This window comes from Sturnus vulgaris, chromosome 2, assembly GCF_052056855.1.
Source record: "Sturnus vulgaris isolate bStuVul1 chromosome 2, bStuVul1.hap1, whole genome shotgun sequence".
NCBI lineage: Eukaryota > Metazoa > Chordata > Aves > Passeriformes > Sturnidae > Sturnus > Sturnus vulgaris.
Window position 1 is genome coordinate 94,784,909 of NC_142244.1, and position 72,089 is coordinate 94,856,997.

Sequence of the window (72,089 nt, forward strand, 5' to 3'; positions counted from 1 at the left end):
AGATGTTTCACACTCTTCGCCTTCCTCTGGATTTTTGTTTCCTCTCTTTGTAAGTGGAAAGGGCATTTTCACCTTTATTAAATGCTTTCTCATGTGAAGGTTTCTAGATTATTACACAATTAATCAATCCAGTTTTCCAAATAGGAGTTACTTACTGAATCCAAGTAATCAGCAAGTGAAACTTATGTTCACCCTAAATGTCAGCTTCTTTTTTTTTTTCCTTTATTTTTACAGTCAGGACACAATTTGAAGATGAGGACGTTGAAGAACCTTTCCATTACTGTGGTTCAGGCTCAATATAAATGGAAATGGTTTGGTACTGATTTCTTACACTACTGTTTTTAACCACAATACTGGTATTTTGCCACTCAAGAAATATTAATTTTCAGTTAAAACTGATAAGGAATGTGGGAAAAAGAAAGGCAGTTTGTCAAAAAGCCAAGAACTATAATTAACTCCCTTATCTTTTTGGGACTAGACCTCTCAGCTGAGCACATCTCAGTGACTCACATGTATGAAGAAAAGTTGCATAGAGGCAGAATTGACAAAGCCTTATGATGAAAAAGGTCACTCTTCCCAGGCTCATAAAAGATGGCAGCTTTACAACTGTAGTGCAACAAATCTGCTTTTATTTATTACCCACGAAATTGCAGCGTTTCCTAAGCAGCAAAGTTTTTAAACAGGGCTTCTTTACGCATGAGTAATGATTTTCCCAATGAACTCTTGATTTGTCCTGCAACCCAACCCTAGTTTATTTAACAGTGAGATTGCTTTCTCCAGGGAAGGCAGTCAGAAATGGGGGATGGGGAAAGGGAAAAGTTGGCTCTGTCTACAGGGCACAGCTGCTCTTTGCTACTAGCCTCCAACAGAGTAATACATCAGTAATTATTTGAAAGTCAGACAGATTCCCTGCTTTTCTTGCCAGACAAAACTCTGAGAACTGAGGAGTGGAAAGGAGGATAAAGGACTTTCAGTTTACTGTTTTTCCACTCATGACTTTTTTTTCCATGTTAGCAGCTACTGCTGCTATTAATTTTCTGATCTTTGTACCTCCAGAGACCTCATGTGCTATGCACACTCAGTTTTAGCACTTGAACACCAATGTTTCTAAGTTTATGAAATTAGCTTTTACAAAATGTTTCAGCTGTTTTACCCAATAACTTCCATCTGAAAAAAATACCCGAAAAAGCTATTTATTTCCAATTCAGTTTTAAGAGTGATTTAAATAGAACACTTGGTCTTTGCTGAAGAAAGGTGAAGACAGCCAATTATCTAGATAAGAACAACATATTTCAAGTGGTGCACCACTCAGCTGCAGTTTGATTTAACCAAAAATCAGAGTAATCTAATCTTTGAACTACTCCCTGAAAATTATGAGTTAGTCTCCATTTACACTGGAAAAATTATGGAAAATTCCCACCATCACTAAAAAAATCATGGCTCTAAAGAAATGTCATGTTTTCATCACAGTTCGCTGAGAGTTTTAGGGGAAAAAGGAAAAAGAAAGAAAAATGGAAGACGAATAACATTTGAACAAATTTGTCCTTTCAGAAAATCACCCTCAAAGATAGGAAAACAAAATTAAACACAAGTAGCTACAACAATGACCTACAGACCCAGAACTAGATCCAGACACAGTGCAGGATGTAAACAGTAACTCTGTGACAACTTTCTCCAAAGACAAGAGGTTTTACGGGACTCAGGACCAGACAAAATTTGAGGAACTCCTTACGTGACTGGGCACATCCAATGACATTTGTGGAGATGTGTTAGCCTAAGAAGCCTTCAGACTCACAAGGTACCTATCAGCCCTGTGCAGGCATGGCAGAGAACTTTTGTAAACTGATCCTGTTCTGCAGCGGCAGCTGGCAACAGGGACAAACACTCTTGGGCATCTCAAATGGCACTAGAAATGTATGTATGGGCAACTAAATAAAGCCCTAAGTGTTAACCAGTGCAAACTTGCTACAGGAAGAATGGAGGAATTTGAATGACTTCTGTACTTGATTAAATTCTAGAGTACTTAAAAAAACCCAAACAACAAACAAACAAACAAAACAAAAAAACAACAGAACCCTGACTTTGCCCAGTACAAGATATTATAAAATGCTCCATATTTAACCTGTCTGAAACGAGAGGCAAATACAATTTATTTGTATCAGAGTGGCACAGAGAAGATAAGTATGTTACAGCTAAGTAACACAGCATTTTTCCATAAACCACGTATTTAAAATAACATGTTTACTTTTTAAATACATACTTTTTAAAACTAGTGAATATTCAAGAAGTTTACGTTTACAGACCATTTTATTTCTGTGCTATTAGCCAAAAGAGAACATAAAAGTAAACTTAGCCAAAATAGAGCCAATCTCTTCTTCCACTCCACTTTGCCTATAAGCTCTTCTGTGTGTTTTCCTGTTTGAAATTTAATTCTGTTAAACGCCCCAGCAAAACATGAAGTCTACCTCCTTGATTTGACAAAAGCAGAAATAAAGCTTCTCACTTCCCTTAAAAGACCAAGAATAGAACTGAGGATGAAATTAATGCAAATAGAACTGCAAATAACTACTTTTTTTTCAAATATACAAAAATGTGTTCTACTAAGTTTAGTAGGTGAACTCACTGAGTAATTTAAAAAATCAAGAATGTATTTTTTAAATAACTAATACTGTAAGTATTTACAATACAATTTACTGTGTTCCAATAAAGACTTTAGTTTAAAAAGCATATTAAATACTAAAATCTCTATATAAAATAGAAATGCAAAGAACCTGAAATGCTACACATTACTGTGCCCCTTTTTTCTGAAAAGTTTGTAAATCACAGTTTAACCCATGACTGTCAATTTCTTTGATTATTCCATGTGCAAACAGACCGTAATAGGAGGTCAGGGAAACTGATTATATCATCTAGACAGAAGTTAGAATCACAAAACAGATTTATCTTTTATGTATCTGATCTTTTTCACAGCAAGATTGTTGAACATCCCTTTAAGATGCATATTGTTCTGTACAGAATCGAGCCACAATAATGACAGAGAAGTACAAAATAATAAATTATAATATACTTGAAATGAAATGTTAAAAACCCCAGAATTTCCATGTTCTCAGTTTCATAAGATATGACAGTAGTTAAAGATTCTATTTCTATTAAATTTAATTAACATATAAAGTCCATTGCCAAAATATTTTAAGGAAGTCAAAGGAAATGCAGAATATCAAAACATACACTCTTTTACATTTATGTGGATAATGATTCATATTTCAAAAAATAGAGAGACAAATGTGATTTCACAAGTCATATGCCAACTACAGACCGATTAAGGAATCAGTCTCATATAGAGAGCACTGTGCTGTGCTATTTTGGAACTTTTTGTGTGGCTCACTAGCATGGAAATAAAAAAGATTGACCTCATAACAAAGAATTTAGTCACGAAACAAGATATACCAGAGTTCATTTCCACATACCGAATTCCTGCACAGCATTGTTAAAGCCTCTTCCCCTCTCTGCATTCTCCTTCCCCCTTTCCAAAAGAAATGCAGTGGTAGTTCTCTACCTTGTAAGAACTACTAGCAGGTAAATGAAGTCACTGTCCATAAGGAAACCAGCCAGCCTGACCCCTGTCTGTCTGGTGTGGCAGTTCCTATATCCCTCTATGAGATAAAAAGAACATGCATATCTTGGATATTAATCTTATCAAGGTCAGGAATCTTTAATTTTTGTTCCTCTTCACTATATTCTTTACATTCATTGTCTTTTATGATAGTTATAAACAATATGTGAACAATTATGTCAGTGCTTAAATACCACAGTAAAAAAAACATTGCTTTTTTCAAGCTGGGAAAACCATGTTCTTCAATACCAAACATTTTGGTAAGGTCCATTTTTATGACATAAGCTGTGGTATAGGATGGGGGTTTTTGTTTTGGTTTGGCTTTTTCCTTGTTTGTTTTTGGGCTTTGTGTGGTTTGATCTTGTTTGGTTTGTTGTTTTTTTGGTTTTTTTTCTCCTTTCAATTGCTCCATCATATAGGATCTGCATTATTTAATCCCCAAACAAGGCATGCAGATATAAAGTGTTAGCATCTACCTAGCTGCACATGTGAAAAAAAAATCCCCATAACCCAGGATCAAAGTGCATATAGGATGATGAATTTTCAGAGCTTTTGAAAACAAAGGCCAGGACCAACATAAAATGGACGTTTTTGTAAGGCAAAGGATAAGGGACTGAACTGAAAGTTGCTGTAGCTGGAAGTACTCCCTCCCCTGGCCAAAGCATTTAGCTTTCCTGTGCTTCAGTGTCACCATCTATAAAAGGGCTGATTTGTAATCCATCCTCCTTTGCACATTATTCTGACATCTCTAACTTGGCAGCATTCTAGAAGCTGAAGTAATATTTTATTTTGGTGAATATATAATAACATATAGGGGATACAAATATTAGCTGCAGTAATGCCTCATGTTGAAATGCCTCGTCTGTATATTCATATCACAGTGTTATGTTTTTTACCTCAAAGCACTTTGATTAATTGAGCTTCTTCCCACCACTCAGGACAGGATTTTATTATTCCCATTTTGTAGATTAAAAAAAAATAAATAAGCCTTTACAGTTTAAATAAAAAAGATAGCTAAAGTCAAACCAAAAGTTTCTGAAAGCAAGATTTCCATGTTCATATTCTGACTTCATACAGCTATAAAAAATATAGCCACATTTCAAGTTAATTATTTTTATGAATTCGAAGTTAAATATCTTGATACCAGACTTATGCTTCTAGTCCTAAATATAGAGAGCTGTATATTATTATTTGAATGTGCAGATCCAAACAAAACTTAGAGAACACAAAGAAAACCTGGTGTTTCATTTTGCTACGATTTTTACAGCCTAAATACAGTGTTTCTAGCTCAGGCCATCCTTATGATATTTTAAGGAAAATCTTAAGCCAAATCTCGAGTTTGTTGTTGCAACAGCTTTCTGGAAAGGACCTTCTCTACATGAGAGCAGTACAATCCAGCCAAACACCCACTCTTTATCAGTGCCTTTCCACAATGAACTAATTCCTTAATCACCTTCTTGAAGGCTAAAAAATTGCCCCATATCCTGACTGTCCAATTCTATTTCTAAGATTTTAAATACGTACAAAAAGAGTATTTGCCATGATATGCATATGTCAGAGGAGTGTCTCATGCTGTGCTATAAACCAAGGTGCAGTTCCTTCTGCGTGCAGGTGTTTTTCTTTATGCTGGAACCTTATCTCTGAGCACTGGATACTGTACACACAGAGCTTTATACATGCCAAAATGCAAAGAAGCCAAATAAACGTGAGGAATGCCTACAGAATCACAATTTCTGAGAAGTCAGAAGTCTTCTTTTTATATTAAAAGATATTTTACAATATCTTAGTGATCAATTTAGCCTGATGTTAAAGTTTTTAAATGCCTGGGTCTCTTGACACTTTTAACAGAAAATTTATTTGAACCTGCTTTGCCTCAGAATATAATTCCTGGCTTGCATTGCTTAATAATGTGTACTGAAAAGAGAATACTCCTTGATGCCTAGAGAAGTTGTGGATGCCCTTGGAAGTGTTCAAGGCCGGCTTGGATGGAGATTTGAGCAACCCGGTCTAGTGGAAGGTGTCCCTGCCTGGCAGGGGGCTTAGGCGGTCCATTCCAACCGAAACCATTCCACGCTTTTGTGATGCCATGATTTTCAGGGACAGATGAGCGCACTTCAACAATTGTACTCTTCAATATCATCAATTAAATTTTACTGATGTCAGAAAAAGTCGTTCACAAATACTTTGGACAAAAACAATTAGGAGCAACTAACAGAAGTTCCTTAAAAATTCTGTGAAGCCATTGCTCAAGGACCGGTTTCTGATTGCAATTTAAAATCTAGAATTGTCATTTTAACCAGACGCTGACGGGGTTGTTGTTTGTAACCCACTGAGCAGCACAAACCCATGGTGACCTCCGAGCGCTGGGGCTGGCTTGACAGCACATCCGTGGTGTGCGGGGACACCACGACAGCGGGCGCTCCGCGGCCCAGCCCTGCCACCGGCACCTTCTCCTTGCTGGCACACCGGCCCGGGGCGGCGGCAGAGAGCGGCTCTGTCGCCTCCACAACAGGAGGAGAGCGGAATGGAGGAAGGGGAGGGAGAGGGAACGAGGAGAAAGAGGATGAAAGGGTGAGGGAAGAAAAGGGAGTGGAGAGACAGAGAGAAAGAGACAGGAGGGCGGGAGGGAGGCAGGAAAGATGGAAAGATGAGGAAAGGGAAGGAGGGACAGGCGAAGCCGGAGGAGGAAGGAGCACGGAGAAGAAGGAGACAGCGCCGCGCGCCGCCCCGCCCCGCCAGCCCCGCTCTGGGCTCCCTGAGGGCCGCGTGGCCCCGCCCCTCGGGGGCGGAGCGTCGCGCGCAGCCCCGCCCCGCTCCCTTTGTGCCGGGGCCGCGCGCGCCAGCCGCAGTCGCCGCCGCTTCCCGCCTGGGCAGCGCGCGCCCGTCCGCCTGCTCCTTCTTCCCTTTCTCCCTCCCCCATTCCTTCCCATTCCCTCTCACCGCTCTCCCGCTCGCCATGTCGCTGGGAGCCGGCCCCGAGGCGGGCTTCTCCAGCGAGGAGCTCCTGACCCTGCGCTTCCCCCTTCACCGCGCCTGCCGCGATGGGGACCTGCCCGCCCTGTGCGCGCTGCTTCAGAGCTCGCCCCGCTCCGATCTGGCGGCCGAGGATTCCTTCTATGGCTGGACGCCCATCCACTGGGCCGCGCACTTCGGCAAGGTGGGGCCTGGCCGGGCTCAGCCGGCGGCGGGAGCGGGGGTGGGTACGGGAAGGAGAAGGGGAAGGAGGGCGCGATTCCCGCTCGCGCGCAACGCGGCGCCATCTTTGCCCCTAGCGCGCGCTGTGCCGGGAGGCGCCGCCGCCCCCCCCCGCCCTTTCCTCACCGCCTCCTGCCGCTCCTCGGGGAATCGGGCGGGACGGGAGCGGACAGCCGTGGCTCTTGGCTCCGTTCCTGTCCCCGCGGTCAGCGAGGCGTGGGTGGCGCAGGTCACGGGGCTGGCGGCACCTGCCGTCTCGGCATCACTCATCCCACCCCCGCTGCCGCCGACAGCCGCCCCTCTCCCTCCCCGCCGCTTCCCCGGTGACAGCGGCGGCCCCGCGCCTCGCGCTGCCGAACGGCGCCCGGGCCTCCGGCACGGGAGCGAACGGTGAGGAGCGGCCATCCCCTCCGCACACCCCCGGCGGACGCCGGCCTTGCGGGCTGGAGGCACCGCCGCGGCGCGACCCCTTCCCCGCCCTCGGCCGATCCTCCTTCCCTGCTGGCCCTCACGGGGCGCTTCGCGCTTTGTCTGCGCGGTCTGGTCGCCATCCGTGTCGTGCTCAGGCTCCGCACCTGGAGACCGCTGTGTTGTGGTGCCCGTGTTATGACAACCGGCTCCTTGGGAGTTTGGGCAGAAGGTGCTTGTTGTGCCTGTAAGGCGCTCCTCTTTTGCCTTCAGTAGGAAAAATAAATTGCGGTTGGTTCATACTTATGGAATTTTCTGCATTGGCGTCTTTGCGTTGTAGAAAAGACCGAAACATAAGTAGCTACGCTAACTTCGCATCTTAGACGGAGTGGTATTCTAATTTCTCGATTTTTATATACGCGTTTCCTGTTTCTGATGCAGTAAGTATCTCAGACTATGCAGAATTCCAGCCTAGAGGGTTGGGATCTAGTTTTGTTTCCTCATTGATTTGTCTGAATTCAGAATTCGAGGGGCTTTTGTTCTTGTTCTCCCTCCCATTTCCCATATACTTCTGTTTGCTTATTGGTTGTGTGCCAGAGGAGGAAGATTGATGTACTTAAGCAGTTGTCATGGTTTATAAAAGGACATTAGGAGACAGTTTCTATACGTTATGTGATCTTATCTGCAGTTGCTTCTTTTAGAAGCAGCTTTAGTTAAGTAGTCTTCCAGTCCTAAAACAAAGCAAAACAAAAAACCCTAAACCCACAAAATCCAAAACGTAGAATACTGTTTTATCTGTTCAGAAAGATGCTAATAATCTGCACTCCAAAAAAAGTGGAGTGCCTTTATTTTCCTTGTGAAATACGCCCGCAGAAAATATCAAGATACTAATTTGCCTTACAGTCTTCTGTTTCTTTCCTCTGTCTTGTAAGAATTTCTTTTCAGTATGATCTTCTGGCAGCCTTGCTTTTGCAAGGTAGTGGTTATTGGATGTAGATTTTGGATAGTGTGTGTTGTTTTGTTTTTTCCTTTAAGCATCTTCAGCTTTCTGCTAACCATCCTAGCTTGAGCGAGCTTTTGTTTGCATTCCAGTTTCTCTTGAAGAGACTCTTGCAGAAACTGTAAACAAAGGGAAGAAGTCGGCCTGCAACATGTTGTGCTTGTATTTGCTATATTCGTTCTTGGGTATGAGCAAAATTTGATGTTGCATATGGGGGGAATCTGACAGATGAAATGAGACTTTCAAAGGTGACATAGGTTATAAATGGACTTTATAGAATTTTGTGTATATGTTTTTTCCTTAAAGCCATCAGATCTAGGCAGCAATCTATGGAAGTTATCTACATACTTTATAGTCTTGTTGTGTTCCTTTCTCAGAGCCGAAGACTGTACAACACTTTGGAAAAGTTACAGTAGAGTAATTCGATCCCAAACACGACTGGTTTGTGTTTGTGTGGCATGGTTACACCTGTGCCTTTCACCAGTTAGAAGAGTATTGCCAGCAGTGGTACAAGAGCTGCTCAGATGCCTGTCTGGCGTTTGTATTTATGGCTTTTTTTGTTTCCCAAATTCAAAATCACATCGAAACAAAATGGAAAAGTCTTCTGTTTCTCAAAGTAGTACAGTTTTCAAATGTTAATTTTTGAAGTGTTCATTAACAGTTACTGAACAGGTCTCTTTCTCTTCACTTCTTTGTCTTTCTAGATTTTGTGGGATTTTCACTTGTTTGTTTTTTTCTTTTCCTGGAAGAAACTATGTTATGACAGAACTTCATGTCTGTTCATGTCTGTCTGTCTGATATAGGGCCAATTAGTAACATGGTTCACTAGACATGTATTGGTTCTCACTGCAGCTCTGCAGGAGGCTGAAACGACAAAACTGATTTAGTTATTTTCTGGAACTACTTGTAAGCAATGAAATCTAAGCCAGTTCATACATGTACACCCACGTGTGCCTGCACACGCAGCAGGAGTCCAGTTATGGTGAACTTCAAAGAGAGTTTTCGTTCCCCCTTGTTCCCTCTGTCTGTGGCAAAAGTAGAGCATGAAAGATGTCTCTCTCTGCATCAGAGGGCAGTACAGAAGAATTTTACAGTAAAGCTGTGTAGAACTACGTTCTTGCATGCAACTGTACATATTCTTCGGGAAGGAAGTAGCATCAACGGTCAAGTTGTTTATAAATGAATATGTGGAAGAGGAAAGGTGGCTTTTGAGGAGAGAATACTGGTGTAACATCGGTACCAGTAAAAATGGGGTCTCTTACAATTGTAAATGAAAACAGAGTTCTTGAACAACTTACTCTAAAACATACTTCTGCAGCTTGCAGGTGATACTTAAAATACCAGCAAAGTCAATTGGAGGTGATGGCTGTTGAGCTCATGTTTCTAGTTATACTATCTGGGCATTTAGTGACAGCATGGACCTCCTTTTAGAGAAAGTAGCAAGTGTGAATTTACTTGTTTTGTTGAGTACCTGTGGTGGAGTTTGCATCTTCAGGGCATTCCTTGACTGCAGAAAAGTGCTTGTCTCCTGAGATGTGAATTAATTCCTATTAGAGTTTCTGTATTTTAATTGGAGTTAATTATATAGTGTCCTAAATTACACTGGTATTTTATTGATTTTTGAGAAGATGGGTCAGAATCTAAAAGTATTAACAGTCTAAAAAAGCTACCAGACAGGTAGAAAATCCAGGGCTTGCATAAAAAAATTACTTTGGTCTTAGTCCAACACAAAATGAATTAAAATTAACTGTAATTTTCCTTTCAATCACTTGCAATTGAATTTTTATTTTCTCTGAGCACATCTATTTGCTTGTGCTCGTCTTCCGCTTTTGCTTTTTCGCATTTGACTGTTTACATTACAGGAAGCAAAAGAGTATTAAATATGTTCTGTTTCTTTTGGAACAAAAATGATAGAGATAAAAATCCCTGTCTCTTGCTTGGTATTTTGCCAGTGTTGTGGCCTGTGTAGAGGCCTGTCTTTCTTCACTAAATCAATTTAGCCTCTGCTTCAGGTTGGAAAATATTCACTGTATTAAATTTAGGTTATTTAATGAAAGTGGACTTGTGTGTCCTGATCTCAGGCATAAATGATCAAGTGAAGTATTGTTTTTTTTGTCATGTTGACTTTTCCTGTTCATGGATGTAATTCATCTCATTGTTCCATAACGTTGGAAGAAGCAGGTATTTCTGACAGCCATGATACAGAAGATCCATACTCAAGCTTTTAATGGGATGAAATTTTACTCATTGTTAAACCCCTATGACTCTAAAGTCAGAGTATGCAAAAAAAAGCCAACAGAAACAAAAACGAATGTTTAAAAATGAAGTCACATGGATAATCATGGTGTATGGTCATCTTAGATTTAAACGGTGCAGGATGGTACTAGTCAATCAGTTTCTGTGTTTTTCCCTTTTCAGCTGATGGGCTGTAATGCCTGTCTAATTAAGGAGTTCTTTCAGCCTGGTGCCTGTGCAGGAAATATTATTCTTTCCTGGAGTTGTAATGCTTGTCTGGAAGTGTTTTCAAATTAACTCTATTAATAAAGTCTATTGTTCTAAAAACTGGCTGAAATTTATTTTTGCCTTCAGTTACCACAGGTGAACCTCTTGGTGTAGCTGGAGGAGTGTTTTCCATCACATGACTTGTTAACAATGTCTAAATATTGACTGCAATATTACAAGTGCTAACATGTGAACATCAAGGAAAGTGTAATAATATTGGCAAATACAAATTGTAGTTCAGTAGTGTAATGTTGGAGTTAAAAATTTTCTTATACTAGTTATTTGATGTGTTGGGGTTTTTTTCCAACAAAAATACTTGTTTTCTTTTGAAAAGGTACTTTGTCTTTGGCAGTGTTGATGTTTATGGAGCTAGATTCATTAGTATGCAATATTCCAGTTAGCCTCACCCTTACTTCATGCAGTTAGAGAGCTCGTGGTAAAACTTGTCCAGCCTTAACTCCATTACAGTCCAAAAAATTACTTCTGTTTATTCCAAAGGATATGGTTTGTTTGAATTATATGAGGGAAGGAGACAAATGAAGTTCACAACGTATTTGCAAAACTAATATAAAATGCTTTTTTACAGGGGTTGATACTTTTATCTCGTGTGTGTAATTCAGCAAGATCAGGAATTTACAGGTTGAGAGAGGGAGAAAGAAAAGCTGATATACAGCAACAGAGAACAATGTTATAATCCTGATGTTGATGCTTCTATCTGAGTCAAGCTGCCAGCCTACATTCAGATTTTTAATTGTTCATTTATGGACAGACTTTTCCACAGCTGTGGTGTGGCTGATGTTTTCTTTAGTTGTGATACACTGGGACACCCACAGATTTGTTTTATATGAACCAATGCCTGAGCCAGTGTAAGGATCTTTGTTTTGCTGTTGAACGTGTGTGCAGTGATATTTGTTTTCTACCCACAGTAAATGGAAGCCTAGACTAAACTGTTTATTTCAGCATAGTCAGTTCCTTTTCCTATCAACAAGACAATGCTACTCTGTGACAGGAAAGAAGTGTTTTGACTATTTTTGAAAGTTGAGGTCATTGTAGCTGTGGTTTGCCTGGTTTCTATAAATGAGAACTTATGAACCTTTAAAAATTCTATCTGGCTATCTGACACTTCTGTCTAGTATGTTAGGAAAAAAAGGGCAGAATATAGTTTGAAAAAGTGCTACCATTTTTTAAAACAAAAAAGACATTTATTATCTTTGTGGTGCCACAAACATGCACCCTGTTTTATTTTCAACAGTTTCTTATATGAAATAACAAGAAAATGGTGGAATTAATTTATTTCTTGTATAGATTTAACTTATTATATATATTGTTAAGTATCAGTTTTCTTGACTAATCTTCAGTCACTCCAGGAATACATTAAAGAAATGAAAAATCTTTTGTTTTTCTGATACAGCTTTCTATAAACTCTCCCGAGAGTATGAGCCCAGGATCTCTGTATCTCGTAACAACACTTTTGTTTTGGCAAATATTATCTAATAATAATATCTGGTTAGTATCATGTTTGCTGGATCAGAACTCTTCCCCCCCCGCCACTTTTTTTTGTCCTTTTTTTTCTTTCCTCCCTTTCCACCCTCTTAACAAAAGTGAACTGAATATCTCTTGTAGTTAGGATTGAAGTGTTTATGCCCTCTTTTCTGAAATTGAAGGTGAAATTCAGTTTTGGAGGTGAGAATTAAGTACTTCTCAGATATGGTCTATGATCAAATGAGGGAGGAAATCCTAAATTTCATATTCTGTCTTGTTTTTCATTCATGTAGTCTTACTAGTAAGTTTAGCTCTTCTAGGTTTTATGTAGTCATTTAGCACTTGCCAATTGTCATAGGACATCTGTGTAACATTTTTTGGTTTTATTTTCCCTCATGTCTTTAAAGCTGGAGTGCCTAATGCAGTTAGTAAGAGCTGGAGCTTCTGTAAATGCCAGTACAACACGTTTTGCTCAAACACCAGCCCACATTGCTGCTTTTGGAGGACATCCACAGTGCCTGAATTGGTTGATTCAAGTGGGGGCCAACATAAACAAACAGGTACGGATTAACGTGTATTTCACCTATGCATATAGTTTTGCAAGAAGTGTTTTGATCTCTTTTTCTGACATGTATGATTGTTACATTAACATACAGATACTTTATTTTTGACATCAGCTGAGGTCAAATGACTTAATGATCAGTTATAGACATTTTACATTTCAGTAGAGATAGGACTAATAAATGTCCTTTAAGCCTCTAGAGGTTTGGAGGATATTTGTTTTAGGAGTTGACATCTTGCTGCTTCTTGAACAAAATGGTAATGTTGCCGTGGTATTGGCAGCATTAGCAAATACTCTGATATTGTAGTGCTGCTGTAGGGACAAGAAAAAAAACTAGTGAGGAACATAATACTTACTAAATATGCTAAGAATTGAAAAATTTACCATTACCTACAGAACCATGAGACCTTAGTGGTGCTTCATGATTTACTCATACATCTAACTAGTAAGGGCTGCCTTGATTTATTTTAACGTGCATCTGGTTTTATGTTTTTCTTTTAGATTATTTCTAAAGCTTTTCTAGTAGCTTTCTGAAAATAGATCAGAAACATGTACTTTACTAACAAAGAATGAATGGGTGATTTAAAAGATTTATTTTGCTTTTTTTTACTATAATTTTCATTAGTTTTACGTGAGTATGTAATTTATTTGGTAGCAGAGAGTGCATTAATATAACAAAATTCCTGCAAAGGACTGTTGACTCTGGTACAGTTACAGAATAAACACGTAAAAACTATCATGTTTTTGAAGAAAATGTTTGAAGTACTGAATGAATCTGTTAGGTATGCTGGGCATACATAACATACTTTTTAATGGTAATAAAAGTATTTTTAATAATATTCTGTGAGAGTAACTAATACTACAGCATATGCTGTTTTAAGAAGCTGTGGTATAGTACAGCATCCATAAAATGTCTGGCCTGTTAAATCTTGTATCATACTTTTCATAAAATATTAAAGGGCCAGACTGCATTTTATATGCAGTAGAGTTAAGCTAAGTCTGCTGAAGAACTTAAACATTTGCATTTCTAGAGTTTGGTTCTTTTTTTTTTTAAGCTGTGCAAAAATAAGAAATGGGGAAGTTTGTGTTGAGTTTTCAGAAAAGAAGTCTGGTGCATTGAGAGCAGCTGTGAGACACCAGGAGAATTGTAGAAACAATGAAGGTGGCTGGATGCAGAGGCTATAGATCGCATCTTCTCCTTGATACCTGACAAAAGTAACTTATGCAATAAGTTATTGCTGCATAGTGGTAGAATCTTCAGAAGAGAAAATACAAGAACTATAAATGCATCTGGAGACCAGGTAAGAATGTAAAGAAATGGTGATTAGAGAGGAAACATGGCATGCACAGAATAAAGATATACAAATAACTGCTAAATGAGAAGAGAAGAATGAATGAAAGTGAATGAATGAGAAGAATGAAAGTTTCCAGCTATGAGGATAAAGAGAAGAACTGACCAGTGAGGTTGAAATGGAGTTGAAGAACAAGCTTGATGTCCTGGAACATGATGAGGGGGAAAAAAATCACATGTAGGGAGTGAGGTTGTAGCAAAGAAGAAAGTAGCAGCTAGCTCCCAGAAGAAGAGAAGAGTGTGGAGAGATCTCTCCATGGGCTGAGGGCAACATGCAGATGACTGTAAAAGAAAGCAGAAGCAGTATAATATGCAGTTAAAAATGGGCAGGAGACTCATTCCATTTTAAAGAAGTTACTAAGGCAAGCCAGTGACTCAGGAGTCTGTATGTTGATGGCTTGTTGCCAGAGTAAATGGTTCTCCACATTGTCAAGTTTTCAGATGGTGATAATAGTATTCTATAGAGTTCTAGGGCAGACTTAGGCAATGACAGACCACAGACACAAGAGAGATAGGTACTGAGAGGTGAGACTGTGGGTGCCTTGTATGTGGTTAATTGTAGGCTCAAGTTACGCTTGAGTGTAGTAACTACTTTTTGTCCCCACAAAATACTAATTGAGCATATGACCAGAAGTATTTCAGACTCAGTTCAGTGATAAAATAAGATACCTCTGGTTAATTAAAATGGTAGTAGAAACAAAAAAGTCTCCTAAATTCATAGGATGCAACTTGTCAGTCACACTGTTTTCACATGCACAAGCACTGAAATCTAGACAGTGTGCCTTGATGATAACTGAAGCAGAAAACTCATCCCACAGATAGCTGCAATGTTTTATACATGGCTATGTAAAGCACAGTGCATGCTTTGCTATCCCCAGTTCCCTTAGCTGTTTATTGAATTGTGGTTGAATTCTACTATTCTTGTTTGATTTGAACTCCTTAAATGATCTCAGTTCCTTATTTAACTTGCAAGCACTTTTAGGTGATCATCTAGGGCTTCCACCCACACTTTTGAGCTTTTGGAGCACTATTTCCTGATGTGTATTTTGTTTATTCCTTCCAGCTCGCTGACTGATGCTGTACTTCAAACAGACATAGTCACTGGCTAATGCTTGTGTGAGGACAAGTGTTCCATGGACACTGGATACAAAACACATGCTGAGAAAGATCTGGGAATGCTTGATATTTAAACTAGTAAACTTTTCCTTCCAAACTGACTTCTGGTCATTGGCTACAGACTAACCCTTCACTTCTGGAAAAAGAAAAGGATAGCTTCTGAAAAGGAATCCACACAAGTCTCTCAGTTTTACCATAAACCTCCGGTACTCAGTAGAATTTGCATGCATGCTTTCTCATATCTGCCCTGAGGTATGGTATTGTAGCTCATGCTGCCTGCCCTGAAGTTGAGGAAAACTTAAAAATGTCTTATCTCATTGCTGGTGACAGTTGCCCAGGACACTTCTCAGGCAGCAGCAATGAAGTACAAGTGCTGAAAACTGCTTTTCCCAACTGTACTTTGCTCCCCAAATAAATTCTGTGAGTATATTCTGTGATGCCCAGCCCTCTTATATAACTGTATGTGCTGGCTAGAATCACATCTGTCTCTCATCAGTGGGCAGTTCTCTACCGCCACGATCACCATATGAAAATGCACAGGAGGAAAACTGAAGTGCCGAGCAATTGTCTGTTTCTACCCAGTGTAGATTCAAGGGAATGTCCTACTGTTTCTGATTTTTCTTTTTTTTTTTTTTTTTTTTTTTTTCTCCCTCGGCAGGCTGTGCCTGCTAATAGTTCTTAGTGATATGACTCAGGACCTACATTTGGCTGCCTGCCTGCTCTAGTTCACTGTAACAGTGCAAAGCAATTACTCTGCTACTTTTCCTGAGGATTTTTTTCTGTTTTATCCTTGTCACAACACAGATTGATTCTGGGCTGTGGTAATATTAACATCAGATAATAATGAATACTTTCTGATTTAGAAAACAATTAACTTTATTTAAATATTTTTCCCCTCTAGCCTCAGCCTATTAAACATTTCTATTGTATGTTGCCTTTCTTGATTGGCCAAAAAAAGTACTGTGTGGCCTGTCATAAAGAGAAGGGAACATGCACCCTTACAGGGGATGCAACTTACTAGTCATGCAGTCAGTTACTATCACATGGCAGTGGTGGCAGATAGTTTTAGGAGGATTAGGCTACCCATAGGAGCATGAACTGTAAACAGGCTGATGTCCTTGGTATGGAGGAAGAAAATATTATTTTGGTATATTACTGTTTTTATTTTAAAGAACAGTTAAGTCTAAGTACAGGTAAAAAGATTACATCAGTTCTCATTTGCAGTCAAAAGCCCTTTTAGGAAAGGAGGAAAATTACTTAGTGTTCTTTAGTTTCTACTTCCTAGCTTCAGAAAGGGTAGCATACAGGGTCTAAGAAATGAGTAGTGTTTGGAAAAGTGATCATCTGATTGATCAATGAAATTCAATCAGTTGAGTTAAGGAATGGAGTTAGTTTGTATTACTTACCAAGTAAGGGCTTTTGTGTCTTAGTCAATATCACTACTAGAAGTATTTTAGAAGGGCTTGCATAGTGTTGAGGTTTAACCCCAGTGGATACCTAAGCACCACACAGCTGCTTCCTTGTTCTCCCCACCCCTGAGGTGAGGGGGAGAATGAGAAGAGAAGCGTGAGAACTTAAGGGTTGAAGTAAAGACAGGTTAACAGGTAAAAAAAGGAAACAAAGAAAAAGAAATCCAAGAAAAATCAAGTGATAAAACATTTTCTTAAATCTCACAGCACAGCCCAAAAAGCTTTGTTGCACAGTACTGCCTGACTGATGCCCAGCCAGTGCTGGAGCAATGACAGCCCCAGTTTTATTTCCTGAGCATGATGATATGATATGATATGGGATAATCCTCTGATTCATTTGGGTCAGTGGTCCCAGCTGTGCCACAATCCAGCCCACTCATAGCTAAAACATTGGTGTACTAAAAAAAAACCACTTTGGTTGCAAATCCAAAACACTTTAACAGGTACTGTGAAGAAAATTAACTCTATCCCATGCAAATCAGTATACATAGTTGAAAGCCTTCAGTGTAAATGTGTGTGGGAGCTTTTTATGTTAAAAATCCTGCAACTAAGTTGGTTTTGGTTGGGTTGGGTTTTGGGGTGTTCTTTTGCTTGTTTTGGTTTTGTTTTGTTCTTCTGTTTGGTTGGTTTTGTTTTGTTTTTTATGAATGGAAGACATGTAAATGTACCAGTGAGTAAAATCAATTTAATCATATCCAGGGACTTGGAATTTGGTGAACAAAATAGGAAATGTGCTCTGAAATGTGCTCAAGCCAACAGAATTCAGGTTCCAAAAAGACAGAAGGAAGAAAAATGGAGTAAAAAATGGCTTTAGACCAAATTGAAAAAATACCCATACATACAGGAGGCCTGGGAAGAGAGTTTGAGAAAAGTATTTAATTAAAGTAGAGAAAAGGTCTTTTGAGGTTAAACAGCATAGTGAGGAACTGGAAACTGATTAATCAAGCTGAGATAGACTTAGTGATTAAAGTCAAAAAAAGCAGAAGACTCTTCAGCCACATAAGTAAAAAGAGAATCAGAAAGGAAGCTAGATATTGATTCAGTAAAATGAAATAGAAGTTAAAGGTAATCTAGTTCTGACCCCAAGCTAGAGAAAACTGCCCTTGTCTGTGTGAAAGGGTAGCCATTCTTTCTGAGGGGAAGGAGGAAGACATTCAGCAGTGAGTTGCAAAAACTAAATGTCTCTGATGCTTCTGATGCCATTTCTTCAAGAGCACTGTGCAAAAAATATTTAGTAGCCACAGAACCAATTAAATGTATTATCTTGAATGCTAAATTAATGAAACTTAATTTGAGTTTTTACTCACTTATAAGGCATCCTCTAGACTGTGAGACAAGTTTGGACTGTTGGTGCAGTGTTGCAACAGAGAGACAAGTTCTGCTCTAGTTGTGAAAGGCCAGTACAAGTCATTGATGCTTCCCTTCCTGAAATATTAATACAAAAGGAATTGTATCAGACTCAAGCACAGATGGGGAATGTGACCAATTTAAAGGATTTTGAGGTGTTATCAGAGATAATCAGGAATTTTAAGAGCTTCTCAAAATAAAATAGCTTCTTTTGCTCCACATAAGTAAAAAGAGGTAGGGAAAAAGTGTCTTAGACCTAAGAATGTGCTGACAGGCTAGACCCTGAACTGCTCTCAGAAACTTCTTGGGAAAAAACTGTTAGTTTGTTTTCCTGTTTGGTCACATCCGTTCCAGTTGTTGAGTCAAAACAGAATTGTTCTGAGACTTAAACAGAGGACTGTTGTTTTCTTCTGTATACATGGTTTTGGATACATTGAAAAATAACTAAATTTAAAAGCTATCTTTCAGTGGGATATGTATCTATTTTCCGTTTAGTCTAGCTTACAATCTAGAGAGAATTTCTGATGACAGCTAGGAAAGTGTTTCAGTGCAAATATGTTTGGCCCCTTACAAGAATTTCAAGGCAACGTAATAGTAGTGATGACTGAAATTTGGGTGTTTTAATTAAAAGGAATGCTATAAAAATCTATGTCTCTGTATTCAGTAATTTTTTAAGTTTTTTTTTAATTCCTTAGCTGTAGACACATGGTTTTCTGGGCCAGTGATTGAAAGCAGCCCTTCTCAAGACATCTATTCTCTTCTGAAATACTAATCTTTTTTGTTTGGTGATGGAAGTGCTAGCTGCTATAAGCTTAGCTCATTCTTCTAATGCAGTGCTGGGGAGTCCTTTTGCAAAGGTCTTCTCTCATCCTTTTTGTGTTTCCCCACAGCAATGTCATAACTGAGTTCTCTAGATCTTACTGTGGGCAGTGTGCCAGGTTTATGGGGCTAGGGGAGATTTTGTTACCTCTATCATATGCATGGCCAACTAACCCGTAACTGAACTTAATATTAAGTGATCATCTTTTAACTTAGGGTTGGGCTTGTAGATACTAATGCTGACCAAAAGAGGCCAAAGACTTACTTTCTATACTTCACCACTTTAATGAAGGGGAGAGGGGAGGAAACCATAACAGGATGATGAATCGAAGACAACTTCTATGATCGGAAAATTTATTACACAAAGAAATTTTTTCTGGGTAAATTAATGTCAAATAAATTTCCATGTATAATAGTTTAAAAAATTGTATCCTGTCTTAAACTTCTCTGTCTTCCTGTTACTTCAGGGGACATTATAAATGGGAAAAATTGCATAAACTTCATTGGAAAGCAGTCTTCTATCCATCAACTGCAGACATCCACTTTGGAAGAAGGGCTGTATAGCCCTTTTCTAATCTCTAAGGCATTTGCTGCTCTTTTCTGTGTCCAAACTTTGTCAGCCTCAACAATTTTCCTTAGCTTATAAGCTAAATGGTGCCATTATTGTTCCCTGCTGGGTGTGTTAGGTAGTTCACTGTTTGGCTGAATATATGTCTTAAGCACTGGTAAGCTGGCTTACCCTCAGTGAGTTTGTAACTTGTTTTAAAGATATTTCACCATGAAATAAAATTGTCAAGTAGAAAATTGAGAATTCATACCTCATAATCCAAAATTCATTTTCAAGTTATGCTTACATGGCCTAAAAGATAGGATTAAATTTGTCAAGAGTTTGGCAGACTATTTAAGACGCTTGGTAGCTTCTAGGTAGTATGATCATATTTTGCATATATTCACATCCACATAGAGCTAAAATGCAACCAGTACTGTGGGGTTAGGCATGTCCACTGGTGTGTGTAAACACTAGTGAATATGTAAAGGTGCTGTGTTTAATTTAATAGTGTTGATAATTTAATAAAGGAAACAGGGGAGCTAAACTGGGCACATACAGTTAGAATATGTTTAATGTCTGAAACGGACTGGTGAAGTCTGTCAAAAGTTTGGAGACAAAGAGAAGGGGAATAAAAGGGGGGAAAAAGCCAAAACCCTTGCTACACTGTGGAAGTATTGAGAATTAATCACATTAACAAACCAGTAACAACATCTACTTGCGACTCCAAGGCAATGGTTCATTGCAGTTTCTTCTCTGTGGTTCTTAAAACTGATGGTTATTTGCAAGTACTGAATTTCCTCTGCAGCCTGTAGATCATGATACGTGAATTTACCTGCTGCTTGCTTGGATTTGTAAAATTGTTGTAGATCCTCCCTGTTACCTGTAATACAGTTAATGGGGAGGAGTTTGCTGAAAAGCAATATTCTACTCCCAGTATGTCTGTACATTATGCAAAAAAATAAAATGATTGGATGTCCTGGTTAATAATAATGGAATATAAATTGACATAGAAAATCAGAAACGTATATAGGAGGTGAATCAATGTGTAAGTGTTGGGAGAGATCTGGCCTGTCCCATGAACACTGGGCATACCTCTATTACAGTAGAGCTCTGCCTATGTGCTCCTCTCCTGCTGAGCGCAACACTCGAGGACTGGGTCAGTGTGTCAGCAAGCTCTGAAAATAGCACAGTCCCACAGGCTCGGCCTTGCTGCTCCCGAGTTCAAGACGGCTTACACAGCCCAGTGTATTGGGGAACAAAAGTGCCAGGAAGTGAAGGTGTTAGAATAACGTGTTATGTGGTATATGTTGGGAGGGTTAATCAGTGTTGCTGAATATGAGTCTGCTGATTGCTGAGCTCTTGGATAAGTCTTATCTTGTGAGTTAATTGCCTTTAGTGTTACTTCTTGCTAAAAGTCTAATGTACATGACAGTCAACTTCAGACTTTAATGATAAAGTACCTGATGTATTTGCTAGCTAATAAATGCTGCTTTTATATGTCTGCTATCTTAATTAAAATGAGTAATGTAATAATAGTATTTTAATTTTTAGAAAGATTATGCTTGACAAAATGTAGTTTGTCTTTACAGGATTATGTTGGTGAAACTCCTATTCATAAAGCAGCACGGTCTGGTAGTATGGATTCCATAAGTGCCCTTGTGGCTCATGGTGCGCAAATAGAGTAAGTGAGGTATTTTTTTTTGTTGATTGTTGTGTGTGTAGCTGACTAACTTAGATTGGTAAACATAGATACTAATTTCAAAAAGAAAAGTCAAAACAGCAGACACATGATCAAAATAATAATGACAGCTAGACATGTTCAACTGTAATGAAGCCTAAGATACTTTGCATGTCTAGTAATAAAATTCATTTTCCTTAAATGATACTGTTGTGCTACATTAGTGTTGCACATAGATCTGATACAGTAAAATATTTATCCTGCTTCTGTCATATGATCCCAAACTGTACACTTTATTAAGTATGTAGTTATTTTTTTGCAAGAAATCTACACCTTTCACTGGTGAATAAATACAGAAAACAATGCAAAAGCAACATTATATGCAAAACAGCAATTCATGCACTTCCCCATTAGTTTATTACTGTTTGTTAGTGTACTGTGTATTTGCCCTGTTAACTTTTTTCTTTAAAGGTTTATGTACTGCAAAAACATTCAGAAAAGCTCACAAACTTTTGCAACTTACAGCATGGACAAAATGGATGCAGTTTTCACCTAGAAATGTTGAGTATAAGCTCTATGGCTTATAAATAATATCAATACTTTAGCAATTTGTTTTAATTAGAACTAGCTTTATTATCTTAAATGGTAACTAGTTACTGTATTTTAACCTGCACTATGAAATTTTGAAGTTGTAAGTGAAATAAGAATCAAGTAGTTAATTTATTGTTTTACCCTTTGGTTTCCATCTTACTGTTTTTGTAATGCTGCCTTGATAAATCTACCATAAAATTTAACTCTTAGTGGTGTCATAGAGTATTCAGGAAATATATTACCTTTTAAGTGAATAATAGTGAACTAATTGCTTTGTATGAAGAGATTTATTTATAGAAGAATGAAATAAGCTGTCTCAGTTATTGACAAGCATACTAAATCAGTCTTAAATGTATAATTTTCCATTTTTCACTCACTTTTGGATATTTTTAAGATAAACTTGGAATTAAATTTACTGTGGAATTGAGCAAACCTTAATTATCATCATCAATTAGTATGTAATCATGTGGTTTTTACAAAGTAGCCAACCAAAAGAAAAGTTGTGGAACTGCATAAACAATGTGAAATGGGTGAGATCTGTCTTTGGCCAAAGGTCTTTGCAGCAGAAGCAGTGTAGGTTTATAGGAGTTTATTGGACAGGAAATAATTGGAATTCTCAGTTTTCTAACTTTGAATTCCATCTATGTTTCAGTAGACTTGTCACAGGTTTTATAGGTAGTTAAACATCAGGTCCTGTCATGGGAATGGTAAAGTCAGGGATGGAACTGCAAAAGGCTGGTGGAGCAGCCCAAGTGTAATCATGTAGAGGATAAGCACTTGGCCCTGTCACCTGAGGGAATTAGCTATTTTCTGGTAGGAGTGAGGATTTTTTCCTTAGAATCCAGTTTCCAGGTTCAGTATGTTAAAGTAGGCCAAATCCATGTATGTGCTTTTGACACTGATTAATTTTGGGTCATCTGGTTTTGAAAGCTGGCCCTGATTAATGGTTATGTAGATTTCCTGATTTTTGTAAAAGCTTGAAAATGTCGATGCCCAGAAGGTTTTGACTCCTTTATTTTATGGCTTCAGTAGAAGAAAAGGAGATGGATTTTAGTTACGTATTCGAGTTTGAATTTTTATATATTAACTGAAATGATGATTGACTGTATAAGACCAAATCAAGAATTTTATGAAATACAGAACTAAGCACTAACTAGAATTAAACTGTTGATCTGTACTCATGATGAATAAGTGCTTTTTATTTTTACTGGGATTAGATCATCTAATCCATTGTTTTGTCTTGTTGGCTTTTTTAATCTGTTATTATAGTTAACAGTATTGAAGTCTAGTTTCATAAGGATGAATGAAATACCTCTTGGGACTCCAAATAGTCAAATATACTACTTTTACATGATATTTAAAATATATGTCCAGAATGCCATCATCCCTTGTTTTTTATAGCAAGCAGAACAGGGATGCTAAGATTTTATTATTACACAAACACTAGTAACCAGTAATGTAATATTGCAAGAAATGTATTTTTTGTTAATGAGTTATTATTGGAATACTGCTCTTAAAATGAAGTAACTTGGACTAGAGAAATCATATTATCGCTGTACCACATTTCTACTTTATTCCCTCCTTTGGTTACATTGGAAGACAAAGAATATTGATAATAGTCAAGTTGAGGATAAAAGTAAGAATTTTAGTTTTAATAAAATAGCCTCACTTTAATTTTTCTAGTTTACTGTATTTCAGGCTTGTTAGTATATTGCTTTTACAGAGAAAGACAGGATGTTGCAGTCTATAAATCTCATTAAGCTGTTGCATTGTTTTCCTAATTGATGAGAGAGAATTTGGGTCTCTATTCCTGTGTAAATTTTTAATAATATTAAAAAATAATAATTGTACCCTAGTGAAAATATTTTGATTTTTTTTGTGGTATTTACCTTCTCATTTTAGCTGAAGCATATTCTGTGCACAGTATGTTCTACAGCCATAAAAATGGTTGCTCCACTAACTATGGTATTCATGGACCCTTGAAGAGGGGGAAGCAGGTGGTCACAATGTCCTCATATGAGTGAAAAGGTTTGCTGTGTAACTGACTTTTTAATGTGGATAGTACCTTTTAAAGTATCCATAATTACTGCTGGATTTTCACTACAAGGCATATTGATGCAATTTATCTATGGTTAATTGTGTATTATTTACCATGACAAACAAGTGTCCACAGCTCTTTATGGAGGAAAAGCCTTCTTGGTGCCATGTTTTGTTTTGCTGTTTTTCACTGACTTAAATGCTGTGTTTTAATGTAGTTACATAGATTGTATCACAGCATATATAAAAATACAAAATTCAGCTGTAAACACAGGACACCATTGAATCAAAAAGAAGCAGCAGATGCAAGTGTTGATTATCCCGAGTTGTATCATTTCCATTTGCATGTGGTGCACTTATGCATTGTATCCACTTACTTCTGAATAAAAATTCTTCTGCAGCTGTCATTTAAGCAGTTGTGTATTCCTTAGTGTCTTGATTTAGAGCTAAGAGGGAAGTTTCAAACACTGTCTTGTCCTGGGATAGAGAGAGGTCTAACTTGTGGAATAGGGTGTGGCTTGGTATGCACCCATCCAACTGAACACAAGTTCTTGCTTGCTTAAAGGTTTTATTGATCATGATAATTTGATTCGTATTGTAGAAAAATATTTGCCTGGCAGAAATCTTCAGGTTTTGGGTAAATTTGGGTTGTATACCATGATGGAATGTTATGAGATACCAAAGAGATAATTTCCTTTCTAAGTTAATATACTCTGTGATCTCAAGGTTTGAGTAGAAGTGCTGGGATAAATAAACCAGTACATCTGTTCCCACCAGATGACAGATTCATACTGTGATGTTGATCTGGTTTAGGCAGACACTTCAGGCACTTTTTTGTTAAAGCTGTCTGGCATTCATCTGAGTGTGTAAATTCAATGCCAGAAATGTCCTATCGCTGATATTAAGTTTTTCAGCAAGCCCTTTATTCTCATTCTTTGACAGAGACTTTAAGTATTTTATTTCTTCTTTTCAAATTCGTGTGTCACCACTGCATTGCATTGTTTAAAAAGTCAACATTAATATCTTTTTTCTTCACAACTGCTCTCCATCCTCCCTAACAGGAATCTGTCTGCAGTGATTTTTTTAGTGGTGCTGGATCAGTCCTTTGTGAAATTCTTCTATTTGTTTCATGTGACCACTCTTGTGATATATCCGCTTTCATTCTTCTCATTTTGTACTTTTGAGATTTCTTGACTTCGTGAAAACCAGTTACCTCTAATGAAGAGAGAGGAGAGTAGTGATGTGTCGTTTTCATGACAACACAGAAGTCGGCCATTCCTTCGTCATGTGAACCCTCAGTTCCTTTTTAGTCTGGTGGGGAAGCTTACATGGCCTGTTCTCTTGAAGGGTCTCAGGATTCAGAAATCTGTCTTAGTTAATGGATATCTTCTTAATTTCTTAAAATCTTAGGAGCTCCTTGCACGTTTTTGATATGATCTTGCTTTTCTTGCCTAGCTAATCTAACAAACAAACTTCTAATACTGAACTGCAGTCCATTTCTGGTGTTGACATACTTGTGAAGTGCCACGACTGTGTCACCTTTTTACTTCAGAAGCTGTATTACAGCATAGATTCAGTGCAGAAGAACCAACTTCCTCCTTTACTGTAGTCATTAAATTAACCTCATCTTGAGAGTAATGCTTCAGGATCTTACTGATCATTTGGATTTAGGTGCTTTTTCAACAGAGAGGTTCTATCTGTTACTTAGTATATGAGTGCTTCTATAATGTTTGGTACTTTCCAAACTCAGGCTGCTTCATACTCATTCTTTTTATAAACTTGATTGCCTGACTGCCTCTAGATATTAGTTAAACTGCTGGATTAATTGCTGTTGTTGCATTATTAGACATTGTTGTATAATTAAGGAAAAATATATGGCAGTTCTTGTTTAATTGTACATAACAAGCATTTTAAGGGCCATCACTGTAGTATTCTTGTAGTGACAGTTTTTTAGTGTAGAGGATACATGTGTTGGAATTTATTCTGCCTTCCCCATTTATATAAATCCTTATGGAAAGGCAAATTTGAAGTGGCATGTATATTTCAGTGGTGAAACACTAATTCTTCAAAAAAACTACAAATAAAGCTTGGTAATTTCTTCCATGTTTGGTTTCCTGTTTAGTTGCTATGGTTAGCAGTATTGAGGTGCTTTGTAGGAGCTTGTGATTATGAAGTACAGCAGTAATTTGGATTTAGTCTGAAGAAAAGATTTGGAAATACCAAAACAGAATGCATATGCATGGGTAACTGATAAAAAACGAGAGAGCCTCAGTCTTACAGTAAACCAGTCTGGAAAAATGTAGTTGTCAGAGTTACTGACATTCCTCGTAATTGCAGGAAGCTGAGGCAAACTCATGCCACTGAATTCCTGTTCAGTTTGAATGCAAATTATTTTTAGTGGGGGGAATAACAACGATTACTGACATCAGTTAGAAAATAGCACAGAATATGAGAGGCTGTGCTTTTTATGAATAACATAAAATCCATCATTAAAGCAATGATGCTTATGACCTTTCTGAAACATAAAGTGGAAGTTCACTAGATACATGTGAGCTTGATATATTAGCTTATTCAGTAGTGAGAAGCCTTATAGCACTGGTTTCTTGAATTTTCTTCAGTCCAAGAGAGCTGGGTAAAAGAATATCGAAGTGTTACCAAAATTTTTGTATGCAGATAGCTCAGATTTCTGACAGGAATGTTTGGGGTTTTTTGTTGAGATTGATATGCCTTCACATAAGATACTATGCTAATGTTCACATTAATATGTTAATATGTGCAGTTTCCCTTAAGACCGATTTTGTTGTTTTTTTGTTGTTTGTTTTTTTTTTTCCCCTGGAAGAAAAGCTATTCTGTTGCTATTCTGGCTATAGAAACCTGGGTACAGTTAAGTCAGGGGGAGAAACCAAAGTGTTAGGAAGCCGAGCTTGGCCGGAGTTAAATACAGTGAAAGAAACAATTATATCCCAAATATAGTAGTCTTACTAGTTCTGATGGTTAGTTGAGATGTCAGTGGTGGTGATCTGCAGGAGTGCTGTGCTTGGCCTGGCAGTAGTTTTTGACTAGATACATGATGAGAGGATTGTTTATAGCAACATCTGCTCTAGCCTTCTGTGTTGATTTGGGTTTTGTTTGCTGATCTGGTTTTTGTCTTTTCAGTTAAGTTGTTCATAGGCCAAGTAGTGCCTAGTAGCCTGGACAAAAAAAACAGGATATAGTTGTGGTGTGGCCCAGAACATATTCAGGTTGGTCAGAAAAGTTTTTTAATGTGTGTCATGCACTGCTGATTACAAGATGTATCTCATGGCATGGAGGCTTAACAAACCATGGAAGAGCTTTGGTAATTATAACTTAGGGAAAATACTACTCTTCAGCTTCATTCTGTTTTGCTTGATTGGGCTCATATATGATAGATAAATTTTCTTATACAGAGAGAAAAATCTAAGTTTTTTGCAAAGCTCATTTAAACTGGTTTTATGCACTTCAGCAGTTCCTTAATCCTAAAGATTTTATGTCTGCTTAAGTAAACACATCAAGTTATTTTGACTATTGTTTGATTATTTGTTGTATTACACCAAAAAGGAAAAAAAGACAAAAGTGTAGTTTGATAGTGTCCTTATTATGGGAAAATAATAAAACCATCTACTACCTATAGTCCTTTCATTCTTGATTTTTTTTTTTTTCTCTGCTTTGGGCACAGAAATGCCTTAACATTCAATTGCCTCTTTACTTCAGTTTTATTTCCAAACTTCCACTGCTTTTTTACTGAATAGCTTTAACTTTCTTTCAAGTTTGGCCCATTTGAGAGAAGCTTGCTTCCTTCATTTCTCTAGTTCTGAGCTATCTTTGGGTTTCAGTTGCTATGTTGAGGAGAAATAATGTCATGTTATTTGCTACTAGTCATCTTGGTAGAAATCTGCGTGGTAAGGTTGTTTTATCTTTTCAAGTCAGAGTTTGCTCTGAACCTGTCCTCGGTAGTTTTCCATTGCTTTCTTCATTGTTAGCAACTTTATTTGTAATTCTTGTTCTGTTTCTAGAAACATTAAAGCAACAGCAATGATAGTTCTCATTGTCGTGAGGTTGGCTAAATAACTCTTACATTCTCTTCGTGTTTAAAGTGGCTGTAGTACTATAAAGATATTTCTTTGGAATTTAATTGATCTAGGAAATACTTTCATTTTTGTAGGCAAAGTCTTTTCAGTTACGCTGTATTGCAATCAAACTCTTCTTTCAAGAGTTACCATAGTCTTTCAGACCTTCCCTTTGCAAATTGTTTTTAGGAATCATTTCTTAAATAATGAAATATAAATAAAAAATATTGTTGCTGATTCCAGGCCAAGTCAGGCCTGTATTGTTCATGGAAGAGTTTACTTGGAAATGTGAATATTTTGTACAAAAGGTACTGAAAATGAAGTGCACTGTTTGAGGTCTTGAGTAAAGCAATTAAACGGGAATACAGATAGAACAAAAAGTCCTGATGATGATGTTTGTGATAATTTCAACATTGCCTACCATAGTTAATGGATTCTTTCTTCTGCCAGTGTCTGCTGAGTCAGGAACTGAAGTATCTAGGAGCTAATTATAGCTGCATAACTCAAAGTGAACCTTAATTTTTCTGTGGAGAAAGTGGCTTCATAAAGTAGAATCCTGTCTGGTATATTACTCTTGTTGGATGACATTGGATATGTTCACAGGAACTCTACCACTGTTTTTAAAAGTGTAAAATAATTTCAGCTGCCAAATGCTTTGTTGTGAAATAAAAACTTGGCACCAACTTGTGCTTTTATAGATGCCCAGTGTGTAATTCTAGTATGAATTTGTATAGCTGCCCCAGCAGTGACACACATCTGTTAAGATTATTTTTCTCTTGGTATCTGGAAAAAAAAAGTTTGAAACAACTTTATAACTTCTGTATTTGGACACCAAAGGGTTAAAACACTTAAAGTTTAGTATTTGAAAATAATTTTGCTTTAGAAATTTTAGACTAGTATACTACTGTTTATATAGGAAACAATTTTTCTCACTGTGGGCGTTTTAGTGTTCTGATCTTTTTTTTCTCTTTCTTCTTTTGTTTTGTTTTAATCCTTGTATCTGCTAATTTTTGTATAGGAATAGCTACTAATTCTTTTGAGATACAGCCTACTAAATTTAAAGTAATTGAAGCCATGAGTTGACCGGTAACTTTAATCCATTCTATGTAAATTTCAGTGAAGAACTGAAAAATTGATTTCAGGATGGAAGTTATAATGCTTTTAAAGGCATAAAAGGCTTAGTATCTTGTTGTTAAGGTGGTCACATGATAATGGCTTACATATTGAATAATGTGCTACAGCACTTTATGTATGTTAATGTACTTTTAATCTTAATGTTGCCTGCAAATATGTGATCCCTTATGATATAAGTTTCCTGTTTATGCACCATTGCCCGTTTAAATCAAACAGAAGATTCTGAAACTGTAAAAACTACACATGTCAATGTTTTACAGCTACGTAATTCGAATTGACTTGATTTTTTCAAGTAATCCTAGAAAGGGGGAGCATTCCATATAGAAACTGCTGAAACTGCCACAGGTGCTTCTCCGAAAACCTTACAGTTGTGGCATTGAATGTTCAGTATCGCTTCCTTTCTGCACACAAGGCATACTGTTGAGGTATTTGTTGCGGTGATTGGTTTTAATGCTAATCTAGGAATTCAGATATAGAATCTATAGATTTGCATGCTTTGCTTACCCTAATTTACAATTATCTACATTTTTATTTGTAAACTAACAATAGATAAGTTGAGATCAGTAATTTTTAACAGATATTACATTGATATACGAAAACTGTGGTTTATTTTCTTAGATTGTCGCATGGCATTAACAAAAACACAGTAAGCTGTAGGTGCTATCACTATTTCAAATTAAACATTTAGGAGGGGTTTTTTTACATATATGATTTTCAAAACTATTTATTGTTGACTTTTTGTGTAGCAAATGTTTGTTTTGTTTTTCAAGGTATGTGACATTATAAGTTGAAGATATTTCTATCTTAGAAATACACTATATTAAAAAACCAGAAATCTGCTTGTTTTTTCCACCAATGAATATGAAAAATGAACAATTAAAGCAACTTAGAAGCATTTTTTTTGTAGTAAATTCAACAGCATTTATAATTCAATGTGAGAAGCACAAGTCTTTGTTTTCTTTCTACAGATCTTTCAAAGAGGCAAGTTACACTGAAGTAAATCTTCCTTGCACAAAGTAATATTTAAACAATTCTAAATTTTGAGTGTTATGTTGGCTTGGTTTTTTTACTTTCTATGGCTTAGCCATAATGGAAGCATCTCGAGTATTTTTTAAAAACTTGCCTCAATTTTTTCCTTCCTTTAGTAAACTTAAATTAGATTGAAATAATAAAAATTTCCTCCTAAATAAAGCTAAACTGAAAGTTAACTTCATGTTTCACCAGTCCTGTTTGGCTAGATAATGCACTTGTCTCTTGGTATTGAGCAACAATTTAATTACGCTCACAGCCAACGTTTTTGAAAAAGCGTTTCAGAAGAAAGAAATACCTAAACTCATGCTTCATCAGTGTCCCTGATACCAGGACTCTCAGATGAACTGGCATTTAGAATGGGAGTTCATATGATGTCAACCTAGAGGGAGATGAAAAAAAGTCACCTTCATGCCAAGATCAGTCAGTTTTGAAGACTGTGGACATCACTTGATGGAAGAAGAAAAACATGTTATAAGTGTTGTTTTAAGCACTGTAGGTCTGTGAATAAATGTATATGCAAAAGTCAGAGTGTTAATGTATCAGTGTGTGTTTTGAGTTTATTTCTAAAACACCTGTCACTCCAGAACAATGCGAGTGTCATCTGTCAAGAAACTTCAAGATCACCTACTCATCCATATTCAGACTTTCACCATCTTTTCTCATGGATTTTTTTCTATTTAGAATAACGTTATAATATGAAAATGTATCCTTCCTTACATTTGGCTTTCTTCTTTTGCATTGAAGTTAGCATCTTATACTCCTGTACTTTGAAGAAAACAAGATGTTTTTATTCCCAGCTCCTGGATTTTAGCGTACAAGAAGGCTGAGGGTAAATAATACCATTATTCTTGATTTCAATTTGTTTCTACATGGAAACAGTAAATAAAGTATATAGCAAAAAATTGCTGCGAAGTGAAAAAACCTGAAGGGGACTCAGTCATTTTTCAAATACTTGAATTGCCTTGGAAAGGATGCAAGATCCGTGTTTTCTAAACATGGAGTGAATTGACTTTTTGACGGCTGCCTTTAGCCCTGGGCAATGTTAAGTAAGGAATTTTTCTCCTGTTTGTCAGTTCATGCTTTCATGTATTTTCCTGTCTGGACCAGGTGCCAAAAAAGGAAATATATTTTCAGAGCTTTTGTTTTCAATGTCTTTTCTTCAGTTTTTTTCCACCTGGTCTTGTAGCTAGACTAACCTTCAGAGTTGTCTTTAGTTTTTTACTTTTTTACTGCAGAGAGAAGGAATTAAGTTTTTGGAGCACTGCTCTCTGATTTGACAGTAACTAGGCCAACCTTTAGAAAATTCTGCACCAAGTCAATGAATACTGTTTTAATAAAGGCTGACTAAACATAAAACATGTCACTTTCCAAGACTTACTCTGATTTTCTTATGTCTTCTTCCATCTTTCCACACCTTCCTTGCTGCTGGCATCTTCCTTTGTAATTAATTTGAAAAATGCGGTGTCTGTAACCAGCTATTTGTCTTGTTTCAGCTAAAAGCCTAGCCTAGAGACAAATCTTGAAAAGAAACATAATCTTGTCCTTAATTTGGCATCTTTGTCACAAAAAAAGAAGTTTTTTAAAAAAGCCAATAACAACAAAAACCCCTACAAAATGTAAAACCTCCTACAAATTCCTTTACTCATTTTTAATTCTGAGTAATGCAGTTGCAGAAATAGACCTGTCATACTTGTTCTATGATTAGCAGTAACAAAAGGACAGTTTCCCTGAAGATTTAATATCAGTGTGTTCCAAGCTTCTCAGAGCTTCCACAATTTCGAGGTGTTTAGGATAAAAGATCAAAGCTGGTGCCAGAGTTTTTTAACTTAGTAAAACAAGTGGAGGATGGGGGGAAAAGAAGATTTTTTTTTTTTTCCAAGACCCCTGACATCGAGGTAGTTGTCCACTGGTTTACTTTTTTTCCAGTGTTTTTCTTTCACAGCCCTGGTCTTGAAGTTACTTTCAGTTCTAAATATCCTTTACCAATCCTTTTTCTTTATGTCAGCAACTACAATAAATCAAGTACCTTTCAAGGGATGCCTAAGAACTGAAATAGCTGTAAATTTACTTGAATATAGCAAATATCTCTGAGTTTTCTGCTTGTTGCTTTTTCTTCCATTTTTTAGGTGCACATTCCATGTTACATGGCTACTACACTTTGTAGGCAAATTAATCACATACTACTTCTCTTCCTTTTCATTTGATATATTGCATATAATTGCAGTTCATAACCAAAGGCTGATGTAGGAATTGCACATAAGAGGTTGAACTTCTCTTGTGTGCAGTTGGGACAGTGAGCCATTTCTATTTTCATCTGTATAGTCTAGTCTGTCTACTGTAATGACACTTAAATTCTTAACTCTTGGGATAATCTGAGGCAGATGCTTCACTGTCAGGCATGGGTAGCAGATGTAATATTAGATGTGTTCCTAGTTCCTTGTAATTACAGCTGTAACGGGGTGGTTCCACTCCAAGTTCAGATTCACACTTTTTAAAGAATGGTGTAGTAGATATCCTAGCTTTTTAATTCATTCAAGTACTCTAGGGTTTCTGGAAGGACTGTATTACACTGTTTTTCTGTTGCAGGTTCAGAATCCTTACAGTAATTGACAATATTTCTAAATTATTTTGAAAATATATAAACCATTCTAGTCTGGTAAAACTCCATGATATCTGTTAAGAGCATTTTCTTTCCTATATTGTTTATATTTACATTAGCAAATTTTTTTTCTTACTTGGATTTTGTTACAGTAGGCTAATATAACACACCTAGCTCTTGCTGCCTTTTGTGTTCCCACTGACAGAACAAACATTTTTCCTCCTAGAAAAATGAGCTGAAGAAGTAGGTCTTTTTTTATCTTTCTAGCCTGTTTCTGAGAAAGTGATGGAAGGTTTCTACAAAATTTGTCAGTTTTTCCTTTTCTCCTTCCTGTTAATATTGGAATGCAAGCCAGTATAACAGAAATTTGAAAGTATATAAAAGTCCAAGAATAATCAGGCTTTGATTAAAATCATGGACATTGACAGCTGGATATAGAAAAGATACTCAAATTAGTGTTCCCACTGTAAGTCAGCAGAGAGAACTTAACAGCTGAGTTATCTTCCATAACATTTGTTCCATTTCTAGAGTCATCTAGAACTTAAAATCTCCTCTTACTTCATTGAACTATTTTTTTCTTTTAATTGCTAATTTAATAGGCTAGATTTAGATTCACCCTTTAAGAGAGGTGTTTCTAAACTTCAGAAGCAAGAATGTTAAATCCAGTAGGCGTGAGTGCCTGTGCAGTGCTTTCAGAATTTTTGTAAAACAAGCACATCTTTGTCTACCTGTTACGAGTAATTTGTTCAGGTAGAGGTAGGAATGGGACAGATATTTAAATATTAAAGATCATTACATTTTATAATTTTTGCAAACTAACTCCTATTGATTTTGTTTCTGGGAAATACAATTTTTCTTTCCTAGAGTTTGGTCGTGTAGGTTTACACACTTTAGTGTAACATCTTAGTTTATAGATGTCCAAATGCTTCTGGCATCTTACATTGACGATCCTTTGGAAAATGATGACTTTACTGCAGTCTTTTACAGTCAGTTTTGAAAAGCAGAGTTAGCCTTCTGTAGTACTTGCTAAGTAATAGAATTACTGACTCCTCGAACTTCTGTTAAATTAGGTGGCCATTCAATATCATACTTGTTTTGTCATTTTTATCTTTGTGTAACTTTATTTTGCTCTTGGTTAGATTTCTTTTACTGTTCTTTTGGGGCTCGCAAATTTTAAGAAGGTATCAGAGAACTGAGCTTTTCTTCTTGAATAGAATAGGTCTGTTAAGATTACTGTTTTCTTCACTCCAGTTTCATTCTTCTACTTCCTTACACTGCATAAGTAAATCAGAATTACTAAAGGAGTGTCATTGTTACATAGCAGCAGCTTCAACAGGTCATCATTCAACATTTCAGCCGGGGAAAGAATTGACAGTGGAATTTCTGATACTATGGGCAGCTCTTAAAATGAGAGGAGACTTCTCTCAAGATTCAGCATCCTTTATAGTCTAAAACTTTCTCCTGATATTAGCTTTAATTATCCTTTGTTCATATTAATCCCATTCATATACTGCCTACACTAGATGCACAGAACAGATTAATCACTTTGCAACTCTCTTGTATGTATTCAAAACTAATGCCACCTCCAAGTTTAGTTTCTTTTGACTAACTAGGTTTATCAGTATTCCGAAGTCTTACTTTCTAGATCACTTTTGACTGCTGTTCTGTGGATTTTCACTAGTAGTGCAAGTAAATAGTGGCTTATAATAGTGTAGTATGGAATGAAATGAAGCCTGGTTTAGGTTATGGGATTTGTGATTCTGTAGTATTTTGGCTTATCCATTCATGGAAATAGTCTTGCTGCAATAGTCAGTTTCTAAAGGTTTTCTTATTGAAAGTAAGTTACAGTGATCTAGAAATCAAATTTGGGCTTTGTTCTTTGATTTCTTCTCATGAGCTGGAGTTTCAAGAGAATCAGGTCTATTAATCTTGTGAATTCTTAATCTGTTAGCTGATCTGTTTCTGGATTTTTAAGTAATTGACTTGTCTAAATGACTGAAGCCAAGAAACAAAAATTCCATTTTTCTGACTAGTTACATCTGTCTTAGGAAAGATTAGTTGGCATCTTTTGCATCACCATCTAGTTTTGTCATTCCTGGCCTTCTTGTCTCCACTTCTGTGCTCTTGCTGATCAAGTTAGCCTAAATTGCTAAGCATAAGACATCCTGTGTGTTTGTGTAAATGCATACATTGCATGTGATACAGCACTTTTTCACATTAAGCCTTTACATTTCTGTGTGTTCTCCCTGATTTCATTCCTAACCTCTTTGATGCGCTAGAATATGCAAAATCCAGTGCCATTTTCTTCTGCACAGAAAAGTCTTGGTTGAAATTACCAAAGTACCTTCTAGTACTTATGATGTCACACACTTTGAAATGAGAAACAAACCAGAAACAAAAGTATAAGCAAAGCATAACTAAGTATAGCATCTTTCTCTATCTATCTTTTACTATATATGTATATATTTTGTTGTTAGGAAAAATAGTGATGTTGTTGTTACCTTAGAAACCAGAATGCCATGGACAATTACCAAGTCATGTTAAGTTTGTTTTGAGTATTTGAACTTTTGCTCAAGTTAAAGCAATAGATTGCAGAGTAAACTGCAGAAGATGGTAAAATTCAACACTTAAATTAGTCTGAAGTTTATGTAAAGATCAGCTACTTCAGACTATTTTAGAATAAAGCATTTTGAGAAGTTTAAATAGGAAGATGGTTTAAGGCACATAGTATATTGATTTTATTTTAAAGTGTATTGTCTCCCAAATTTTGCTTAGAAGTGAGATATATGTGCAAAAAGTTAAGATAGTTATAAAACTAAGATTGATAACTAATTTCTTAATGGAAAATTTGCTAAGTGTATGTTTTCTCTCATCACCAGCAGATAGATAGTCAGTAAGGGCAGCAGCAGCAGCCAGCTAGCCTGATGAATGAGTGTAATCCAGTTTATTTGTATTGTACAGCTTGAGAAATGCCAGTGGCCTGACAGCAGCAGACCTTGCACATACCCAGGGCTTCCAAGAATGTGCCCAGTTTCTCTTGAACCTCCAGAACTGTCACCTGAATCGTTTCTATAGCAATGGCACCTTAAATGGGGTTAATCAGAATGCAGGTCCCAATCCATTCAGTGGTGGGACAAGTCGAAAGAGATCCTTTGAAGATACGGAGTCTGCTGGAGTAAAGAAGGCTAGAACAGAAGGTGAGACCCCAGAGGTAAAAGGGATGGGTTGATACTGTTGCGGAGAAAGGAAAATAAACGTTTTAAAGTCTTCTGGAGTGGATGTTGAGTATTATTGACAAACTCACATATCTAAATTGCATATTAATACAAGAAGCAGATTAATACAATTATTTCATGCTGCAAGATCCCAGTTCTTCCTATCATCATCTTGGCGTGTTCAGAAATTTCTATTTCCAGAGAGTGCTAAAGCTGCATGATACTGAGGATAATTATGCAGAGGAGTAGGAGCTGAAATTAGCTTCTACTCCTTCCTCAGTTTCTTCAGCTTCAGGAGGGCCAAGTAACAATGAGTTGATTCACAGAGATGCCTTGATGTTCTGATGGTAATTTTCCATTCAGGGATTAATTCACAGTTCAGAAACCGCTATGTAAGGTGGATGGAAGAAACTGAATGCAGAGGGTCTCCCAAATCAAGAGGGGTTATGTCTGTAAATTAACATACCCTAGGTTTCCAGGATTGTTTTCCAAGGGGACCTGCTATTTTAAACCAGGATATAAGTCCAGAATGGACCTTAAGATTTCCTTTCCAGCCTTGTATGTTGAGGATACTGCTGCTTTGCCAGCAACGATGGAATAGTGCAACCTAAAGATACTTTTTGGTAGCTCTGTGTTGAAATCTTTTTTTAGAAACAACTTGAGTAACATGATTGAGGAGAATTATCTTCTTCCTTTCTATTAGTCATTCCACTAAATTCTGACTAAACACAAGGGAGTTATTCTGCACTCAGACCACCCTTTTCCTGATAATGCTAAAGGATGCTTTTCTTTTTAGCATCAGGAAAAGGACTTTATAGGTCTTCATTGAAGACAGTTTGTTCAGTTAAAGTTGGTGTTCTAACATACGTGACTTTGAGTGAGCCAAATAGAATGGACTTAAACAGTGCTTAATTCCAGATAGCAAGGGGGGAATTGAGACCTAAACCATGTTTGTAAATATGACATAAATCACATCGGTATCAACACTAGTATTTGTTCAGTACTTGCTATCCAAACACCACTTCACCTATACGAGGATCAGACACCTTAACTGGGTACTCTGTGGCCAGTCATAAACAGGATATGTTGCTTCCTGTAGCTAGTCTAAATGATAAATTTCATTCTGGAGAACAAGACTTCAGGAATAAGTATTTGCTAAGTAGCTATATAGAGTAAGAAAACTTGCCCAGTACACAATGTCCATAAAAACTGCAGAAGTTTTCAGTCCATTGATCTGCTACCAGGAGGCACTATTTGAAGGCAAGTTAACTTACCTTGCATTTTGAAGAGCTGCTCCATCTGAGTGTTCCTAAGCAGCTGTCTCTTTCAGCATATGCTTCAAGCTAGTCAATAGGCAGTATTTCCCCACATTCTGGGGGATTGGTGCTGTATCTGCATTACTTTTCACTGTACAGAGTTGGCCCAGTACCTAAGTTAGATTGAGTAAATAAACAGACAGTGCTTGAAGTGAACGAGTGCTCCTGAGCAATTACAGAAATGTTGGTAAAACAATCAGGATAGGTAATTTTTGAAATGGCTAACAGTATGACTTTTTGAGACCTCCACAAACAAATACAAAAGCTTTGCTGCTTTTCTTGAGGGTTTTTGGAGTAACTAAAGATACATCCCAGCAGTGGGAGCTGCAGTTTCTAAACTGACATGTTTGCCCTCAAAGACATCAGCATCAGTAATAACTATTGCATTGATGTAAAAAGTCTCTTGCACGGAGAATGAGTCACTGTTCCTGAGGCGTTTTGGTAAACAACAGAGCTAAGTAATGAGTTATCAGTACATCTTTGTGCTTAGCTGGCCTTTTTACAGAAGAAGCCAAACTTTGTCATAATTTTAAACCCTTACTGAAACCACACTAGTCTGTTGTCCTTTAAAGACTATTTTGCACAGGAGATTCCAGATGTTCAGAGAGTGAAGCCAACCTGTATTTGCCGGGAAGTCAGGCTTTGATGGCCATACCCCAAATCTGACCAATCACAGTTTTGAAACTACTTGCTGCTACAACAGATGTCCCTTACAAGAACCTGTAGACACTAGAATTGAGAGAAGATAAATGCTTATGGTGTGCTTTGCCCTGGAATAACTAAACTGGGCAATGGATGGGCATTACTTGTCTGTATGCACACAGGTGTATCTGCCAACAGGTGCATAGTATTAAAAAAGCCTTAAACCTCAAAATTAGGCAAGGCTGATACATGATACACTATGATAGAAACTAATTACTCAAGTAGAATGAACAGAAGTAAATTGGTGACCACTTTCAGAATATATGCTGAATCTTTTTTCATTTTGACTTAGAAACATAAACTGGATTTTATGTCCATTTTTCTGAAATCAGTTCCAGAACTTTCATCCTGCTTCCCAGGAAGGTCGACAGAGGGTGATGATGATGCACACTGGGCTAATGTTCACACAGCTGTGTTCCTGTCAGTTGTAATCCTGGCCCCTCTAGTCCAGCCCTCGGCAGACTGACTTGTGCTCTATGATGTGTCTGCTGCTCACAACCAGTGCCTTGGTGTCACGAGCCTCGGCACAGATGCTTTGGTATTCTGTGTGAGGTGTGATGGAGGGCATTCCTGGAACTGGGTCCTGGAATTGGCCAACATGAATATTCCTCTAGATAACTGAAAAAGTCTTTCTCTTCCTGGTTTAGGGTAATTTGAAGCCTGCTCATCCAAGGGCCCTGATGTCTTTGAAGCCCTCAGTAATCTCTTTGGCCTTGGAACGCCTTAGGGCTTAAGATTATTTAAAAATGAATACTTTATGAAAATTTTGGTTGTGCCCCAAGGAATGGGAGCTGAATTGTAGTCTGCCAAAGCAGGCATTTATAACAATATTTAGGGTGTGTGCAGTGTGTGTAGAAAAGTGTGTTAATGTCATTGTGAGAGCAGGGCAGGGCCTGCTGGGATAGGAGTGGAGCAATACTCTGGGTAGGTTCAAGAACTAGTACTGAAATCAAGCCCATCTTGCTTATTAAAGCATTCCCCCCAGCAGTCTAACCACTTGGCAGCTTCTCTCAGAACACAGTTCTGCTTATTCAGCTCTTGGAAAGATCTCTGGAGAAGTCTGATATGGATAAGGGTGGGTTACTGGGAGCTGGCTCTTAAGAGTGAAAAAGGGAGCAGTCTGAACTGACAGTAGACAAATATGAGTTGGGCACATCTCCTGTAAAGCCTGAATATGAGTAAATTTTAAATTTCTCTTCATTCACTTTTTGTACATCAGACTAGTAACTTTATATGCAGAGTTTAATGGGTACCCTGGTAATTTTCTGTTTTGCTTTAGTAATCAAAGTACTCATCTTTTTGTTGGGTGAGTTTTCAAGTAGGCACTAATGACTAAACATGACTTTTTTTTGTCAGGTTACAGCTTTGATGGCTTAATACCAATGCTGAATGGAGGAGCTGAGGACGATGCTGACAATATGCACGTTGATAGAGAGTTTGCTGTTGTATCAGGTGGGAGTGGACAGTTTCCTGTTAACTACAACAACATTCAAATGGTTGAAGACACCAAACAACAGGAGAGTACTTCTGTTGGACCAAAAGAAATTGAAATATATACTGTTTCTGCAATGCAAACACCTTGTCGTTGCAAGAATCAATATGCGTACTATTTTTAATTTAAGTATAAAACTTAGTCCTTTATTTTTGCACATTGTTGTCTGGAGTCTTGAAAACTATTGTATTCCTGTAATACCCTTTATATTGGGGGTTTAGTAGGTATCAAAAATTAGCTGTTTCATGCAATGTACTGTAATGGTGAAAGAGAAGGTTTATTAGTAATTTCTTAATATTTCAAGTAAACAGAAGTCCGTGATGGCTGTTCAACCTTTAACCTGAGGCTTGTATTACATTGTGCCTTGCTTCTAGTTGCTATAATTTTGAGTTAAAGGAAATTCAGAAATAAATTATTTGTTTAATTTTGATTGAGTAGATAGTAAGAAGACTTGATAGGGAAACATATTCTAGCTTTGAAAATAAGATGTAGTGACAAAACTATATTCAGAATAGTACAATAAATACTATAGAGAATAGTCTAGACAAACGCCCTGTGTTCAGAACTTAATCAGACACAGTGCAGGATCCTGCTGTGGTGTTTTTTATATAAATAGAACATCAGCCATCACAGTTTTAATCTACTATTTGGAAGTAGTGTAACTGGTGAAACAGATTTTGTGTTTTGTACCAATTGTCATGAAACAGTCAAAATGTTACTAGGATTGGTCGATATTAATGCTCTAGATTTTTTTAGGGACTGCTTAATCAAGATGCTTTTGGTAACAGGATGTGTATAGAGTTTGATTAAAACTGTCTTGGGTCAGCCTTTTTGCATTTTGTAGGTTAAGACACGGAGTTACGACAATAGTGCATTATTACATTCAGAAATTAATTTCTTATTTATCAGTTTTTTCTGCCAGAAATATGCTTATGCTTTGTACCACAGATCCAATTCAACAAAGGGAATGATAAATAATATATATTTATTATATATATATATATACACATATAACATATATATAATCAATACTTTAAAGCTAGACTATATTTTCCAGTGATAATTACCAAGTGTTCTTATTTATGGAAAAATTATTTTCTTTGATAAATATGGTCTATTACTGTATTACTATAGGTGCTCATTTTTCACCAATAATAACATTCTATAATTATCACTAGAACAATTCATTTCCTACTTTTGCATATTAACTAATAGAAGTGCCAGATTTATTAAATTTGATTTGGCAAAACCAGCCTATAATGGTTTACTTTTAAACAGTTAAAATTTTGCACTTTTCAGTTAATAAACACTATATGAAACTCCTTCTGTGCGTTTTCATCACTGAAGTATTAACTTTGATGTCTTGATGGGCTTGTGGGGTTTTTTTCCACTTTTAATGAGAATTCATGATCAGTGAGTTCAGCTGATGTGATTATTTTAACTGATGTAGGGACTAAAACGGAATCTCCAGTGGGTACATCCAGGGAGTTACAAATTGGACACATTTCTTGTGCAAAATATTGGTGTCTGTGAAGTGTCAGTGTTGTACTTCAAATAACAGTCATGCAAAAACTGCGAGAGAACGAAAACTCCAGATTCTTCCTTGTCAGACAGTGGTACTCATTATGTGTCACTTAAATGGGAACCCAGTGTTTTACAAATGTGGGAAGTTGCCAACAGACTAAATTAACGGAATTAATTTGCATACACGCAGTAAATGCAATCGTGTTTTGCACATGGGTTTGTGCGTTCATGGAGGCATAAACATATGTGCATGTATCCAAGGATAGTCACAGAATGTAAAATCTTTAAATGTCACCACATAGCTCTGTAGTTGCTATGTCTGCCTTGCTCATCTTTACCAATATAGACATAAATTATATTTTAAAGGCAGAATATATCATGCATTTTTTGTGCTAGTACTTTTGAGTACCACTGCAAAAACATGCATTTCAGACAGACTGATGAAATCTGTTCATGGAAACAAAACCTACTGTACCAATTACTAACTTCAAAGGGGAAATTGCTTCAAAACAGTTGTCAGTGACTTTTGCATGCACATTTTTAGAATTTTGTTTCCTACTACTACTTTTCAGTCTTCTGTGCACTCTGCTGTTGCTATTGTATGGCATTTTGCATGTGGATTGTACACATGCTGTTATAAACATAGCAATAAATACAAACTTGCCCAATATGTTTTCTAGCAAGCTGCTAGGTACATTGAGTTACTTTTTGAATAAGGGAACTTGGAAGCATTTCATATTAGCATCCCAATGTAACATTTCTTTATTTGATTTACTTCAGTGCATACTGTACTGTGAGAGTTACAACTAAAAAGAAAAAAAAAAAGCCACAGTTAAATTACAGCTGAACAATGGAAAAAAAAAACACCCTTCACCCTCTCACAGATACTCAGTTCTTGTATGTACATCATCTTCCATCCCAAGAGGGCATTACAATTAAGATGAAAATATCATTTTTATTCCACCCTTGAAAACACAGCCCAGAATGTTGTCTGCCACACTTATTTCATACAGTTAAATGAAAAAAAAAATCTGAAAAGTTCATATTGTCTTTGCAAAGATTAATATAGGCATATTTTCAAAACAAATGTGGATAAAAAAGTTGCATTTTCAACTAAGAAACTTACTGGTCAGACCTCATTACTTGGAACTACCTACACTGTTATAAAGAAAGGATAGATTTATTTTTCAGAGCTGTGTATGGAAACATTTTTAAGTAAGTGAAGTATAGTGGAGACGTTTTGATGTATTTCGATTTATTCTTAATTGTTGGTGACAGGTGTATTTCTTAAATGCAGATATGAATAGCAGTAGCTCCATATTGAATGCACTGACAAATGGATGTGCCATCAATGGACACTTGGATTTCACCGCTGCACAACAGCTCAGTGGGATGGATGCCAGGCGTGAGGAGTGCTTAGCATTAACACCTAACGGAGTAATTCCTGGAGTCACTTCTCCCAGTAGGCATCGAATTCATACCAGTAACGGCACAGAGGAACCGGAAAAAGCCATGAGTAATTCCACCGACATGTGTGGATCTCTCCACCTGAATGGAAGCCCGAGTAGCTGTGTTTCTAACCGGCCCTCATGGGTGGAAGACCCTGGAGACACTTTGCACTATGGACACTATCATGGTTTTGGGGATACTGCTGAAAGCATCCCTGAACTCAGTAGTGTTGTTGAGCATTCCAATTCTGTCAAGGTCGAACAGAGATACGACAATACTGTCCTAGGCACAATGTATTTGTACCACGGTTCCTAGATGAATGACATTTATATCAAACACATATTGAAATTGCTACCAAATGAAACTGGGGAGACAGAATCCTCACATAGCATTAAATTTGAAGATTGCAACTTGTTGCTATTTTTACACTTTGTTTATATGAAAAGTAAACCTTTAATTTGACAGCCTTATACAATAGTTGTAGTTTGTTGCATGTATGGGGCTTATTTAGTGATAAAATAGGTGCTGTCATGATGGAATGTTTATTGTTTCAAATTTTTTATTATGGAATGTTCTGGTTTTGTATTTTTTTTCTAAGCTTGTGAACACTATCTTTCCCTTTTTAGAGCTGTTTTCCATTTTATTAAAACAATGTTTAACTGAATTTTGTGAAGAAAATGCTACGTATGTGCATCACTTAGAGGTAAAGATTTTTCTTTCCTGTATCTTCTGCTGAAGCTATGGTAGCAATATCAATGCCAGCTCTCACTATGCAAGGTTGAAAGTGGCAATCTTCTGGAGCTTCTCTGACTTTATAGTTTGTACATTTGTTTGGTATAATTAGATGTTCATCTTTAAATTTTTTGAACAATGTGTTTAAAAATGCGGAGGCAATTTTGGAAGAAGTTGCTGTTTCACTTTCTGTAGTGTAGAAGTGCTTTTTGTTGCTGTTGGGATCTTTGCATTACAGAGTGGGAAAGTGGGCTGCCTTTGTTTGGTTGCAGTTGGGTGTGCCTCAGGTTAGCTCTGTGGTGGGTTTCTTTGGCTTCTCTCCTTTGTATGTGTGCTTGATGTTTTACCATAGCTCACAGACTGGAGGCATGTTGGCACTGTTCTGCTTTGTACACAGTTTAAAATTGCTGTTACTCGTTATAGAATTTGCCAAGTCAAAATATTTGAGTTTGACTGTCTTGGATATACATTTATTGTCTTTTTTTTAAACATATACTTTGAAAATGTAACGTTGTGTACTCTTTGGGCTATGCTCACAGAAAATACATTGTATTTAATGCTTAATACACAAATCAAAATTCATATAAGTGCACTATATGAGCACTAATACTATAAGTTGCTGCTTGTGTTAAAGTGAAGAGTGGGGAAGAGTATGGTAAATGAGATAAGCCCTCTGAATTGTGTTGATTTTTTTGTTCTTGTTTTGTTTAAAAAGGGACCTTTACAAATTGGATTTAAAAAAAATAAAGAAACTTATTACATTGTATCTGAATATTTTGTTTAGATGTTATTCTTTTAGCGACAAGTTGAGAAAGCGTTAAAGAGTTTATAAGTCGCAATTCTCATCATCTTTCTCAGTGCTGCTGTGGGATTTCTTTTTGTTGGTATATGAAAGCAAATGGGAACAGCCCAACAAGTTGTCCTTGATTGAATTACAGAAACACAAACTTGATATTTGGTGCATGACATCGCATCAGCCTTCATCTTAAAAAGTACTGGGTTAAAATATTGCCCGGCTGCAAATAAAAAAATATTATAGTCTCATTCAAACATTTTTAAGCAGAATGCCACTCATTGCAGAGGAGTCAGTGTTTGAAATAGCCTTGACATTCTGCATGGTTCACTAGGCACAAGATCTCACAGTATATTCAGATTGAGAGTAGGACTGACAGGAAAATTGACCAATTCTTTTGCAGACCAGCAAAACCCCTCAGTGCCTTCAGGAGACAAAAATAAAGGATCATTAGTGAAAGCTGAGTGTCACTTGAGATGAGCTGCTCTGGCATGCACATTAACCACTTACTTGTGCTTGCACAGCTGCACCTGGGCCCTGTTTTTAGATGGTTTGGTTTGCTGGTGTAGTGCCCAGAGGAGCATGTGCCCTTGCCATTGTACTGATACGAGACAGTGAACTCTCATTTGCTGTAACATTTGGATTTGGGGATCCTCTTAGTATTTGCCGAGTTTGCTCCACATGCTTTCTTGTGCTTCTTCAAATAAATCCAAGCAACTCATAAGCACTGCCATCTTACCTTCGTGGCTGTAAACTGATCCCTAGAGAGCTTGCTTTGGGTACAACGAAGTTGGCATATGGAGGTGTAATGTTAGGTACATATTTTTAGCATGGTAAGATTTATACTCTGTTCATAAGGCAAGATTTTAAAAATCTGTGTACATTTGGTTTTCATTCACTTGCTCTTCACACGTTTTTTCCTAAAAATACCTTGGAAGACATTGTACTTCAAATTCAAAGGGAGAGCTCAGAGCTTTATTTTAAAAAGCACTTCTGTGCCTGTGTGTTCAGCCACATGCTGATAGAGAGACAGATTTGAAGGTCTGTATCTGTTACCAGGTCCCATTGAAGCCAGTTGTTAAATCAGGATTACACGGAGAAGACGAGTGAGGGCCATATGATGTAGGTGTGCTGTGTGTGTCCCCAGGTGTCTTTGTCTGCAGTTAATGTTGCAAAGGTAGAACTGTGACAGAGTATGACTCAGGTGAGAGCTGAGGTGTATCAATTTTAAAACATCAAATAAGGATAAGAATTTGAAGATGGTACTTTTGCAGGTGCTCTTTGAGGCAATATATTTACTTACTGCAAAGGCCATTTAAAGTCTTGTTTTTAAATTTTCCCATAAATTTTCAATAAAACATGAAATAGGGAATCACAGAATCCCAGCATGGGTGAGGTTGGTAAATACATAACCAAGTGTATGCTGCTGTTGTAAGCCCATACCACCGTCATAGGAAAATAAAGTTCTCCTGCTTACTTGGAATTTTCTGGTTTTCAGTTTGTCCTGTAATTTGAGATACATGTGAGCAATAAGTTATAACAGTAATGAGCTCAGCAGATCCAGCTGCACTCTGTGCTGAACTAGTAGGTAAAGAATTGTCAAGCACAGAATGAGTTCTGCCAGGTGCAGCTGTGTCTTTCCATATCATAGAATCTTAGGATGTCCTGGGTTAGAAGTGACCTTAAAAATCATCTACTTCCAAACCTGCTGCAGTGTGCAGGTACATGTAACTACTGCTGATAATTAGAGGTATTTAAAAACAATCAGAGGCCTTGTTTTTAAATCTTGATGTTAAAATGCAGAAGACTTTCCGGGGTTGCTGTGCTAGACCAGCTGAGGTAGCCTGTCAGACCTCACAAACCCTCCTCAGGCCTGAGTTACCAAGTCACAGATTGTGCTGACAGCAGTGCTGAGCCATTTGAATAAAGCTGTGCTTTGCAGTTCCTGAAGAGACTGCTGGGTTATAAACATCTGGACCAAAAGTCTCACAAGCTTTTTGCCTGGCAAGGGCAGTAGTAATTGTAGGACTGTTCTTACTTGGGCCTAATGTCGAAGTCTTGAATTTTCAAGACTTGCATCAAGCAAACATTTTTTTAAGTGTTGCTTTGTCTTACTCTTACCTTGGTTCTTGAAATGGCTGTCCAAAAGCAAAGTTTTCTTTCCATCTGCCAGATGTAACTCCATAGCACCACTGTGAATGTCATATGGAATTCACTAACTGGTTATTCTCACCATCTTCCTCATAATCTCTTTGACTCTCAATTTTGTGAGAAATTTCAGTTTATTTCTTTCTGGCTGATGTAGATGTTTTTGCCCTAATTCCCCCTAAATGTAGCTCCTTTCCTGTTTTGTTTTTCAAAACCATTTGCCGAGTTTTGGCAGAAATACAAGTCAGTACAGATTCAGGCAGTATTTTGATACAGAATATTTCTGACTGAGTAGTTAAAATTAGCAGCATTGGAAGAGGGAAAAGGGAAGTGTTACACTGCTTCTTACGTAGTTACAGTCCTTAATATTTTTAACAATCCCCTGATTCCAAATAAAATCTAGTCTAAACTTCTAACAGTGATGAGGAAAGGCTTTCACTTGAGATATGTATTAGATTAAGATGAGATGCTGCTGGGCTTCAAGAACAGATGCAAAAAGTTTTCACGCCCTGTGAACTTTACTGATTGCTGGTCTTGCATCTTACTGATCAGATCCTGATCCTTGTTCTGGCTCTCATTCGGTAAGCTAGCAAAGGACACTCTGTAATACAGTGTATTTCACTACTTTAACAAACTCTTGTCTTGCTGCAGTCTGAAATTGTACCGCACCTTCCTCTTTATTTCCAAGTTACAAATCACTAAGGAGCTTCTGTCATTCCAATTACAGATGTAATACATTCAAAAGAGCTGCCTCACAACACATGGAAATAAGTCCTGAGCACAAAACACACCTAGACGCAAAAGGATTCCTTGCTGTCCCACAAGGGACACATCTCCACTCCCACAAGGGACACATCTCCACCTATTTTGTGTACTGCCACTTTCTCCCAGTCAGTGAAGAACCACCTTCCCCCAGCACAGGAGGGCCCCGTTTGTGTTTCCATGCTGCCACAGGCAGTGCAGTACATCCTTTATGTGCCCTGATCTGGGAATGCAGGGCAGCAGAGGGTGAGGCAGCTGGAGCACTCCTCCCTTGCTGGGGACACATGCTGCAGCTTCCCACTGACATATTCAAACCCTGATATATTTTCTCCAGGCTGGTTACTAACCTGGTGGAATTCTTTTTAATTGTGCTTTTAGAGACCGTTGTGACAAAAGAACTCACACCTTCTCTGGCACTCAAATAAGTGATTTTTTGGGTTTGAAGTGTTTTGTGGGTTTTTTTACTATTTGCCCCTAAATGCCAAGTGTGGCTTCATGCCAAGCTGCCGCTAAAATTAATTTGATGTTCCAGGGTAGAAGTCCTGGATGCCGTGTTTGGGGCCAGGTAACCTGGGGATGGAGCAGTGTTGTAGATGTCCTACAGGGACAAAAAAGAATAGAAGTGGCATCTGCCTGTGATGGACAGTGCTGTGCAGCAATTAGGCTGAAGCATAAGGGGCAGGAATGGAAGGTGGTATCCTGGGAGCATCCCATTTTGCTGCTGCTGCAGGACTGGGGAACACAGATTCACAGAACTGAAATCCTTGAGACCCAGCTGAATCAGGAAAAAAAAAAGAGTCTTGTGTAAGCAGGATTTACTATTCCTGGCAACTGGTAACTACATTTCTGCTGCACTGCTTAATGACTCCCAGACATTTCACACCTCTCCTTCCTCTCCCAGAGTTTCCTGTCTCATATTGGTGCCTGGTTGTTCACAGGCAAGGTTCAAAAGAACTCTGGTTTAAAGCAGATGGTTTATTTTTAAAGCATATCTGGCTTTAATTTTTTTTTAATACAGTGGAATAATTTATAAAAGAGCCATCTACTTTGCTCTGTTATGAGCATTATTAATATCCAATTTAAAAGCTTTACCACTCTCAAAATCATACCCCACCCCCCCAAAAAGCATAATGAATGTTACCTGTGGTATGAGAATGAAGGCTGGGCATCATCTCCCTCACCAGAAAGCCTAAGTGTTGATGAGTAACTTCTCTTTGCTTCCTTGAGATGGAGCTGCACATACAGGACTTGATAACTATTTCTAGATCAGTAGGAATTAGGCTCAACTGACTGAAGTGCAATCAGGGGAGACACACATTTGACACTGAAGACAAGTGCCCTTGCTTGATCACTAATCTGAGCAGTGTTCCACGAGGGAAATAACCAAGTACTTGAAGCTGAACACAAAATTAAGTTGCATAGTCTTAATTATATTTCTTCTTGCCAGCTAAAACTGTAAGTTGAAGGAAAAAAATAAGTTTGTCTGAACTTCTTTTGCTGCAAAGGCAGGATGTAATCTTACTGCAGAGGAAATACCACGTATTAGTAGAGTTCTCCTTTTGATGTTACTGAAAGGTCAAGCGTTGTTTGTAAGTGCTAGCTGGCAGCTCAGTCTCACCAAAGATACTTGTGCTTTCCTGTGGCAACCACAAACTCCATAGTGCCTGCAGGTTTTGCCAGGTTTTGTATGGGGGGAGAAGTTGAGTTTTTTTTCCTTTATTTTATTCTCATTGTTTCTAAAAGGTGTTGCGAGTTGGATCAAGTGTCATTAACATTAGCTACCTAGCTTAGAAGCTGAGTTTATTCTACTTCATATTCGACACACAGTATAATACAAATATTTTCTAAAAATCAGTACCAAAAAGACAAATTATGAAAATAAGGCAGGTACACAATATAAGAAGAACCAAGCAAAAAGTATATGCAGGATGTAGAAAAGCACTTACTTAAATGGTGGTTCCTGAGATCAAGCAATCATCTTACTATAAGATGTCCAACCAGAAAATCCTATAAATTCTAGGAAGTGTAAAATCCTGAGGATTTTTTTTATATACACTACATCTAATAAAATGCCTAGGGATTTATTTATTGGACTATATTCATAATTAATATTTCAAATCTGCATTTTCAGCTGAAATTCTAGTATTGATAAATCACAGAGATGTTTTCCATTAGCTGATGGGTTGGACACTGTTTCACTAAAACTGTCAACATTTGCTAGATAGATCTTCACTCTTCATCTCGGAGCATCATCCTGCAGGTGCAGGTTGGCATTGCTGGCAGTAATCAAGTACAACATTGATGATCACCCCTTTTTTAATGCACAGCAATTCTCTACATGAGCAGTGCTGCTTCCATCAATAGGGGCAGCTGTCCTGTTGCATCTGCTAGGGGCAGTTTTACAGGAGACAAGAGTATTCCAACCTCTCTTCTGGAGCTAAAGAATCACCATTATCCATGGTGGTGTGAAAAGGAACAGGGATCTGAGCTACACTGGCAGCACCCACCTTCACATTTTCAAGGTGTCTGCAAACCCAGCTTTTCCTAACACGGCACCCCCTCCCCATCAGCAGGATGGAGTCGTGCTGGACCTGCCCTGTGGCCTGCAGGGGCAAAGGGCTGGAGGACGAAAGGATCCAGATGGAAGGAAAGCAGCAGTGGCAGCTTGGCCCTCACCCCTGGCAGATCCCCGTCCACACCAGGGCCAGCAGCCCTCCCAGTCCCTGGTGCCAAGCCTCCCCTGCTGGCAATGGCACAGACTTGGTGGCCACACTGGCTGCAGCAGCCCTGTATTCCTCAAGTTGTTGTTGCTAAGCTGCCCTGACCAGCACTGCACAGCCCCAGCAGATGTGTGCCAGCTGGATGCTCTGTAACCAGGTTAGCGTGGCACCAAGCCCAAAATGACAAGCCCTATTTATTAGGTCTTTGGTAGTCTGCCTGAGGTTAAGCCTGCCATGACCCCAATAGTAAAAGGCAGAACAGCTGAGGGAATAATCCTGCTGAATCCAGAGACTGGAGAATAAGATCATCCCTTGGACTCAATTTGCAGAGTGGAAGAACCGAGTTATGAACAGGTGACCTCTTGGACAGGTCAGCTGGGTAGTGTGAGACTGAAGACAGCAAACATGAGCATTATTGCCTCTTTTCATCCTGAAAGAAGTTCAGGAAACAGCAACTCCATCATGGAGTGACAGTAACACTGAAACATTATCTTTTCTCCTCTTCTATATGATCTCCCATAGGAACCTATTTGAAAATATCAAATATTCTGAATGTTACAGATTGTATCCCACTGTGATTATGTGCAAGAAAAGTTTGATTTATTATACATTTAAGAACATTTATTATATATTTATTATACATTTAAGATTCCTCCATATCCTGCTCCTGTAATATGTAAGTCTGAAAAAACCCTTTCTTTACCTCAGATTTCATTTTAAGACCCTCTTCTGACTTCTCAGTCAACACAAATGTGTATCCATCATTACCCTATTTATTGTCTGCAGCCCTGAGTGCAGCTCTGCTTTAACCCCACCCTGGATTCTCTGCTGCTCCCTGAGGGTGTGCAGAGCTTGGTGAATACCTTAAAACTGAAAGTGAAGAGGCACCAGCAAAGAGAGAGAGAAAGAAATCAAAACTGATTATTCCAAATCTGCTAGGAAAAATAAACCAAAAAACCAAAACAAGGATATCAAACTGCATCAATGGAAGTGCATAGCTTAGAGGAGGAGGGAGAATGGGAAGGAGGTCTCAGTCTTGGAGAGGATTTCCTTGCTTTGTGGTAGCCCAAATACTGCAGGGAGATTCTGAAATGAGAAGCAGATTCCATATCCAGTTTCCCACCTGGAAAGGATTAACTGGATCAAACAGGACTGAAATAGGGGACAAACAGCTAAGAGGTTGGAAGAGCCCTTCCAGCGGGTACTTTGTCCCTCTGTACCTTCCCAGCATCTGAACCCAAAGGTGCACAGCTCCTTCATCACTGCTGCCTGCAGCAAGCAGATGTTTCACCACCCTGCCTGGGGCTGCTATCGAGGGGCAGTTCCCCTATTCAGAAGAAGAGAGTAGGTGGTTTTTTGTGCCAGAACAAAAGCGAGTTTCAGTCACTCTCATAATTTGCACTACCAAGGCTTTCATGGAGGTGTGCTGGTACAGTGAAAGCAAAGACCCCTCTCAAATGGTGAGGGGAGTAAATTGGGAGATAGTTGTAAGAACAGATGTTTGACACAGAATAAAAATGGGAAAGGACAAAAGCAAAGTGGGAAAGGCATTCAATGAAGCCCCAGCAAACATTTTGTGCACTCCCACAAGGTCCCTTATCTGCTCCCAATGGCTAGAGGTGGGTTTCCTTGTACTTGGGAACCTCTGAAAGAGTTTAATCATTGCACATTGCTGGAAGGGGAGCTCAGCATGTGCCTTGTGTAGCATTTAAAATGTGGGAGGTTTCTATCTTGCAGATTATTACATGTTGAGTGTACTGGCTGAGTTGGTCTCCAGTTGCACTTATATTTCTGCTGTGCACATCAGCTCTGGTGCCCTCTTGAGAACCTTCTCCCTGAGACTGCTTTGTTGTGTAAATGGGAGTGGCATTGTGCCAAGGAGTGTGTTTTGGCTTGCACAGGGGACTGCAGAACACTCTTTGTAAATAGTGGTTTGCTATGCTTTAGAGCACATGGGCTATGGAAACGTATGGGCCTCTCTGCACAATTTAGATGTTAGGAAAACAAGCCTTTGTGAGGAAAGAAATTATATTGTATAGGCAAAGAGACAGACTGAGTTCTGTGCCAGATCCTGGGTCAGAGACATAGAACTAGGAGGCCATTGAATGAACTGAAACCACAGTGAAATGGGGAGAGAGAAATTATCAATAAAAACCCAAGCAAACAAACAAAGAAATAAAAATCAAAACAACAACAACAAAAAAAAAGGAAAGAAAATTAAAAAAAGACAGACTCTTATCAAAACAGACTCAATAAATAAAACCAGCAGGTGTCAATTGGGGTGCACAGTAAAAGCCAATCCAGAGAGAAATAAACCACTATTAGCTGAGGAGTCTGAAGACACAAACGTGCTTTCTATTTTAATGTCCCAAATTAGTGTGAACGTCTGTTTCCCATGGCCATCAGGAGTTGGTGGTGGCTTTGCACCACAGGTACTGAGGTGGATCTGCCCTGGGAGTGCCATGGGAGGAGCAATCCTGCCTTCTTGGAACCTGCCAGGGGATGGAGCGGGTGGGAATGGTGAAAACACCGCAGCACCTCAGTCCCCACGTGTAAGCTGTGCAGATCAGATCACTGGAGCTCAGGAAAGCTGACTGGGAGAGCTGTCCCTCACTTTGATAACCTCACAGGGCTCTAAGGGAAGCCTGAATCAGCGTTACTCCCTGCCGTGATTGAGCAAACAAAGGCAGCCGAAAGCTCCTTGGGGATCTCTGTGGATTACTGACTGCTCTACCCATCCTCTGACAGGTGGCTGTAGTAAAGCATCAGAGAAATATTCACGCCTTTTCAGTGAGCTGCTGACTCAACTGGCTGAATTAACAAATATCCCAGAGTCCAACCACAAATCCGTGCTGTGCTGAGTGTGGGCCACGAACCCCGTCAGTCCCCGAACCCCCTTTTGTCACGTGAGCAGTTTAAATTAGTGCTGCTTGTAATGAATTTATCTGTGTCTTTCACCACCTTTCCCCCAGTGAATATATAGAGTTGCACATGTGGAACGCTGTAGCCAAATGGTCACCTCAATCCTGTGTTTGTTCTCGGGAGGGGTGGAGTGCACCTGCTGGCAGATTGCCTTGTCCTCCCCTCCCAGAGCAACCAACACTGTACTGATCATCCCAGGCTCAGCTCCAAGGAAGGCATTGACCTCCAGCTCCTGCACCCCTCTGTCCATTCCTCAGGGGCATCGTGAGCCCTGTCCTCTCCACATCTTCTGTTACTCACTGAAGACCAGATGGAGATAATTCTCAGCCTCCAGCAGCTAATGATGAGGCATTCTTGGGTTTCACTATCACATCAGCTATTGCTGCAAATCATAATGAATACATTTTTATTGAAATAAGGTTTTGAACTCTGACATCCAGCACTCCGGTCCCTCCTGTGGCTGGACTAGGACAGCTGCTGGAACCAAAGGAGATGGCCCAAAAAAAGGCCACTTGTTCAGCTTTCAAGTGTTATGAATAAGTATCTCTTGCTGAACTGCTTTAACCAATTCAGAGGTAATGGAGAAAAAAAACCTTCTAAAACCTCCATAGAAAAATAGAACCTGGAATGCATTTCTTTTACCAGGTGTATTCATTTGCTGGAGAGAAAGCTGGATGTGAATTGAAGACTTGAAAGAAATTAAATTACTTGAGAGGATACTGAAATTGAAAAGAAGAGAAAAGTGTGTGTTTGAAATAAATTTATTTGCTACCACTGGAGAACTGTAATTGAAAAGAAGAGAAACTTGTTGAGTGAAGCGTTTGGAACTGATTTGAGAGGGAAAGAAAGTACAGGGCTCCTGCACTCTGAAATTAACTTCTTGCTTGATTTGTAGTATCAAACTTTGGAAACATGTATATCTATTAATTTGAAAGTGTGATGTCTTGCCCTAGGAAATCAGGCATTGCTGTTTAGGGATAGAAAACCACCATGCTCTAAGCCTGCTCCTCAGCTCTTACACAAAGTACAACCAGGCATTGACCAAGATACAACCGTGTTCCAGTTCTGGGCTCCTCAGAACTAGAGAGCTCCTGGAGCAGGTCCAGTGGGGGGCTACAGAGATGCTCAATGGACTGGAGCATCTCTCTTATGAGAAAGGCTGAGGGAGCTGGGCCTGCTCAGCCTTGAGAAGAGACAGCTTAGAGGGGACTGTGTCAATCTCTGTCAGTGTCTGAAGGGAGGGCACCAAGAGGATTGAGCCAGGCTCTGCTCAGTGGTGCCAAGCAATGGGACAAGAGGCAATGGGCAGAAACTGAGGCACAGGAAGCTCCACCTGAACATGAGGAAGAACTTCCTTACTGCGTGGGTGACCATGCACTGGAACACATTGTTCAGAGAGGGTGTGGAGTCTCCCTCACCGGAGATATTCAAGAACTGTCTGGACACAATCCTGTGCCCTGTGCTCTGGGATGATCCCTTTGAGCAGGGAGGTTGGACCAGATGACCACTGTGATCCCTTCTAACCTGACCCATTCTGTGACTCTGTGATTCTGTACTGGCAGTGCTAGGTCTAGATTTCAGATGCAATGTCACCAGGGTTTTCTTCCCACTTGTGCCTAAAATTTACCTGAGGGTACAATGAATGTGCATCATCATGAAATGCCTCATGAACACACAACTATATCAGAGACTCCTATTGCATGAGGAAAACAATGTTTGCCAGCATCTGTCTGGCACTTTATGGAGGAGCTGCTTTGCCCTTGTAAAAAGCTAGAAAGATATATAGATAAAAAGAAAAAAGCATGGATGTTGCTGAACAGCATAGAAATTTCCCTCTAACCAATAAATGTTTGGGAATGTGTCTCACACCGTTCCCACCCTGCAGTCCATACAGCATCTGTTCTGCTCCAGTAGGTGAGCTGCAGCCTGGTCTCACCATGGACATTTATGAAATATCACCCTGGGACTTCCAAGAGACCAAAGGCTCTTTCACTGTTGTTTCCACTTGCAACCTTTCCAGGAATTCACTCAGTACCAAAATATGGGCTGAAATTAGGTGAAAAATGGCCTTGTGTGAAATTAGGTGAAAAACACATTTGTGTTTTCTGCATTACAAATCCAATAGCTCGGGTCACTCTGGAAAACACCTGTGCTACGTCTTCTCAGCCACAAAACCTACAAACTCAGCTTAGGAACATAGGTCTGAGCTTGTCTTTTCCTCTGGCTGACACACTGCTGAGTTCATTCAGGACTGTGCAGGGTACTGAAGGCTTTCATTGACACCTCTGCAGCCACAGGGCAGGAGTGATTGATTGGCTGAGTAATAGGAACTTGCAGAAGGAACCAGCTGAAGATGTACAAGACAGAGTGGATGCCTTAAACTACTTTCTCTTCCTTGAAATAGCTCCTCAGGGTAGACACGAATCAACTGCAGTTACAGTTTTATACTGTCATAAGGCTCAGGTCACTCTCAGGCTTCAGGGTTTCTCCTCATGTGCTCTGTTATTCCCAAAATTGTGCTCCACTTTTTATTATATTTACTTTTTTTCTCACTATCTACTTTTATTCCTTTGTAAGAACACATTAAAAATATACAGATGCATTGAGTTCAAATCAGGGGTGATCTTGTTCAATATAAAATTTTCCTCCATATATCTTTCTGACCTCTGAAAATTTCTCCCTAAAGGAATTAGGATGAGAGAATCAGAGGATAAGAGGATAGGATCACTGGGAAATTCAGGCTGGAGGGGGCTTCAGAAGGTACCTCATGCACCACAGCTGGGCCAGCTGTGAGGTCAGACCAGGTTGCTCAGGGCTTTGTCCAGCCAGGTTTCACAATCCCCCAAGGATGGAGCCTGCCCAGCCTCCCTGTGCAGGACCTGCCTGTCCTCATGGAAAAGGTTTCAGTGCCAGCCTGAGCCCCTCTCATTGCAGCTCCTGCTGCCAAGGGCTCGGTGCCTCCTCTCCCTCCCTTCCCTGGGGCTCTGGGGTCTCTGAGGTGCCCCCAAAGCTTCTCTGCCCAGGCTGGCCCAGCCCCAGTCTCTGCTCACGGGGCCAGGCTCCAGCCCTGAGCCCTGCAGGGTGAATTCACTCTGGTTATTGGCATCTTTCTGCACTGGGGCACCAAACTGGGGCTGCCCAGATGTGCTCTGATGAGTGCTGGGCACGGGGTCCTGCCCCGAGCTCCTCCTTGTGCTCCTGCTGCTGCATCCCACATGCTGCTGCCTGTCCTTGCTGCCAGCTCCTGCCCAGCTCGCTGCCCCAGTCAGAGTGTGTCTGCATACCAGATTCCCATATCCCTTGGCTGCCTTCTGTCCGTCAGTTTGTCTCATTACTTTTGAACCTGCTCATAATTTTGACTATTACATCCTTTGCCAATGAGCTCAAAAAAAATCAGTACTTTGTGAAAATTCAATTTTCATGAAAAAGTGCTCCTTTTCATTTGCTGTCTCTGGTGGTTTCATTTGGTGACCCACGGTTCTGTGAAAAGCAGTGAATAAATTTTCTTATGCAGCACACGATTTTGTAGAGCTACATTATATTTTTCCTCAATCATCTGTTTCCCAAGCAGAAGAATCACATTCTGTTCAGTACTTTTCTGAAGTGGATCTATACAGCATATTCTTGTTATTTCCTGTACCTCTTTTCCATTTCCATGATAACCTTTTGAGATGAGATGACAGTATATGAAAAGAGGACGCATCATAAATTTACAGTGTAATGATGCATGCTGTTTTGTGCTCCCTTCTTTTCCCAGTAATTACCGAGTCTCTTTACTCCTTAACACTGAAGTGGTGTTCTCAAAGCACTATGAGATATTTCTTATACATTTAGAGGAAACAGAGAGCCCATCAATACTTATGTGTATGGTAGTTAAGATTGTTTTCTACATGTGACCTGTGGTGAATGCTGTAACTCCAGCTTTCACCTCTGCCTTTATTTCCAGTTAATTTGTACCATGAGATCTTCTGCGACTGCCTGCAGCAGGTCACAGTTCAGATACCTTGGGATAATTTTGCATATGTGGCCTTAGGGACATGGTTTAGTGATGGTGTGTTGGTTTAACAGGTGGACTCAATGATCTGAGAGGTCTTTTCCAACCTAAACAATTCTATGATTCTCTCACCAACAAACCCTCCCACCTCATGATGGATGCTTTTCTTTCTACATCACTTACAAGTATTTTGAATAATATAGGTCACAGCCTGAATTTCTCTCAGACTTCACCCATATCCTCTTTTCAGCTTCTTATTTATCCCTACTTTTATATCCTTACTTCTAAAGCTAATGTTAAAGCTTTTCTGTGTCCTTGTTTCTTCAAAGATCTTGGATAAAGTAACCTGGGGGAAGAACCAAAGGCCAGCACTGACTTGTCTCTCAAACTGACTTTTCAGAGAATGGTCAGTCTGCACCAGAAGCTGCCTACAACCTAAAATCTGCATCAGATGTTAGAAACTACATGGAACTGGAAAGGCCAAATAATAAACAAATATTTAGTACAAAGTCACTTTTAACAGGATAGATAAGTGGTATCACATCAGTGCAACCCTGGTAGGAGGAGACCTGGGAGTTTCCCTCCAGGCAGGACAAAGCCTCCTTTTAAGAGCTGTGTTTGAGTGAGCTGCAGGCTGTGCTCCATCCCCTTATCACAGCGGGGAAGGGGAAGGTTCCTGCTCACTGGCTGTGCAAGGAGGAACAAGGAGTCTCATCCCTGAGAGAGGAACACCATTCACGCTGCTCTGTGGAGGTTTTGGGCTGCCCCATTCTGTGCTGGGAGGCAGCACAGCCAGTGTCACCACATGGCCTCGCATGGTCAGTGCTGGGGGAGCACTGGAAGCATGAGGGATTTCTTGAGCTGCTCTCCACTTGGATGAAGCTACCAAGTGAGTAAGGAAACTGCTGTTAACCCTGTTTGTCACAGAACAGACAGACCAGCTCACCCACTCCTTGGGTTTTTTGCCTTTTGTTCCCCCTACAGCATGATCTAAGGGCTACAGAACTTAATTCTGAACTCAGTGCTCAATATAAGACACAGGTCTGCAGATTCTTCAATTTTTATTACTTTAGTGGGGATGATTACTGTGCAAGAGAGACACAAATCCCTTTAAATAAAAAATAGTTTTACTCTTTTTGTTCACTAGCCTCAAACCATGTTAGCATTGATTTTTAAAGGTCAGTGCTGGAGTAATACAACTCACTAGTTAGGTCTTCACTAGCCTATTATTGCACCAATTTCAGAAGGAGGAATCTGAAAAAAATTGTCAAGGGAGATCGAGATCAGGCTGGTGACAAAACAGCTGAAATGAAACAATGAGGCTCATTGTGTTGGTGGCTTTATTAGTTTTTCATCTTTCTCCTGAAGTGTGCTTCTCTCACAAAACTTAAACACCAGTGCCCTGCCAGAAAATCCCCTGGCACTTGGCCTGATGGGTCAGACATCTGTGATACCACAGTCATGTGCAGCCCCTGCAGATACTGAGGGCACCACATGCACTACACAAATAGAAGTGTGTCAAAGTCAGGCATTTTAGACTCTGTAAGTGGCAAATTTTCATGCAGCTCACGAAAGGGTTCCCATCATCTCTGAGAAGACAAAAAAGTGCTGTCCCCCAGGGCTCCTTCTGTATGTGTGATTTGTAAAATGTTAGGAAGTCGGCTGATGGTTGCAAATTGCTTGACACTTGAGAGAAGGGGTAAATAGTTGAGGAAAAACTGGAGATCAAGGACTCTCTACTCAGACAGCTCACATTTAAAAGATACTTCATTAGTATCAACATATCAACACAACATGGAGGTACTCTACTTTTTAAAAGCCATATGCATTGGCAATTTAAGAGCAAACATAAAATGTCCACATACAAACAGGAGTAAAAAAGTTAAGAAAAGGATTCCTTGCTAAAAATACTTTGAAGTTAAGCTGTGTCAAGCAGGAAGAGCAGTTAAAGAGGAAAGAACAGCTAAAATACAGGATGGGCAGCAGGTACAGTCTTTTGTAAGTGGGCTAGCACTTTACAGCTGTTTAACACTTTACTTTGATCAAATAAACCTGGTTTATTTCCATTTTGAGTCTTGCCTAGCAATAAAGTGATCTCAGAGAAAGCCAGGAGGTGGTGATGTTCCTTGCAGAAATAGTAAACTGCTGAGCAGGATGCCTTGGGACAAGCTAAGAGTGCATACAGCCCAGCACGTGTGTTGGAGGATGCCAGGCACAGAGATGGTTCTGTCATAAATGATCTGGCAAATGTAAGAGCTGGTAATATCAAGTGATAGCTAAAGGAGAAATATTTTCTCTAACAATGTCTTAGGCAAAAATCTGCAGCTTTTCCACAGCTGTGAAGAATATGTTCAGTGTCCAATGGGTAATATATAAGTGGAGGGCACATGAAATGGGAGACTTCAATGTCTGAACATGTGTGTGCAGTGGCTTCACCCACAAATTTCTCTGTCCAGGTATTGCTTAGCAAAGAGGCCCTGGCAGCCAGCCCATGGCCCTTGCAAATGCCTCTGATGGACTTGCAAGGGAGGGTTTTGTGATTTAAGGGGACCATTTGTTACCTCCTAGACTCTAATCAAGTTGATTTACACCACTGAAGGATTTGGACATGTCTGAAAAGTGTTTGCAATACCTCTGATTTGATGATGGTTATTAGCCTGACCTTGCTGACCTTGATATCCACACTATATAGACTGTGATACATTCAAAGTGCTCAAACTCTTTGGGGGATTTGGAGTAGTTTTTTCAGAAGCCCTGGTAGATGGCTGAAATATTGCAGCTTTGGATTTTCCTGCCTTATGTCAGATGGCTTTTGCACTCCAGTGCTAACAAATTACTGCACTGTCCCTTCTGAAGCTCAGCTTTACTACTAGAATATATTTAAAAAAATCAGAGCTGTGCAACATCTCCTGAAGGTGGGTTCATGTTGCAATATTAGTGTCATGTAATTCTTTCTAGGTCAACTTTGAATGGCATTTGTGTATTTGTAATGAAGGAGCAGCCAGCTAAAAACGAAGTCCTGGACTTTCAAATGACTTGGCATAGCCTTCTGGGCCTGAATGTCAGCTCTAGCTAAACACGTCTTCAGGGGTCAGACTGGAGCTTTCAGTCTTCAAAGACGTGTTGTAGTATCGATATCCCTAATGCTTTTGCTTCCTGGGGAATTGTGAATGATCATGCTTTGCCAGTGTGATATTTTACCTCCTAAAAGTTTTTTAAGAGGTGATTCAATGAAAAGCAATGTTGTTGCTGTTGGGGAGGTTTAATTTTTTTTTTGTTTGCTTACCTCTGAACCTTACACTGTGCTTGTTCACCTTATGTGGGTCACACTGCAAAGTGACACAGAATTCACTTAATACATGGTTCAAAGCTTTGAAACTCCATCCAATCTTTCCAGAGCCAAATATCTTGTTAATTAATTTTCAAATCCCAAATATATTCGTGTGCATTATAGCAGATCATATGTTTGCTGACATTGAAAATGAAATTGAATGAATGAATGAAATTATCTGATTCACTATTTGGGAATTGTGAACATACCCTATGATATCTCTGAATGTCACCATTCATTTTAAAATGCTCTAAACTAATGGCACTGTAAGGACTAATTACTGTGCTGTGATTCTAGGTGTGTTACATCAGTCTTAATAATTACATGCTTGATTTAAGATTAACATATTGTGAAACATGCTTGTATTAAGATATTGTTTGTGGCAAATGGGGCATCAAATATAACAACAGTTCTCACCATAGCATTAAAAGAAGATTTTCTCTTTTTCCTGCAGGGCATACTAAATCACCATTTTCCTCACTTCAGTGCTGAAGTTTTCTGACATTGTTGGGATATCAGAGGGCAGCAGGATTGTATGAAGAAATGTGTAGATTGAATGGAATAGATAGAAATGGTATGAGTTAATCCAGTGAGGATGAATCTTGGTATAAGAAAGGATATGGCAATGCCTTCACAGGTTTAGGCTGAATTAAAAAGGAAATAGCTGGGTTGGTTTCCCTTTTACCTGAAGAGAAAGTTATTTTGCTTACAATAATTAAAATGAAACTTACTTCAGAGTCCAGACGAAAGTATTTTTCAAAGCTTCAGCACTCTGCTTATGTGCCCATTTTGTCAGGAGAAGCTTTTCTCTTTTTGCATGACTGAATTTGTAATAGCAAATAACACCACTCTGCCAAAAGGGAGGGCTGGAAATTCTTCCCTGCATTTCTCCTGCCAGCATGGGCACCTGGCACAGCACACAATGTGTGTCTGCCTGAACCTCAGGGCTCTTCCCTTCTGCCTAGAGAGACCTGGCACCTGGGAAGCACTTGCAGAAAGAAAGCTGAGCTGCTGCTTGCAGCTGAAGCTGGATGCCCAGCTGAGCTTGCAGAGCTGCCCACGGCTGAGAAAAGAGAGTTGGTCCCACTTCTGCTGCTGCTGGCCCCACTACCCCACCACCTTCCTTGCATGGCTAGCACCTTCTCAGGCCCTCTCCTGTTCCCATTCACCTATCAAAATGGCAAAACCTGGCACTGCTTTTGCTCAGAGAGGAGCCTGGTGCATGCCAACCCTGGCAGAGGTGGTGGCAGGAGTTTTGGCCAGGGCCTGGGATGGGAACCATCCCCTTCTGGAAGCAGGGAGCTGTTCTGTTGGCTCACACCTTCTTAGGAAACCTTACCCCAAGACAGCTGCAAAAGGAGGAATAGCACAAACAGCAACCTGGAAAGGAGGCAAAGCAGCTTCTTCCATCTCAGCCTGACTTCTCCCCTGTGGCAGTTGGCTTTAAAAAGCTGGGAAGGAGGCAGGAGTAGAAAGAACAACAGTAGTGGACATGGTACCCAATAAAGGTGTAAGAGCAGACTGAAGCCCCATGTGCCATCTCTAGTGGTGTATCTTTAGAAAGAAGCCATTCATACCCAGGAGTAAAAGATAACTTCCCCTAAGGAAAAGAAAGCACAAAGATGAGTTCTCTGAGTGACCAAGAGCCGGTGGGACTGCCCAGGACAGCAGCCCTGCTGCAAAGGCTATGTGCTCTTCTCCTTCCCCCTTGATAAACTGCAGACCTTTGATATCTCAAAAAACAGCCCATGAGACATCCATGACTGTACAGGCAATGTGCAGGGCTGGGGCTGGCTCCCAAACTGCTCCACAAAAGTTAAGAGACAAAACTTCAAGACAGATTTAAAAATTCCTTAAGACACAAGGGATACTGATGGTAGCTTTACTCCTACTCCTTTACTCTCACTCTCCATTCCCCTGATATTGCTTCAGTTGATATTGATCCATTTAAGATGTATAAAGCAAATAACTATATTTAACAGCCCTAGTTGTGAGCAATCAAAGAGCTCTTAGAAAATCTCAGAATGTGAATCTACAATGTTTACCCTCAGGCAGGAATTCCATTAATAATTTAAGATGTCTGTGTGCAATTGAACAGTAATGGTAATTTTCAGCTACAAGGGATCAATCTAACAGTGTATTCCAGATGTCTGTATGCTGTGGAAACAGTTCTTCTCTGGGTAAATTTCATCTTTATATACAGTGAGCTCTGAAAAATTACAGCCATTTTCCTCTATGGTTCATTTACAAAGCTTTATTGAATCCCAGGAAAAGCCCTTACAATGTGACCCTCAGCTTGCACACATATCATTGCCCTGCAGAACCAGCAGAGCTGCTGCTGCCTTGCCCTGTAAGTCCAATGCTTCTTAAGTGTCCAAAGCCTCAGAAGTGAATGACAGAATCATAGAATATCCTGAGTTGGAAGGGACCCACAAGGATCATCAAGCCTAAATCCTGTCCTTACACAGGACAGCATGAAGAATCACACCATGGGCCTGAGCATTAAGTGGGAGGCACTGGCTTCAGCTTGCCTTCCTGAGGAGCAGCACTAGATCCACCTGGAGCTGGATCAGCTGCTGGCTCAACCCAAGGCACAATCACACACTGCACACATAAGGTCAAACAATGCAGTTACACATCAGACAGTGTGCTCTTTCTGCAAAAAAACATCTTTCAGTGGGATGCCTGGCTATCAGCCTGGTTTCACAGCGGGATCCAAGGTGACAAATCCATGGTGAGTCCACCTGCAGGATCAGCAGCTCCATGCCAGCCTGGTATGGGCTTCTCCCTCTTGGGGAGAATTGGTTGCACAGGTACAGAAAAGGCTCCATCAAGACCAGGATGTAAACCTCTGCAAAAAGTATTTTCAGGGAGGGCAACAATTGAGAAATCAAGTAAGGAATATATCAGTGCAAATGAATTCCTCATGAAAGTAACAGCTGTAAGAACATCCAGCCCAGGCACCTCCTTGTCTGGAGGCCCCTAAAATCCCTGCTGACATGGTTTCCCACAGGTGGGCAGTGCAACCCTTCAGGTACTGTAAATAAAATGCCATGACACCCCCTCTGGAAGGAGTACACCATAAAATAAGCTTTGGTCCAAGGTCTCTGCAGGCTGCCTCCAGCTGGAGGATGGTGCTCAAGCTTGCCTTCATCCTCCTGCAGAAGATGCCAGATGCTTTCCATGCTGGTTGTCCCTCCTGATGGCCTTTGAGCTATGGAAATTTTACCAGATGTGGTTAGCACTGTAACAACAAAAACCAGCCTGATAGTCCAGGCTAATGGTGGGGGAGGGGGAAAATAATCAGTTTTTACTGGACTTTTCTGAATTCAGCCTCCCTCAACAAGGATGATTATAGCTAATTAGGCAGAACATGGTAACAACACTCACATTTGGATGTGTGGTGTCTCGATGGAAGAGGAAATTAAATAGGATGTGATCAGAGAGCTGCAGACAAAGAAAATGAGGCCAGTCCAAAATGAGTGGCTTGTCATCAGAGAATGGATGAATAGATTAGTCAATTTATTTTGTTGTACCTAGAACATTAATAAGCATTACATAATATTGTAATTTGAAATTCAAGGAAGCATCTGACACATCATCCTTGAGGGCTTTGTTTCCCTCCTGCCCTGAGCAAACACACACACACACACGCAGACCCTCTTCACCCGGTGCCCAAAGCAGATGTAATTGTTACCCAGAATTGCCATGCTGGAAGGATGCCAGGCTCAGCAAGCTGAGCAGCAAAATAAGGATTACAGAATTATTAAGGGTGGAAAAGCCTCTTGAGATGAAGTCCCCAAGGAGTTGCAATGTGGACCAGATGACTGGGTCCAATGAAGGCACTGGCAGCTTCGGCACAACTCACAGACACCTGGCAAAATACCTGTGTGTCTTTGATATAGTACAAGAGCTTTAAATGTGAGCAGAGACTTGTGCTACTTTGTTTGCTAGCAGGTGTGATTCCAGGTCTGATCTGACCATCCTGCAAAACTACATCCCCAAGCTTGTAATGACTCTTGAAAATGTAGATCTCCAGGCAAAGGTCTTTTTTATATTACCATATAAAAACTGGGAAGCATATATACCTTGAACTGACAGTACTTTCTTTTTTGGCTGCTGTTGACAGTGCCCCCACTGTGGTCAGAGACAAGAAGTAGCCTGAGGTGGACACAGGAATCAGGCTCTGTCATCCTCCTCAGCAGGAGCAAGCAGCAGGATTGCACCTAGTGGTCACTGTTTGAGGTCATGGTCAAACACCAAACACCTGTCCGTGTGCTGCTAAGGCAGAAAGCAAGCAACGGAAAGATTCTTGCTGATTACAAGTAATGTCAAGGGAAATCCTTCAGGCTATGAATTCTGCACAGCACAACTTGGAAAATTTCATCCAGAAATTCCTGCTTCACATTCTCCCCATACCAAAGCTGCATCACACTTTCAAGCTGGGCACCTGGCTCTAAATGCCGTTTTTGGACAGTGATTTTCTTTCTCCTGTGAGCTGAAAGAACAAAATCACAAACAAGTATATGAGAAAATTATTGCCTCAGCAATAACCTCTCCATAACCTAGTGGGGAGGAATTGTGTGCAAAAAAGACTTTGCAGTAAGATATAACAGTTACCAATAAAAGCTTCAGGCCATGTCACTGAAGCTGTATATTATCCATGCAATTTACAGAATCTATTCTGATTTAGCCACTTTCCCAAGAATATGAATGAGGCAAATAAAAGGCTTTACAGGAGCAGAAACAACAGTGAAGTTGCAGAGGTGTCCAAGTAGGGACTGGCAGCTCAGGCTTCAGTCAGGATGACAAATAACCTAAGACCCAGAGCCCAGCAGTGTGTGGGTTCTCCCAGGTGCCTCCTGCTGTAGCATCATTCCTGCAGGAATGGAGGTCAGGAGGGCAGGGGATGGCTGCATGTACAGGGAAGGCTGGGCAGTGTGCATGGAGAAACTATTCCCAGATTGAGGGACAGGGCATTGTTCCCTAGGGCTGCCAGCCACCCCTTTCCATGAGTGTCCTGCTTGCCAAACAGTGTTTTAAATAATAAAAAAATATAATTCAAATTTAGCCAAATCTTAAGATAAAGGGAAATAGTAATCACAACCCCATTTAAAGATACATTGGCCGCCAAAATGTCACTTTCTGCTTTGCCTTCCTCAGAACATGCTACAAGCTCCCAGCTTGTTCCATCCATGCTTCCTATCAGCTTGCTCTGCCACTTAAACACGTTGATACCTCCTGTTTCCTTCAGCCTTCATTTTCACATAGGGATGGTGTGATAAACTTATTTTTGCAGACCACGTGGAAATTCTCAAGTAACAACTTGTTGGTCTTTAAAAGCAAGTATCAATATTTTTCAACTCTTTCAAAGATATGGATTTCGGTTGTTCTAACATTGCTGCTATTTTTAAAATTTTATTTACCAAGCACTTTTCTTCAGGGAGGGCAACAATTGAGAAGCCAAGAAGAAGAGTTAGAGGTTTGTGAGAAGCTGCTTGAACAATGATGGACTGAGAATATCTGTATTCAAAGAGGGATATGGCTGTTCAAATCTCAGTCTATTCACCTGCCATTAAAGGATCCCTTCTGATACTTCATGTTTGCTGATTTGTTTACTTCTAAGAGAGAAAAAACCTATTTAATACCTAGTTCAAGCAAACAAACAAACAAACAAACAAACAAACAAACAAACAAACGATGTACAAGCAGTTTATGCTCTACAACAGTAGCCAACAACTATATCATGGAAAGCTGGCCTGCAATTAAAGAGCTTACCAGTTACACTGCCCAGCTGAACCAGGCTCCAGTCAGTTCCTGTGCTCATTTGGATCAATGGTTATCCCATTGGTTGCAAGATCCCACATGACACCAGCATCCCAACTTTCCACTAATAAAGACCTTTTTTAAATTTCCCCTTCTTTCCTTTTCTTTCTCTGCCACTGTCTCTTTTATTTCATGTCTCCCCTAAGGCTGAGTGTGGCATACCCTTGTAGATCTCATTCCTGCGCTATGGGGAGGAGACAAAACAATAATGCTACCACCCTAGGTCCTGATGCCATTCCTTCACTCTCCTGCTAAAAGGATCAGCTTATCTGCAAAATAAGCACAAAATAAACACAGCCAGGTCTGCTGGGGAAGTAGCAAGAAAATGTGTGACAGGGCTCATACTCACCGTGCCTCACTTACCCTTACCCATCTGGCTCCTGCAAAGCAGAGCATGGGTGGCCACAGCCCCATGGGGGCCAAAAAGCTTCTCCTTTCAGGTGTCTCCAGACTCTCTTTGTGCATGAATGGGGAACTCCATGGGCCCAGTATGGACTGCAGGCAAATCTGCTTTGGGTAGAGGTCTGGCCTTTCAGGGTGGAAATTTAACTCTTGGATCACAACACAGTGATAACTGGAGAGGTGTTGATGCTAATACTGGAAATGAATCTGATGTAAGGCAGGTGAATACAAGTAGATCTTTGATCGGGTGAGTAACAGGAGCAGAGACGTTTTGGTATGAGTGTCTCAAGGTTTCTATCTGTATTGACTTCAATCTTTGCTGCTGTCCTGTTCTAAACAGTCACATTTTAAGTGCTACATTAATATTTTTAACATTTTAATGAGCTATTTCAGTTTACAGACACCAATCCATTTTTCTGTTTGGTCTGTTTAGCAAATTTCTTTTACTTTCCCCATGGTATGATTAGCAAATCTGCACTTACCCAGGTATCGTGAGCAAGACATTTCATGATGACAGAGGGAATCATAAGGAGCAATTTAATGTGTCCAATCTTAGAAAAGCTTGGCAATATTTGCATTGTGAAAAATCAAGACCTGTTAATACAACAAAATGAATTCCCAGTTGTTCTGAACCTTTTGAAAACAAGACTTCTACTTAAAATATAATGTAAAACATATTTGAAATTCCAAGTGGATTTGTTGAAAGCTGTAGGAATTCATTTGATGGCAGCAAGTTTGGTCACGGAAGTTGAAAAAGATGGCAAGGACAGGGTGACAAGACACTGTGCATGTATAGATAGTAGAGATGTGAGATAAGAAATCAGTAGGAATTGTACTTGTGCATGTGAATCACAGTTCAGTCCCAGTTCCCAGTCTTCTACAGCAGCACTTGCTCATCCTCACTCTTGATTCTTACAGTAGGCTTCCAGTATACATAAGAGAGCTGTCTGGTCTTGCTTTGGGCTAAACAAATTCAAAAGATGCAGAAACAGCTCTCTGTTAGCATAAAGCAGATAAATTGCAGCAAACCAATAAACTGTGGCTTCACGAGCACACTACCACAAGAAAAACACGTCTGGAAGGTCTGTCTATAGGGCTGGACATGACCCCAGGGCCCTGTGGAGCACCCTGCCCCATGTCCTTCCAGGGCACACAAAGTGACAGGGACTTGCCCATTCCATTCTTGTCTCATGCCAACTTTCACAAGGCTCGAAGCTGCTACTTTTGCAACAGGATTATAGTGCCCTTCTCCTGCTCCATGACTTTGCCAGACACTTGTACCTCTCTTCTGGCCTCCTGAAGAAAAATTGAGACAAAACATCCAGCAGCACCTTGCTGCTGCAGAGGACTGTTTCCCAAAATGATCCCAAGCATGACTGTGTGCCTAAATAAAGCTGCTGTGTGAGACCCTCTCCCCAGCTTCTCGGACACACTTTGGAACACAAAAGTGGACGTACATCACCAGTGCTTGAGTCTTTCATGCTGTCTCTTGGACCAGGTTCAGCTCCATTGGAAAAATTTCATTTCTTCCCAAAGCTGTATCATGGCTGTATTTTGGGCAGGTGTGGTAGTGCTGCTGTGCCCACCCACACACCTCCAGACCACACAGTGGCAGTGAACACAGCCATTCCAGGCTGGGAGCTCACACCTTGCACAGAGGACAAGGCAGAAGCATCAGCTCACAACCCACAATGTAGGCCTGTGTGCAATTCTAGGCTGTTTCTTCTCAACCTTTTCATGAAAAACTTTACCTTCCTTTTGGATAAATATGGTATCTTCACTGGAAATCTCCTGTTTCCTGAGTTACAGGATATATAGAAAGAAAATTGCAATAATGAAAACACCACTCCAACACCAGACAAATTCCATGTTGCTCTAGTCACATGGATGGCTAAGCTCAGAAAATCCCATTGCTGTGAAGTTTATTTGAGAAACTCAGAAGTAGTGCTCTGGCATGAAACTTCTTGCTACCACTGTGAGCATTTCAAACAGTTCTGTTCACTTGCAGGTGCTGAAGTAGTAATAAAAATACAGCAGCCCAAAATAGTTGTCAAGTTTTAAATTTGTCTAAAATTTATCATAAACAAGATGTGGGAAGCTGTGAACTTGCCTGAGGCACAGCAAAACTAAAACACGAATAATTACATAAAAAAATTACACAATCCAGGGATTCCCTTCTCCTTCATCCCAGTTATGGAAAAGGTTTAGAAAAGACGATGATACATTTTCATCCATTTCTCTTTGACAGAAACCACCACGGAATATCTTTGTCCAAGGAGAAAAACCAAAGAAGACACTTTGCAGAGCTGTAAACTTGTGTCAGGACCATTTAAGCATGGGCCAATAGGGTTACTCTGCTTATTTGGTTTTTCTTTATGGTGCTGATCCCCACGGATGAAACAACAAGCTTGTCTCCAGTGCTTCAATGGATTCTTATCTCTGAAATAAGAGTCAGGCTTCTGGAGAGCTGCATGACTTCAGCTGTCCTTGCTGAACTGCACAAGGTTCCAGCCCGATGCCCATGCTGGCCTCTCCAGGTCCCTCTGCATGGCAGCATCGAGCCTATGGATGGTACCATCATTCCAGCCTGGTGACACTGCCAACCTGTCAAGGTAAAGGGCTCTTCATCACTTCCTCCAGGGGAATGGTGTCCAACAGGACCTGTCACAGACAGACCTGCAGTGCTCCACTCGTGACCAGCTCCCAGGAAGAAGGCACATGACCCATTGACCATGATCCTCTGAGCCAGCCATCCAGAGAGCTGCTTACCCATCTAGACCCCCACCCATCCAGACTACAAATTTCAAATTTAGATCCATGAATATTATGGGAAACAACTTTTAAAAGCCTTGCTAAAGTTACAAGAACTGCACCCACATCATGAAAGCTGAAGTAAATGAGACCCAGTGCTCTACCTACATTCACAGTTATGGTCATTTTTGCCTTCACAAAAGGAAAACAGGCTGGGCAGGTATGACTTGCCTGTGTAAAGCTGTGCTGAGGGCTCTCATTCTTCTTCATGTACCCAGAAACAGACTCCCTGATCTTTACCAGAGATTGAAAAAGGATTGATTTATCAATCATTCCCCAAATTTTGCTTCTGGTTCTTTTGAAGGCAATCATATATAACAACCTTTTCCACATGCTGCTACATACAAAAGGTCATCACACGTGGCAGAATTTATGTAAAGTCCCTTATGTCTCTCCTGTGACCATCTTTTTGATCATCCCAGTTCACCTAAAATTATTTGGAGGGAGCAGAAGGGTGGAAAGAGAAATGCTCACATCCTTTGAAGGGAAATTCTCCTTCAGACAGCTGGGAATTCCAATCCTAAAACAATCCTTTCTGCTCCTACTGCAGAAACCCAACCCTGTCCCCTAAAGCCTGTCCAAGTTCAGCAGTGCTGGACAAGGAGAAGTGGCTCTGCTGTTGCTGTCACCTCGTGCTGTAAGCATGTACAGGAGTTGCCAATCCACATTCTGCATCCACTACCACAGACTGTCCAACAGAAGCAACTGACAGGTAAGGAGAAACATAACCTTTCAAAAATTCATTCAGTATATTGCAGAAAATGAAACACATCCACTCATCTTGTCTACTACAGCCTTCTGAAACACACACCCACACACAAACAGAGAGTGAAAGAAAATTGTGTGTGTCCTTGCCTACCTACCAGGAGGACACGTCCTAAGTGGTTTCCATAAAAATAGAGATCCCAGAAACAAAACATTGTTGACCAGGGTTTTCAAGGAGCTAATGAAACAGCCTCCAGCAGCTGCTTGCTACAGAGTAAAGATGCTCTACCTGTATTTTCACTGGGAGAAATCTCTGCTGTCCAAAAAGACACAGGTGAAAGTCCAGCACCCACACCAGCCACCCACACTGATGGCATATCTCAGTCAGCTCTAGCTCTTACTTCAAGCAAGAAATTGGTCTGAAAAACTCTGTGTTAGAAAAGATGGGGAAATGAACCCTCCTAAAGTTAGACAAAACTGTTAAAATAACATTTACATAAGTTTTACAAATAAAGATACAGCTGTTTTTTCTGAGCTTTGTTACAAACCTTTTCAACGTGTCCTCCAAAAGTTCCTTTGTTTTCATCTTTTATCACTAATAGCACTAGATAGCAGATCTCTTCACTTAATATTTCCAGAAATACAAGTGTCTGACATTTGCATCAGTCACCTATGGAAAGTATGAACAGTTTATTCATAGAAGTAAATATTCGTGCTTTTTTGAGAACCTTGCTTAGCTATGGTTTGACAGTGAGTTGTCAAATATAATTTTGCATGTTTCTGCTCTGTCAGACACAGTAACTCAACCCTTGGCCTCTGACTTTAACAATGAAGGTTCTTTGTCTTCCCTTGAAATCTCCACGGACATGAATGGTACCTTCTGGCCAGTGTGCCTTCCATAAAATCACAACTATGGATGGTAGGACACCCTGGAAACCCACTTCTAACAGTTCTTCTGTATTCTGTATTCTTGTACAGCATGACATAATTCTGGCTTTGCAAAATGTCACTACTGCCCTGACACATAACAGCCTTCAGTCCTTTCATCAAAGTTAGTAGGAGTGTCACATGAATTTGTGTTTATCTTTTTTGGAAATTTGGTGCTCTATATCCCTTGAGCCCATTTAGATAGAATTCCTTTTTATCTATTATAGTCCAGGGAGGATTACTTTTGAAAGCAAAGTCCCATTGTTTACCTGTTATTGTAGCCTTACTTCCATCTTTTACAAGTCTATCCGTCTTGTAAAAGTTCCTTTGTGCTGATTCTAAGGGCTCAGCATAAAGGAGCTTTCACCACACCTTCTACATTCCCAGAAAAAAAAAAATGCTAGCATGATACATAACAAAGATAGAGAGCAGTATCAGTAATTTTAATTTTAAAATACTACTTTTGTCTTCTTGAAGCTGTCTTTAATCCAAGCAGAATAGGGTCAGCAGACAAAAAACTGAGACAAAACATAAAATAAGTAAAATCCTGATAAAGCATGAAAATGAAAAATCAGGGCATCCCAAAAATCATATTGCTCTTCTGCAGTGACACTATGCTAAAGTGATATGATCACGATCAAAGTTTTAAAGTAACTCTGACCATAGATTAGACTTGATTAAAGTTTAGGACATGTTAAGTTTATTTCCTTCTACTTCCAATGTCCTCCAGAGACACCTACAAATGAAAGCATTCAAACTCAGGGGACTTTCCTGAAAGAATTGCCCTTAATCTTTCAGCTGTTGAATAAAATCACTGTGTGGAACATGAATCTAACAATTCATCTTTTACTGATAGGGCTCTTGTTAAATTGTCTGTTCCCAAAGTCATAAGACTGAAGAAGCTATTATGAGAACAGAGCGTTTTATTTCAGATGCAACCACACAAATCTCAAGGAGAGAGGAGACTGGCAGAAAGAGAAGTCCCTGATATGTATCTTTTAATTAACATTGCAAAACATTCCTTTCTGTATGCAGGTGAATAATTTACGCACAATTCACTTGTATTTCTAATCCTTATCACTAAATACTTCTTTTTTCTTCCAAGTTTGATTAATTTTGAAAAAAAATCGAACTAGAGACGTGTATTGCATGGTGAGGGAATTCAGGAGGTATACCACCGAGGGTATTTAAATTGCATTAATTCTTCCACAAAGTGAGAGCATAAAGGTCACTCTGTCTTACCCAAGTTTTGCATTATCCACTTAATAGATCCAAGTTTATTTTAAGGTTTTGGGGTTTTTTGGTTTTGAGGTTTTTTTTCCCCATAATGCTGAGCTATGTTCAGCCAGTGTCAGTGTTGGACAACTGATGTACCACCACCATGAAGTCACCTACTGCCTGCATCCTCTGCAGATCCCACGGAGTGTGTTCCAGCCCTCAGGCTCAGATGGCGGCCACAGAAGGCAGCTGACTGATTAAAGTAAACTATGGAAAATAAAACCAACAACTTAAAGCATCTTAAAAATTAATGTTACTGTCCATAGGGCTACATGGAAGAATTGCATTGAAACATTTTTTGAGGGGGACAGACTCAGTACACATGCACATGGTGCTGACAGCACAGTCACATATAAAATCAAATTACTGTACTGCGAGGAATTCTGCCATTTCAAACACATCATTTGCTTCCTATATCACTAGTTTCCTAAAATTTGGATGGAGGTTATATTTTCACCCCTTTTCAG

The 72,089-nt window shown here is 39.4% G+C and overlaps 1 protein-coding gene across 1 annotated transcript; it reads left to right on the top strand.

Annotated features, from left to right (window-relative positions):
- The first annotated feature begins 6,383 nt into the window (after positions 1–6,383).
- On the top strand, positions 6,384–43,775 carry ANKRD10 (ankyrin repeat domain 10). Its single transcript, XM_014883233.2, has 6 exons — positions 6,384–6,770; positions 12,608–12,760; positions 21,004–21,095; positions 35,535–35,770; positions 39,163–39,258; positions 42,120–43,775. Exons 1-6 carry the CDS (start codon positions 6,570–6,572, stop codon positions 42,584–42,586), a joined length of 1,245 nt encoding a protein of 414 aa, XP_014738719.2. The 5' UTR covers positions 6,384–6,569; the 3' UTR covers positions 42,587–43,775.
- Positions 43,776–72,089: the final 28,314 nt, after the last annotated feature.

Excerpts from the sequence above, each read along its gene's own strand:
- ANKRD10 (XM_014883233.2), top strand. The coding sequence starts at position 6,570 with ATGTCGCTGGGAGCCGGCCCCGAGGCGGGCTTCTCCAGCGAGGAGCTC. Across the intron at positions 6,771-12,607 it reads GGGCCGCGCACTTCGGCAAG|CTGGAGTGCCTAATGCAGTT; the intron begins GTGGGGCCTGGC and ends ATGTCTTTAAAG. Across the intron at positions 12,761-21,003 it reads GGGCCAACATAAACAAACAG|GATTATGTTGGTGAAACTCC; the intron begins GTACGGATTAAC and ends TTGTCTTTACAG.